The sequence below is a fragment of the Chelonoidis abingdonii genome, chromosome 2 (genome assembly GCF_003597395.2).
Source record: "Chelonoidis abingdonii isolate Lonesome George chromosome 2, CheloAbing_2.0, whole genome shotgun sequence".
NCBI lineage: Eukaryota > Metazoa > Chordata > Testudines > Testudinidae > Chelonoidis > Chelonoidis abingdonii.
In genome coordinates this window covers 266,329,082-266,401,170 of record NC_133770.1, presented here as the reverse complement: position 1 = coordinate 266,401,170, position 72,089 = coordinate 266,329,082, and the positions used below count along the sequence as shown (strand labels likewise).

Genomic DNA, 72,089 nt, shown 5'->3' with positions numbered 1-72,089 from the left:
CAGACCATCTTAACGTCCACCTTGTTATAATGATTCGTCTCTTGTATCTTAATACTTACCAGAGCTATCTGGAGCATGTGGCACCTACTGGTGAAATTTAGAAGAATTATAGAGCCTAATCTAAAGTCACCTGATGTCAATGGGGTCTTTCCATTGATTTCAGTTGGCTTTGGGATCAGATCCATAGGCAGCTACTCTTTGAAGTACCACTTTTGGAAAGTTAAAAGAAAATTATTGTATCAAACTCAGCTAATGTACATTACAATATGTGTGTCAGTGGTATTATATTCATGTTTCATTTAAACTCATCAATACAGCACAGATAGTTATTGAAAAGATTGGTGTGGTGTTAGCTAAGACTGTTACACCACTCAGCCATGTGTTTTTGATTACAGGAATTTATTTAATTCCTTCCGGACAAAATGAGTGTGTTTTCTTCCATGTACTGTTTTGCAGCACAGCGGTAAAATGGATGAAAACAGATTTGTAGCTGTTACCAGCACAAATGCAGCTAAAATATTTAACCTTTACCCGAGGAAGGGAAGAATTACTGTGGGTTCTGATGCTGACATCGTTATTTGGGACCCAAAAGCTACAAGGTATAGTCTGAGTAATTAAATCCTGTTCATCCAGCCTTTTATGTGGGAAAAGAAATGTGAAAGCATTTTGTATTGCAATAAGTCCCCAGGGTGGAGTGAGGGCAGGTCTTATTTGAACACCACTATCTGCACATAAATTATTCACAGGTTATTTGGCACTTACAGTAGTGTATCTAATCAGACGTCTTTGATGTCTAGACAGACTGTAAATGTTTACTAAATACCCCTGTGTCTGAAGAGTAAAACTAACTAATGGAGTGCTAAACTCTATTATACAGTTCAATCACAAGGTGGCGCTGGGTGTCAAATGCTGTATTTAAGCTAACCTTAGCCATACTCGGCAGAGCATTAAAAGATCTTATAGTGAACACATCTGGAGTGTAACTCTGAGAAGGAAGCTTTGTAATCCATGTATATATGATACAGGAGCCTGACTTGCTAGTAGCAGCCAGGCAACCAACTCTATACAAGAAGTACATGATACTAACCACACTGAGAACTCTGTGTAACTATGATCCATGCTAGCTAAGTTCAGCCTCCCACCAGTGCAAGAAGGCAGGAACAGGAAACAAGCATCCCTGGCTTCCCTGCGAAGGGCCCTAGCACAATCCTAGTCCTTGAACTCAAAGAAAGTGCGAGGGCTGCTCTAGGCTAGTGCCTAGTTTAAGAGGGTGGAGTCCAGGCCTCATTCTGTCCCTGCCCCTGCCCCAACCAGTTAAGTTAGTGTAACTCACTGGTGAGTGTATATTATAAGTTCTTTACCACAACAGCTTTCACCTCCAACTACAAAGGTGCCATTTTTCTGTGGGTATCTTTTCAGTCAGGAAGGCTCTGCTTCCTTATTTGGACAGATGAATTTTACGTTCAAAAAATTCAATTTTTGTTTAAGATCTGATCCTGACCTGTTGCATGGGATTGGGAGATTTGCCTTTGAGTGTAACAGGAGCAGGATTGAACCCATAAAGTGGTTTGTGAGACGAGTACCTTACTACATCTATGTCTACACTAGCACTTTTTTTGGTAAAACTTCTGTCAGTTAGGAATGTGAAATAGACGTGTTCCCCCCGCCCCCGACTGACATAAGTTTCACCAACAGACACGCCGGTGTGGACAGTGCTATGTCAGCAGGCTACTGCTGCTCATTGATGGGTGGTGTAATTATGCTCTCTCCCCTTGGTATAGAGTGGCTACATGGGACACCTTATAGTAGAGCAGCTGTAGAGGTATAGCTGTGCTACTGTAAGGTCTGTAGTGTAGGCATCGCCTAAGGGCTGGTCTATACTGGGTGGGGGGGTATTGATCTAAGATACGCAACTTCAGCTACATGAATAGCGTAGCTGAAGTTGAAGTATCTTAGATCGATTTACCTCTGGTCCTCACAGCGCGGGATCAACGTCCGTGGCTCCCCATGTCGACTCCGCTGCCACCGCTTGCTCCAGTGGAATTCCGGAGTCAACAGGAGCGCGTTCAGAGATCGATATATTGTGTCTAGATGAGATGCGATATATCAATCCCCAAAAAGTCGATCGATACCCGCCTATACGGCGGGTAGTCTGGACGTACCCTAAGTATACAGGTGATGCTAATTCTCACTAGTGGCATCTTAATATGTTTCACCAAAAGTCCTGAAGAAGGCACACACAACCTACTGGAAAAATGAAGCTAGCTAACTGCCTTCAACCATTTGAAATATTATGCACAGGCAGCCTCATGAGCTTTGTTGCATTTTGGCAATGATTTGAAATTTCATAATAGCTGCATTGTTATTTATTAACAAATGTTAGATGCTGGCCCATTTGAAACAAAATCATTAGCGTCACTAACATGTCTCAGTGCAGTCCCCCTGGTAGGAAGCAACGGGGCTGCAGTTTTAAAGCACTGGATGTTACTAGTGGAAAGAACTGGACAAGTGTTGATTCATAACTATGGAGAACTGAGAGTGGAGCCTGGCAGAGGAGGCCCGCAGGGGAGATTCTGACATCTCTCTGAAAGATTACCAATGGTGATGTGAGGCAGTTAAAAAAACCTACAAAATCAGCTGCATTAGCCCTTCTGTGTCATTGCACAGTAGCAGCAAATCGGGTGGTTTTGGTGCATGCTGAGTGTTTTGCTTTGCTTTGCTTTTCTTCCTCAGGTTATAAGAATCTAGTGGATTCAGAGTGACAGCTCAGTAAGCCAGTAGCTATTGCACTTGACGCAGGTTCCATTTCAAACACTCCACCAGTCTGGCCAAGACTTTCATTTTAAGGGTCCATTTCACATTGAAATTTTGGCCTATTTCTGCAGGATTCACTAGTTATTTTTGCAGAAAAAGTGTGGTGCATAATTCTCAGTTGTGTATGTATTTAAAAACCTCAGTCTCCTAGTTGTAATGCTTTCTGCATAGCAGCAAGCAGTCTGAGCAGAGAGGTGTCAAATGGACAAACTAATTAAAAATACTAGAAAAGATGTAATAAAAATTACTTGGAAGCCCAAGGCAGCAGTAACTTATTTTCTGCCAATTTAGGATTAATTTAAGCTCCTATACTTAAGTATTGATTAAACAGCACTTGGGTAGGAAAAGAACTGTAATATTATGGTATTTATGCTACATGGCATCGTCTTACAGACCCCAACACACACAGCACCCCAGTACATCCTGTACTTAAGAGTTGAGTGAAGAGTCTTAGGGAGAATGTGTGTGAGTAGCAGATGTGCAGTGTTGTACTCACTGACCTTTATTATTTTTTATTCAGGCTTTGCCCATGAACGTGCAATACACGTTTATTGAACCCCCCCACCCCCACTCCTGATTGCTCTCATTGGCTGTTGTATTGTGTGTGTGCATTTTGACAACCCAAACCCCAGTGAAACAAAAGCAATTAAATGTTACATTCCAAATGGGAGGGACAGTGGGGAGCACACAGCAATGTGCGTGTATGAACACACATACTGTCAGCTGTTGTTTCGCTGACACTTTTTAGTGCCCAAGAGACATGGACAAGTAGTGATTTGGCCCTGCAAAGACAATGGGAGCAGAGCTTCTTGCAGGGTCAGGCTTTAACGGGCTTAATCTAAAGCTCACTGAAATCAATTGGAGCCTTTATGTCGACTTCAATAGGCTCAGGATCGGGCACTAAATGCCTATGCATTTATCTAATGTTGGTGGACAAATCTGCACTCATTTAAAAAAAAATCTGCAGCCTGTATCTGTCACCTTTTTTGTCAGTCTTCAGCCTCAGCTGCACATGGGGGAAAGCCACACAAGGTAACGACTTTTTGCCAAGAGACTGCTTGTTATTATACATAAGAAAGAGAAACACGTGTTAGCAGAGCAACTTGTGATGTCATGGTGCTCTTAACCCCTTTGAAGTATGAGCATAATTTTGAACATTTCATACATTAAATACCGGCAGTTAGATACCATGGTGAAAGGTGTCTTTAAAAAACTAGGACACATACAATTGTGTGTGTGTAACACATGTGCAATGATATTTTCAGAAGATCTTATTCTTCTCTATATACGCACACTCACTCACTCACTCAAAATCCAGAGTAGCTTTACTGAAGTCAGTATAGTTCCAGTGATGTGAGCAAGAGAAGAACCAGGCCTGATGACTTTAATAATCCTACTAAAACAAATGGCTGTGTTCATTCTGTCCCACTATGGTTGATCTCAGTCTGCATTTGATAATGTCTAGCCTGGAACAAGAACCTGTGTAATTGGTAACCAAAGTTGGAGTACTTAAATTCATCAGTGTACTCTCTTGTTCAGGTCTTTGATGCTTGCAGTCAGATTATACCTTCCTTACATTGAGTAATTCCTTCATCCACCAGAAATCCCATTGCTCAAAACAGGACCATTTTCAGCCCCAGTAAAGATGGCAGATTTGGACACTTAGATTGAAAATTGGCAGGAGCAGTTCAAATGCAAGTGCCATTAGCTGAGCAGTCAATATCATTCAAAGCAAATACAGGAACATTCAGAATCTTCCTGGTAATGCTGCTCAGTGATGATCTTGTCAATGATAACAACAAACACTTTGATGCAGAATTGTATTTTCACACTCTCCAAGTCAATCAGTGCTTCTCTGGCTTCTGTTTAATCAGGTGTTCGGTCATTCTTTCTATTTGTGTATGTCCTGGGACACTTCAACTGTTGTGGCTATTACCAGGGATTTTTTAAAATGGAGGGTTTTTTAAAATCAATCAATTAATTTATTTTCTCAAGGTCTGTTAAGGAGACTGTACTTAGATCGTGCTGTACTTTCTGAAGATTAATACTTGTATTACACTGCTGTAAAGGAGCTTTGTGGAGGGCAGCCTCCAGAAAATCCATTATGTTATCTAGTAAATTTTTATCACTGCCATTGGATTTCTTTCTTACTTGTGCCATCTCCCATGAATTTTGTGTGTCTCTTTTTGTTTAGTGACATGCCCACCTAGGGTGCCTCTGCTATAGTATGCTGAAGTACACTTATCAGGGAGGTTAAGGATTTTAGCTAGCTTCCACATCTTTCTGACACCTTTCCAGAGTTTAGTGGCTCAGTGCTAAACGTATGATAGCATATGATCCCTAAGGATAATTCCATCATGGGCACTGTTGCTCACCACTGTGGCAGCTGTACCCATAAAGGTACTGCAGAAGGCTGCTCACAGGGACGCACTCTGTCTATAGTTATTGTTAACGCCGGTGGGTGAACTGGTTCAAAGTTTTTGGTTGGATTGATCAATATTGAGAGAATGTTCTTGAGCTTTTCCTTCCATCTCTTCCATCTCGGAGATGCGTATAACCAAGAAGATGATCTTGACACTGAAGCATGTGTATGTGTCTGTTTTCTACTTAAAGCCTGCTAAATAAAGAGCATCTTTTTCCTTGGGCAAAGCAGCCATTGAGAATACAGTGCATGTGAGGTATCTAATGAAAAGTCAACTGCCACAGATTTGCTACAACACTTAAAAGCAATCACGTCCACTAAGTCTTCATGATTTACAGATCAATATGAAAGGACAGCTACATGTTCTTCCAAAAAAATCAGAAAAGTATGGTAGTGCAATCACTAAGATTTTCCTGCATCTGTTTGCCTAATTAATCCTTTAAAGTACTTGATGCATGAACATTATTTAAAATGGTAAACCCTCCAGAAAACGCCTATTCAAAGTCAGTCAGGTATTAAGATTTTTAGTATTGCTCTTATTAAAAATATAATTGCTCTTCTGGAAACCGATGAACATAGGGAATACCATCTTAGCTTTGTCTTTGAAAACTCTCTTTCACAAAGTAAGGCCTCTGAAATAATGTTCAGGGCTGTGTTTTCACATACATAATACTTCTTTGTACAACACGAGTCGCCAAGGCTGAAAATCTCTGGCTACTTCCAAACGATGTTCAGTAAGTGAAAATGTAAATGTAAAAAATAAAAAGGCAAAATGCCCAAGTAAAACTAAATCTCAGAAGGGAAATGGAAAATAGCTAAATAAAAATCACACTCTCCATCCTATACTTAATGGGAGGCCGTGTGTTAGGTCCAGGGGAAAAGAGCCAGGACATTTGAGTTCTAATCTCAGCTCTTCTGCTTAGGGCTTGTCAGTACGGAAATAGCTATTGCAGAATAAGCTATACATAAATCATGCTAATTATTCCAGAAGATGGTGATTTTTATTCCAGAATATAATGTCCACATAGGAAGCTATTACAGAAGAGTTATTCTGGTCCATTTCCTCATTTAGACAATCCTTTCATCTCTTAAAGCGTGGTCCCCAAACTTTTTCATTTAATGGGTGCCAGACGACACGGCAAGTAGGACTGTGGTGGCGGATGAGCATCCGCCGAAATGCAGCAACATGAATAGGCATCACCCCCGAAATGCTGCATTTCGGCAGCTACGCCTCTGGATGATGCAGCTTGTTGGCAGCATTTCAGTGGATGCTTGTCCGCTGGCCAGTACATAGGCACAGTTAGATGCCCTGGCGGGCGCTATGGCACCTGCAGGCACCACATTGGGGACCCCGTATTAGGGTTCATCTATACAGCAAGTCTCACAGACCAGACTGACAGACCTGGGGTTGGGCTATGGTACTAAAAATAGTTTATGTAGGCATTGTGGCTTGGGCTGGAGTTTGGGCTTTGAAGCCCCTCCCCTTCCTTAAGCTGCAGACCCAGAGCTCCAGCCCAAACAGTTATGCAGCTATTTTTTAGTGCCATAGCGTGAGCGCAAGTCTGTTGGTCTGGCCTCTGAGATTTGCAACCGCTCACTGGGTAGATGTACCCAGTGGTGAGCTGGAGATGGTTCAAACCAGTTCATGTGAACCGGTTGTTACATTTTGAAGCAGTTTTAGAACTGGTTGTTAATCCACTTCCCTGTGAGGGGGCGCTGCGGCTTTGATGGGCTCTGGCCAGGAAGTGATGTAATTGCTCCTCTGGCTGCCGGGGGCACTGCGCTGCAGTAGCCATGTGGCCTGCCACCTGGCCCTGGGCACGGGCCCTGTTGCTGCTGCTGCTCCTCCAACCCCTGGCCCTGGGGCTTCTGCTGCTGCCTGGTGGGTCCCCAGCTGCTCTGCTGGGTATAGGCTGTGTCCTGCTGCTCGGGCTGCTCCGAGCATCTCTCCCCGTGAGTACCCACCACCCTGCCTGCAGACAGCCCCTGTCTCCATCCCCTGCCGCACCCCCTGCCCTGCATGCAGCCAGCCCCGCACTGACTGCCTGCAGACAGACTCTGCCACACCCCTTGCTCTGTCTCCAGCCAACCCCTGCCACACACCCCTGCCCGAAGCCAGCCCATCCCTGCAATCCTCTGTCTTCAGCCAACCCCACACTTCCTGCCCACAGCCAGCCCCTGCCGCACCCCGTGCCTGTCTCCAGCCAACCCCTGTCGCACCCCCCTGCAGCCCCACCCGAAGGCAGTCACGCTTGCACCCCCTGCCCTGCCCACAGCCAGCTCTGCACCCCCAGCCTTGCCTGCAGCAAGCCCTGCACCCTCTGCCTGCAGACAGACCCTGCCACACCCCCTGCTCTGTCTCCAGCCAACCCCTGCCACACACCCCTGCCCAAAGCTAGCCAGCCCTGCACTCCTCTGTCTCCAGCCAGCCCCGCACCTCCTGCCCTCAGCCAGCCCCTGCCACACCCAGAGGTGTAGCAAGCACCCTTCGTACCCTCCGACCGGAGGGGGCCCCGCAAGGAAGGGGGCCCCTAAAAGTGGCAAAAAAAATGTAAGGTATACCTAGGTAAGTGACATTTATTGACACTATTGTACAATCCATGTCGGTTTTACTGACAAAACTGTGAAGTCATTATGATACATCATAATGCTATTGGCTACATCAGTTGTCTGTCGGTCAGTTTCGAATTTTAGTTGGACCCATTCAAAGAATGTGTATTTGCGTTCATAATGGCGGTCGGCGGATAAATGTAATTAATTTAGTTGTTTAGTTTTTTATCGTTTCCAACGCAGAAGCATGCTTTGTGATGTCTAAGAGAATGTATAAGAGCGGAGCTAGTAAAAAAGGCAGCAAAAGATGCCGAGAAGGAACTTGAGAAAATTCCAAAGTTGTCAACGTATTTTGCGCTGCAATCCAACGTACAGGTACAGGCACATGAAACGGACAGCACTAGCAGCGACGAATCGTATCCAGAAGTATCCAGAAGTGCTTCAAGTGAGGTTGAAGGTGAAGCCAGTGTTCTACCAAACAACTGTGACAGATATTCCAGTTGCTGCCGGAAAGAAGTGTCTGAATCTGAACCCACTGACTGATGATCCAGGAGATTGGCCGTCTATAATATCGGACAGGCAAGTGTGTGACATTGTTGCAACATGGCCCACCGCAGCAGAATGAAAGTTACGAATTTCCATTTAATGAGGAAAGACGGAGGTTCACAAGTACTCATTTCTATCGAACCATGGCAAATGGCGAAAAAATAAGACGTTCATGGTTTAATGTACTCAGTTCAGAAAGATGCCATTTTTTGTTTTTGTTGTAAATTATTTTGGCACTGGCGACATACCGCTACGTCGTGGAACATCTGCTTGGAAAGCACTGTCAAAAAGACTTCAGCAGCATGAAACAGGCAAAGGTCATCAAGACTGTATGGTGAAATGGTTTGACCTTCGTCAGGCCTAGTAAATCCATACATCTATTGACCAACTCGAATTGCAGGCTTTTCTGAAAGAAAGAGATTTCTGGAGAGAAATGTTGTCAAACGCATGGTTGATGTCGTTATTTTCTTGTCCGAAAGAAACTTGGCATTTCGAGGAAGTAATGAAAAGCTCGGCGATCCTTCGAATGGCAACTTTTTGGACTGTTTGAATTGCTTGCAAAGTATGACTTCAACGCAAAAGCCTTTGTGATGTCTAAAATGTATAAGCGAGCTAGAAATGAAGGCAGCAAAAGATCGCGGAAGGAATTGAGAAAATTCCAAGTGTCAACGTATTTTGCGCTTCAATCCACACAGTACAGCACATGAAACGGACAGGCTACCACGAATGTATCCAGAAGTGCTTCAAGTGGGTCGAAGGTGAAGCCAGTTGTTCTACAAACAAACGTGACAGATATTCCAAGTCTCCGGAAAGAAGTATCTGATCTGAACACTGACTATATCAGGAATTCGTCTATAATATCGGACAGCAAGTGTTGACATTGTTGCACCTGCCCACTGCTCAGAATGAAAGTTCGAATTTCCAATGAGAGGCCAAGCTTATGATAATGGCGCAAATAGGAGAGGAAAGAATAAAGGAGTTCAAGCCCGCATGCTAGAAATAAATGACCGTGCCTTGTATGTACCATGTGGAGCTCACACTTGGAATCTTGTGATCTCAGATGCGGCAAAGTCATCGAAATATGCCATTGACTTTTTCGGTAAGGGGCCCCGGACATATGTTCAGAGGGGGCCACGTTCTTTGTTGCTATGGCCCTGGTCACACCCCCTGCCCTGTCTCCAGCCAACCTCTGCTGCACCCCTCTGCAGCCCTGCCTGAAGCCAGCCAGCCTTGCACCCCCTGCCCTGCCCACAGCCAGCCCTGCATCCCCAGCCTTGTCTGAAGCCAGCCCTGCACCCCCTGCCCACAGCCAGCCCCTGCTGCACCACCTGCCCAAAGCCAGCCAGCCTCTGCTGCACCCCCTGTGGCCCTGCCCGAAGCCAGCCCGCCCCATATCCCCCATCTCCAGCCAGCTCTGTACCCGCCTGCCCTGCGTGCAGCCAGCCACTACCTCCAGCCAGCCCCACACCCCCCGTCTCCAGCCAGCCCTGCAGCCTCCTGTCTCCAGCCAGCTCCACACCCCCTGCCCTGCCTGCAGCCAGTCCCGCACCTCCTGCCTCTAGCTAGCTCTGCCCCATGCCCCTGTCTGCAGCGGGCCCCACATCCACTGATGCCCTGCAGTTACCAAGGCAGTAACCCTGCACACCTGCTTCAATGATGGGGGAAGGGAGCAGGTGGGACCCACACATGTGCACACTCTAGCGTGACCAGACAGCAAGTGTGAAAAATCGGGACAGGGGGTGGAGGGGTAATAGGAGCCTATATAAGAAAAAGACCCAAAAATCAGGACTCTTCCTATAAAATCAGGACATCTGGTCACCCTCGCACACCCCCAGGGAATGGTGGGGACCCACATATGTGAACTGGAGCTCATTTCTAGTTCAAGCCCATCTTTTTAAAAAAGAACGCTAGGTGGGGTTAACATACGTCCGTATTTTCCTGGACATGTCAGACTTTTTGGTTCTTAAATTGTCGTCCAGGAGGAATTTTTAAAATTTAAAATTTTAATACGGGAAAATACGTATGTATGGCAACCCTACTGATACAAAAAATACGTACTGTGGCACATCCCTTAAATCAGAACTTTTTATAGGGAACCGGCTGTTAAGATTTTGGCAACTCATCACTGGCTGTACCCTTAGTTCTGTCTCCTAGTCTACCCATCTATAAACTGAAGATAATAATGCTCATCTATCTCAAAGTATTGTGATGTTTAATTAACATAAATTGCTTTATGTGCTTGGAGGAATGATACTACAAAAGTGCAAAGTAGTATTATCATAGCCCCAGTAAAGTAACATAGCGTAGGGACGTGGTGTTGAGCTCTAGGTCACCAGTTCAAATCCAGGCCAGTCTAGCAGTGACCAATATTCGTTACCATATTCTGATTCTCCAAGGTCTTGTCTTGTTTATACGTCTCAATCTCTTACTTACTAGAGCCAAACTTTTCAAACCAGGGGTTGCGAGCTCACTTTGGTTGAAAGGACACATTTTTTCCAGGCTGTGATTTTGAATGTAGACATATTTGTTAAATTATGAGATAAGTCCAAAAATAAGGATCTGATGTTTTTTACACTAACCTCTTTGCAGTGGAAAATTCTGCATTGAAGGCTGCAAAGTCCCTTTCATTTGAAACCCCTTTTTATCCTTTTGAAATGCAATTACTTTTCAATAAAATGTTAATGCTGTATTCTATTTTTAGAGCGGCTTCCATGATCTATAGTGCAAAGCTGCAGTTTAATAATGCTGCTAAATTCTTTCCCCCTCCATTTCTTGGTGCTTTATGTTGGAGTAGAATGTAAGGATAATAGTAATTTGTGTGGGTTTGTTTGTTTTGAAAACACAGGACTATATCTGCAAAGACACATCACCATGCCAACAATTTCAATATATTTGAAGGAATGATCTGCCATGGGCTCCCAGTTGTGACAATTTCAAGAGGCAAAGTGGTGTACGAAGATGGAGTTTTCAATGTCACAGCAGGAGACGGAAAATACATTACACGTAAACCATTCCCTGAATATGTCTACAAAAGAATCAAGCAGCGGGATGAGGTTAATTAAAACAATGCATTGCTGTAGCACTTGCAATCTTTGTGCAATATGAGGAAAACTAGCTTTTTTGGGGCGGGGGGGGAGAAGTTTTGGTTTCTGTGGTTATTTCACTTGCCTTTGTGATCAAAATGTGCCCAGACTGAAGAAAGTGAACCCGTAGGTTGGAGTTTTATTGCTCTTTCTCTTTTCACACACAAACACCTGTGGCTAACTCCAGTTCTCAGGTCTATCAGTGTAAGTTGGAGGTTGGGATCATGTGCCTTTGAAATCCTGGTTCCATTTATTGTACAGGTGGTCACACTGGTCTAATCATGAAAAGTTCTGAGCACCTGTAATCGCCGTTGACTTAACAGAAGTTATAGATGTTCAGCACCTCACAGAATGAGATCCTAAATTGTGAAAAAAAGATCAGCAATTTTCTAGCTCTTTCATAGTTAGATATTTGGGGATCAATCCTGCAAGGTGCTGAAGACTGTAGGATTTGAGGCTCAAATAAGTAAAGAACAATCTTAACTTAAACAAGTGAGATATATTCAGCTTGGCAGGGCCTGATGAAATACCTCCCAGAATACTTAAGGAACTGACTGAAGAGATCTCTGAGTCATTAGTGATTATCTTTTTTAGAATTTATGGAAGACGGGAGAGATCCCAGAGGACTGGAAATGGGCAAATATAGCACCTGTCTATAAAAAAGGGAATAAGGACAACTCAGGGAATTATAGACCAGTGAGCTTAACTTTGGTATCTGGAAAGATAAAAGAGCAAATAATCAATTTGTAGGCATGTAGAAGAAAATAAGAAATACTCAACGTGTATTTATCAAGAACAAATCATGTCAAAGCAACTTAAAATCCTTCTTTGACAGGGTAACAACCTTGTGGATAAGGGGAAAGCAGTAGATGTGATATATCTCAACTTTGGTAAGGCTTTTGATTCTGTCTCACATGACCTTCTCATAAACAAATTAGGGAAATATACTCTAGATAAATTTACTGTGAGGTGAGTGCACATCTGGTTGGAAAAGTTTTCTTAGACCTGTTATCAATGGTTCACAATCAAGCAGGAAGGGCATATCAAAGGAGGTCTCGCAGGGAGCTGTTCTGGGTCTGGTTCTATTCCATATCTTCATAAATTATTTGGATAATGTCTTAGAGAGTACACTCATAAAGTTTGCAGACAATACCAAGCTGGGAGGGGTTGCAAGCACGTTGTAGGACCAGATTAAGCAATGGGACAAATTACCTAGGGACATTGTGGACTCTCAGTCATTGGAGATTGTTAGATTAGACAAATGCTTGTCAGGGACGGTCTAGATAATCCTTAGTCCTGCCTCAGTGCAAGGGACTGGACTAGATGACCTATTGAGGTCCCTAGAAGTTCTACAAATCTATGATTCTATGATCCAGTAATGCAGTTCCAGTAGTGGGACTACACATATGTTTAAAGTTAAGCATATGCTTAATGCTTTGCTGGATTAAACTGATGCTCAGCATTTTCCATGATCAAGTTCTCAGTGTCTAAATTACTAAAGGAGGAAATCTGTGAAATACTTAGATTGACTATTTTATGCCTGTACACTGGTCATGAGAAATATTTTTGCTGCTTTAGCACTGCTGACTCAGGGGGAGGAAGGGGAGATTTCAAAAACACCTAAGTGAAGTGTGCTTCTAAAGCACTTAGGTGCTTTTGAAAATCCTGCCCTGAATCAATAATATTCATAACACTTTCTTAGCGCTGAAACAGATCAACATCTGTGTGAGCTTTTTGCTGCTTGAAATGTTTCCAAACCAATTAATTGGGCATATTGTTCGCTCCAGTACTTCCCTCTTGCTGTCCTGATGAAATATATGTGCCAAAGGTTAAGTGGGCATCTCTCTCTCTCTCTCTCTCTCTCTCCCCCAACTGACTTCCTCTCTGTAAACACATTTCCTGTAGGAATTGGTAGCCTGCCTGCGAATTAACATACATAATACAAATAAGGTTACAAAATGTTTTTTTCTCTCTGCCAACCTCCTAAAAACATATATTCTTTTTGCTGAAAATTAAAAGAAGATTACGGTTTATTTAGCTTCACAAATGAAAAAGAAGGCCTGGATCATATACAGTGCTTATATAGATTGTATAGATTGGTGTAACTTGGGTAAAATGGAGCTATCCTGATGCACACCAAATGAGGATCTGACCCAGAGTATTCTTGATTCTTTCCCCGATATTTGCCCTGAAATCATTTAAACATCTCTCTAGGTTCTTTTATAAACTATGTTCCCCTTTCAATGTTTATAAGAATTTTGTGTTTGGGAAGCCCTGCTTTACATAATGCATCTATATATTGTACTTTCTCAACCATTCCTAAAGTAGTCAAGCTTTCTCCATAGCTCTGCTTAACAACTCTTACCTTTGGTCCAACCCTGTGAGGTGCTGAGCATCACCTGCAAGGTGCTGTTTGCTCTGAATTCCACTGATTTCACTGGAAGCTAGAAGCATCCAGCACTTTGCAAGCCAGGGCACTTTATTACTAGTATTCTGTCTTCATTGTTTATCTTTGGCTCTGTGGGTTTCTAATGCAAAATAAATGACATTTAATGCTAATGGTAGTTTACTACTGAAACCTTTTCTGGAGCCATATTACATCAGCAAATACACAGGATGTTCATCTACACGTCTAGGACAGGTCCATGATTTATTTAATACATAATGGGAGGCTCATTTAGCGGGTCTCCGCAGCAGTGCTGAGCCTTGGTATCAGAACATCATTGCGTCCAGATTCTGGTATCACGGCTGAACCAGCCACCCACACATGGGATTGAGATTAGTTGTGGCACTGGAAAAACAAAAGAACAAAACTGTACTGTATGTATTTTTCAAAGGCAAATTCACAACTGAGGTAAGGACAGACTTGGCAGTTACAGGATTTCTGAGACTACAGTAACTGTGCCAGTTTACATTTCCCATCAGAAAGAACTAGGGAGACTTTTCCGTAAACAAAACATGAAGAGCAAATGTCTTTACAAGTGACTTCAGCCAAACCTGAACTCTTTCTGACAAGAGCTAGAAATGCTGACGGGGTGTGTGCAGATCTACAGCGCAGGGGACATCTTGCACCAACTTGTCTTGCCTGTAGTCAGAACAACATTGACAAGTTACTGAGAGAGTCCCCAACACTCTAGGTCCTGTTTAGATTAAGGGCTGTGAGTGGTAAGGGAGTGACAGTAAAATGAGATGGGAGAAGGCCAACTATTCCTAAAAATGGCTTCAACAGCACTTAAGGGAATAAGCCAACCAACCCCAATTAAAGGTTAATAGAAGTTGAGTGTCAGACTCTCTTGGGCACTTTGAAATACTGTAGGTTGGGAGCTAGGAAATAACAGGCTTCTATTTCAGTGTTGTGCAAATTGCAAATGCAGAAGGAAACAAATAAGAAAGAACTGAACCGTTCTCTTATAGGTTTGCCAGCCTGTCCCTGTTGAGCGAGCACCATATGGAGAAGTGGGCTCAGTACAGTCCAGCAGGGGAGGAAAATAGACGTATCCCTAAAGCGTGGCTCTCCCAGGTAACTCTTTCCTACTTTCCTTTCTGAAAATATGCAGAACAAATATTGCAACCCCTCTTGTTTGTGACAGGTTTGTGTGGGCTGAACACTCCTGGAGAGTGATGAAATCATATGGCAGGTTCTATAGCCCATGCTCGGGAGAGCTCTTGCTGATGAAAGCTCCAAACAGAGGAAATCCTATGGGATAACTGAGCTGGAGCCTGGATGAATTCAGTGCTTGAATGAAACTTGAATCTGAGGAACAAGGAAAAAGTTGAGCTAAGTCCATTGCTGAGATAACACACCCCTTTTTAAGGGAGCTATATCTGAGGCCCTGGCTACACTTAACGGGGATTGACACTGCTGTGATGGATGCAGTGCAGTCGATTTAGTGGGTCTTCGCAGAGCGCTCTCTGGTCAACTCCAGTACTCCACCAGAACGAGAGCGTCTCCCATTGATACAGCGCGGTGTAGGCACTGCAGTAAATTAACCTAGAGTATGTCAATTCCAGCTACATTATTCATGTAGCTGGAGTAGCATAACATACGTTGACTTATCCCAGTAGAATCTTAGAATCATAGAATATCAGAATGGGAAGGGACTCAGGAGGTCATTTAGTCCAATCCCCTGCTCAAAGCAGGACCAATTCCCAACTAAATCATCCCAGCTAGGGCTTTGTCAAGCCTACCTTAAAAACCTGTAAGGAAGGAGATTCTACCACCTCCCTAGGTAACCCATTCCAGTGCTTCACCACCCTCCTAGTGAAAAAGTTCTCTTAATATCCAACCTAAACCTCCCCCACTGCAACTTGAGACCATTACTCCTTGTTCTGTCATTGGACACCACTGAAAACAGTCTAGATCCATCCTCTTTGGAACCCCCTTTCAGGTAGTTGAAAGCAGCTATCAAATCCCCTCTCATTCTTCTCTTCTGCAGACTAAACAATCCCAGTGCCCTCAGCCTCTCCTCATAAGTCATGTGCTCCAGCCCCGCAATCATTTTTGTTGCTCTCCGCTGGACTCTTTCCAATTTTTCCACGTCCTTCTTGTAGTGTGGGGCCCAAAACTGGATACAGTACTCCAGATGAGGCCTACCAATGCCGAATAGAGGGGAATGATCACATCCCTTGATCTGCTGGCAATGCCCCTACTTATACAGCCCAAAATGCCGTTAGCCTTCTTGGCAACAAGGGCACACTGTTGACTCATATCCAGCTTCTCGTCCACTGTATCCCCTAGGTCCTTTTCTGCAGAACTGCTGCCTAGCCATTCGGTCCCTAGTCTGTAACAGTGAATGAGATTCTTCCATCCTAAGTGCAGGACTCTGCACTTGTCCTTGTTGAACCTCATCAGATTTCTTTTGGCTCAGTCCTCTAATTTGTCTAAGTCCCTCTGTATCTTATCCCTACCCTCCAGCGTATCTACCACTTCTCCAAGTTTAATGTCATCATTCTACAGTGGCGTAGAAAAGGTCTGAGAGAGCAAAAGGAGCAGTAACAAAATCTGAACACAGAATGGCTCAAAATCCAACACAGAATTTTACAGAAAATTTTGAAATAACTTGATGTTTTTTAGTGAAATTAGCTTAAAAAAAAAAAAGAATGTTACCAGCCCCCCACCCTGTTTCATAATCAATACACTCGCCAACAGGGCCGGATCCAGGCACCAGCGCAGCAAGCAAGTGCTTGGGGCAGCCAACGGAGAGGGGCGGCACATCTGGCTCTTTGGCGGTGGGTCCCTCAGTCCCTCTCAGAGGGAAGGACCTGCCGCTGAATTGCTGCTGGAAAACGAAGCGGCGGCAGTAGAGCTGCTGTCAAAGTTCTGCCGATAGTGGCTTTTTTTTTCTTTTCTTTTTTTTTTTTTTTTTGCTGCTTGGGGCTGCAAAAACCCTGGAGCCAGCCCTGTTTGCAAAGAGCTATAATATTTCTGGCAAGCTCGTAAACATCTGTCAGAAAGAGACAGATGAGCTCCATGTCAGAAGATAGAAGACAGAAGAAAAGAGTTAACGTCAGCTGACTGACTGTAAGATAATAAGACAGTGCAACCCCAGTGACAGAGCAGGAATTTTCTTTAGCCCCAGTTCTGTTTCTTACTCATTGTGTGACTTAGTGCAAGTCATTTAATTTGTCTGTCTCAGTTTCCCCATATATTCAAAAGGCATAAGAATGCCCTACCTATCTAATGGGTATGTTTGTGTATAAAATGCTTTGGTGAGTGAAGACACTGTGTAATTGCCAAGTATTAATTATGATGATATACATTTCATACTCTTTAGTAAGCATGCTAAGTGGAAACACTTGTACAATGTGCATTAGTAAAGTGAGTTGCATTAACCAAGTTTCCACACCTTAGTATCTAAGTTACAGTTCTTTTTGTTATTCCCTATTCTAAACAGAGCAATGCAGGTTTATTTCAGATACTGCTTGTGGCAACTGTTGGTAAATGTCAGGTTTTTTTGGTGGTGACTACTACAGGCCTATTTCAGCACCTTTTCCTCAAGGAAGATGGGCTCCATTAGAAGACTATTGGTGATATATTTTGTTTCCTACAGAAAAATGCCATTAAGTGTTTAAGAAGCAGAAGAGATCGACACAGAACGAAATTTTTAAAAAGTTAATAGTTTCACTAAACAGTAACAAGGGGGCAAAATGACCACAAACAACAAGTGTGTGAACAGGGGCGGCTCCAGGCACCAGCATGCCAAGCGCGTCCCTGGGGCGGCAAGCCGTAGGGGGCGCCCTGCCGCTTGCTGCGAGGGCAGTAGGCAGGGTTGCCTTCGGCGGCATGACTGCGGAGGGTCCGCTGGTCCTGCGGCTTTGGTGGACCTCCTTCAGGCAAGCCACCGAATCCGCGAGACCGGGGACATCCTGCCGGCAAGCCACCGAAAGCAGCCTGCCTGCCGTGCTTGGGGTGGCAAAATACGTAGAGCCGCCCCTGTGTGTGAAAGGTGTATGCCCTGTGGCATGGGAATAATTGAAGAAGGGCCAGGCACATAGGAGTCATCAGATGAAAGTAAGCAAAGGAAAACGTAGGCTGAACACTGGGGGAGAAATTTGCTAATAGTGAGGTCTGCTAGCCTGTGGAACAGTATCCCAAGGGACAGGGAACAAGCTCCATTACTTGCCTCACGTAAAACGCAGCTATAGAAGGCACTAATGAATCAATATACTGCTGGGAGCAAACCTGTAATGGCAGGATTATGAACTTTTCTATCTTTAATTTCTGTGATTCTGTGAACGTCTCCAGCAGTGTGAATCTTCATCCAGAGCAACAATGAACAGCATGTTATTTGTTTTCCTCTGTCATAAGAGAGTGAGCTCTTGTAACAGAGAGCAACAAAGGCTAAAGCTGCAACAGAGCAAGGGAGCTGTAATCATTCTTTCCAGTTCTTAGTGCTCTCCCTCTGTTATTACCACTTTGGGAGACAAATGGCAAAGTAGCAAGTCTGTCTTTTGAAAGATAGTATCATATTGTCTTCCTTGTTTCTCTGTAGATAAAGCCAGATGAAAATAATCCTGCTTGCCCCATCTAAGCAATGCATTCTGGTGCCCGTCGTGAGCAAGTCCAGCATCAACTTTTGAAGAGCCAAAATTTACCAGTTGCAAAAATAGGCACTACAGATCTTAATATGCTTTAATGAATGAAAGTTGTCATTCTGGTAATTGCTTTGAAGGCATTTAGTTAATTGAACCAAACATTTATAACAGCAGAGTAACACAAAAGCAAAGCTATGTTAACACGACAGCTACTCTGCAAAGTCTTAAACACTGACTGCTGGGATGGTATTTCTTCACATTTTACTTTTTAAAAACATCCCGTAGTCTAGCAAAATAATAAGGCAATACATTCCTTTCTAGGGCTTAAACACAAGTTTTCTTTATTCTCACCCCATAAAGCCACCATAGATTAAGTCTAATTATCTTGTTCACAAATTCGCAGATTAAGGCTTGGAAGGGACCATTATAATTGCCTGGTCTGACCTTCTGCACAACACAAGCCACAAATCTCACCCAGTAGCTCCTGAATCTAGTTCAACAGCTTGTGGTTGAATTACAGCATATCTTTTGGAAAGACACCCAATCTTGCTATCAAGTGCTGTACTTGGTTCCTCCTTCCTGGAAGAAGTTAGATACTGCAAGAGATAATTCTGATCTAGTAGTGCTACCTCTGTGCCAAAAGAGCATAGTGGTCCTCCTGGGGCTCTATTCCAACCAGTCTGCTCAGGTGCTTCTTTTATCCCCTCTCCCAGGCTAATCTAGGCAGTGAGAAAACCGGTGGTGATCCTACAAATCTGCCAGCGTTACCCAGCTGCACTAGCTCTGCCCAATGACACACACTACACATAGAGAAGCATGGATACAGCATGCAATAAAAGTTTAACGGGGTAACTTGGCCCAGAGTATATTTGCAATAACTAGAGCTGATTTTAAAAAAAAGCTTCAAAATTTAATTTTTTTGCAATACTTTCAATTTTGCAGGGTTTGAAACAGACCTATTTTTCAGTGTTTTTTAATTCAAAATCATTGAGTTTTCTCATGGACCAAAAACTGGGTTTTTGACAAAGGAAATGTTAACAAAAGTCAGTGTTTCCTGGAGTCTGTCTCTTTAAAAAAAAAATAAAAAAAAAATAAACTTCTCATTTGTTAAATTTCAACCTGTTTTTTGGGAGGTAACTATATTCCCAGAAGGACTATGTTACTGCTAATATCATGGTTCTATCACTGTGTGTGTATTCTGTTGTTATGTAAGCAGCCAAAAGCAGGGCCTTTGCTACGCATCAACCCTAGTTTGTGTGTGGTTTTCTTTCTTTTTTTTTTTTTAAACTGAATGTTCCCCTGTATTGTCCCTTATTTGACAGCAGTTGCTGGGAAAGTATGTGCTGCAGAAAGCTTGGGAGAGTGGTGAACCCAGAAAACCTTCTGTCATGCATGGAGCCACTGGGGACCAGTAGAAGCTTTCATGAGTGCAGGAAGATTTTTCTCTCCACCCTGCTTCCATGTATGGACCAAGCAGGAGCAAAAGTCAGCTCAGAGGCTGATGGTGTTTGCCACCCATCTATGAATATGGCAGCTTTAACAGAGGTACAAAAAAGGCATGGTAGGGGCTGTGGTGCTAGATCTGACAGCTAAGAATCCTGACTTCTGCTATAAAAACAGTCCGAGTCACTTACTAGCTTGTATGAAAATAAGCTCCTGCTAGGCCAATCAAGTCCTATGCCTGTGGATAGCAATGTACAGATCTCTCAGCAGGGTAGTCAATAGGGACATTCAGGAGGAACTAAGATGGATTCCCACTACTCAGATGTGTTTTGAGATGGCAGCGGCAGCAGGGCATTATTGCTGAAATGTTTGTTATAACTCTCTTCACCTCTGATGAGTGGAAACTTCAAACGTGTAGAACCTGCAGATTCTTGCAATCTGCCCCACTCTTTGGGTCCTGCTGTCAGTCACAGAGCCACTGTATTTTCTTATTAACATCTTTTGCTATTTGGGTGGAGGACAAAAGTGTGGAAAGATGGCTGGAGGGAATAGAAGAAGCTAAACCTTTGCATGTAAAAATAGTAATTTGCGTTGATAGGCTGCCTTTCATCCAAGGCTCTAAAAGCCTCACACCACCTATGTGTGAGGCAGGTAGATCTCATTACACTGATTGTATGGTTCTGGGATCTGTGAATGTTCAACACCTCTGCACATCAGGCCACTGTCTAAACTAATTAAATAAAGAGTTGATCTCAAGTTTAAAAGTGTTGGCCTCGGTGATTTGCCCAAGGTGACAGTCAAACAGCGACTCTGTGATAATCAAAACTAGAACCTGGGAGTCAAGACTGTCAGTCAGCTGGATAGCATAAGTATGCTCAGAATTTTCAAATATCCTTTGGGCTCAGGAGTTGTCTGAGGGTGGCCTTGCTGAGTTCAGAAGGCTGCAAATCATTACAGGAATTGTTAGTGATTTTTCCAAAAACAGATGTTTTCACAGTGTGATACAGACAGTAGCTTTATGAGTTATATAAAAAATGTATGGAAACTGAGCTCTCTAAACCATGAAAGTATATTATCAGTGAAAAATATATAATCTTTGTAGGCTCCCTGCATACATTTTTGTGGCAGAAAAAATAAGGAACTTACATTTCATAGCTTTAGCACAAAACTTCCCCTTTCTATTTAGATTTCTTCAGCTTTATGCCAGAGTTTGTACTCCTTACAGGGAGGAGTCCTTGAGTTATTGGTCATTAATGAAGGGATGAGATTTCTATTAATTTATATATATTTTAAATGTAATTAGCTTTTTAACTAATGTATAGATTTCATCATGAATACCAAACTGTGCTTTTATTCACTGACTATAACTGGGTTTTGCCCCATGTATGATTTTAGCTACAAGAAAATTTATGATTTACTACAACAGAAAGTTAGGTCATTTCATTTGCTATGCTAAATGGTCATTTTCCCATTGCAAATACAGACACTAGGGCCCTAATAATAGAATTTTAGAAATTAGGACTCAAAGGGACCTGGAGAGGTCATCTAGTCCAGCCCCCTGCACTGAGGAATGACCAAGTAAACCTAGACCATCCCGGAAAAGTGTTTATCTAGGCCGTTCTTAAAAACCTCCAATGACTGGAATGCCACAACCTCCCTTAGGAGCCTATTCCAATGTTTAACTAACCTTAGAGCTATTGCGGAAAAGTTTTTATCTAACCTAAATCTCCCTTGCTGCAGATTAATCCCATTACTTGCTGTCCTACCATCAGTGGCCATGAAGAACAATCAATGACTGTCTCCTTTATATCAGACCAGAATATATTTGTTATCAGGTTGCTTTTCAGTCTTTTTTTTTTTTTTCTCTCTCAAGACTAAACATTTTTTTTTTACTTTCCTCATAGGTCATTTTTGTTGCTCTTCTTTGGCCTCTCTTTTTTTTCCAGTTTGTCCACATTTTCCTTAAAGGACACATTACTTCAACTGAGGCCTCATCAGTGCCAAGTAGAGCAGGACAATTACCCCCCAGGTTTACATACAACACTCTGGTTAATATACCCTAGAATATTAGCCTTTTTCACAGCTGCATCACATTGTTGGTTCACACTCCATTTGCCTACATCTACCTTATTAAAATATTCTTTAAACTGTCCTTTCCTTATTGTAGTTTGTATTAAGCATCTGGTCCCAATTAGTGAAGACTGAAGCAAAATAGGCATTGAAAAGCCTTCTTGGTGGTATCCTTTCTTAGCTCTCCTTCCCTGACAAGCAGTGGACTTATGCTGTAAACAACAGATTTCAGCAGCCTAAAATGAAAGTGATTTGTTACATTGTTGGTGAGAGGAAAGAGCAGCCCAGCACACCCTTTCACTATTAACAGTGGTTAACACTTCATGAGCGTGAAAAGAAACAACTCTGATTTTGTGTCCTCCCTACCCCTCCTTTCCGGTATTGTCCATGAAGAGCAGTCATCAGCTGCACATTTATAGTCAGTCACAAGTTCTTATACTAGTTCCCTAGCCAATCAGACTTCAGGTTCATCAGAGATCCACCCACCCTAGATTCAACCTGTGTGGATAACTGATTGATTCCCTGGCTATATGAAAAAAAAATTGTTTTTGGTCAACCTGAAATGAATTTTTTTCAAAATGTAAATCAAAACAAATTTAGATTTGGTTCAAACAAAATATTTTGTTTTGTCTGACATTTGCAATTTTTATTTTTTAATAAAACTGAAGTAAATTTTGAAGTAGTTTTAAATAAAAAAAAATCAATCTGTTTAATTTTAAAAATTACAAACTGAAACATTACAATTTTCAGAATTTTTTTTATTTTAAACAGTTTGATATATGAATCTGCAAAATGCCAGTCAATCCAAATTTGCATGTCTTTTTTGGTTTTTTTTAAATGAAGAAAAGCCTTGGATGAAAACTTTCACCAGGCTCTACTCCCGATACATTGATTTCATAGGCATCAGCAGTGAGAGAATTCCGGGCCTCCTGCTCTTAAAGTAGTTAACCTCTGTGACTTGAACTAAAGGAGAATCTCCACTGACAATTGTCATATTATGGTGTATATCTTTTCAGACCACCGGAGGGCAGTTCTGATATTATCCAGTGGAGGGAAGTTGGTCACAAGCGCATTAGGAAGTACATTATATACTTTCTACTACTTTATAGCCTATTATGATCACCCTTATTAAGGTAACACCCTGACTCGCAGGCTTATTTTAATAATCGCAAATTAATTTGTTTACCTTGATTTTTAGAACTTTGCAAAACTCAGAGATTCCAAAGCCATAAGAGACCATTGTGATCATCTAGTCTAACCTCCTCTATAACACAGGCTATAGAGCTTTCCTCAAATAATTCCTAGAGCAGCATATCTTTTAGAAAAAACATCCAAATTATATGTAAAAATTGTTAGTGATGATACAGAATCCACCATGAGCCTTGGTACATTATTCCAGTGATCAGATACTCACACCGTTAACAAAATATGCCTTATTTTTAGTCTGAATCTGTCTAGCTTCAATGTCTAGCCATTGGATGTTTATAATGTAAAACAAACTGGAGGCTTTTTATAATGTTTAATTTCTTAGCATATAACTGCCTCTGGGCAATTTAGACTGTACTGAAAACAAAGTGAGTTAGCATGTCACAATATTTGCAAGGCAGGAGCAGAGTAAGAGCCCAGTGTAAGCCCTGCATCCTCACATCTACAAGACCTAGCCCACCCACACAAAATTCAGCAACAACAGTAACAGAGAAACAAAGACTTTAGCCTGGCCTTGAAGGAAGTCAAAGCTGGAGTATGGCATATTTAGCAGTGAGGGGAGAGCTACACAGACTCAGACCATTGATGGTTAATGCCCTTCTGAATCCCCATTCCCCTCACCTAGATCATGCCAGTCTCAAGAGTCAATAAACAATCAGGTCAACTTTTCATTAATTTTGTAAACAGTAATTGATTTGATTTGGGGATTTTTCACAGTAAACTAAGCACCTTCCTTACTGACAAAGGGTGTCTGAAAAGGGAAGCTGAGTGCTGGAGCATCAGGTGAAAGAGAAGGGACAGATGAATCAAAGGGAAAATCCAGCCGTCTGGTACATTCTTTCTGTCTGAGTCTTGGCTGTGTGAGCTGTACTTCTGGGACTCACTATGAGAGAGAGATTGGAGTGGGTGGTCACAAGCAGCAGTGAGAGAAATGCTAGGAAGTAAATCCATTAACAGTTGGCTGCAAATAAATAAATCCTGTAATTTCACATTTACACTGAGTGAATCAATGTTGAGTTGAAAGAAAAAAATAATTTTTTGCATCCAGAAAAACTAAAACAAAAAGGCTGGTGGCTGTGGGGGGCAGGGGGGGACCAATGCAATTTGGACAATCTGTCAAAGCAGAGGTAAAATCCACCAAAACAAACAGGAAAACAGCCAGGGAGGAGCCGAGGGATGAGGGAGAAAATATACTGTTCTGTGTTTGGAAATGTAAGGGAGAGAAAGAGCAAGAGGTGAGAGAGAAACAGTCTCTGGAAGCAGGACAGCCCCGGAACAGTACTGTGGTGGGGAATGTGGCATAAAAACATAAGGCCAGATTCTGTCACCATTACTCACATGATATGGGACCTTCTTCCTTGGGTCATCAATTGGAAATGAATGGGACTAACCATGAAGTAAGATACAACCCAGTGTGAGTATGGATAACAAAATCTGACTCTTGGAGAGCTAGATCTCATGCGCCTACCATGGTCATGATTCACCCTCATAGCTTATATCTTGAGCTCTCTAGTTTCCTACCTCCTCCAAGTCAAATCTGTGCACAAGTGCGCTAAGCACAGAATCAAACAAATGGTCAGAGGAGCTCAGGTCTTATTGGTCTTGCACACACAGGTGCCAGTCATACATTTTTTCATTTAAATTCAATGAAACTTTATTGGCATGACAAATTATGCAAGTGTCAGCAAAATATCAGGGAGACCTGCCCCTTGAGTATCTGCCAGAGATAGGTATGTTTCCCCCACGGAAGGGCTGTATAGTGTGTTTGGGGTTTGATCTACCACACTTTGTACTGTACACTAGGGACTTGACCTCAGCTCATATAGACAGGCAGTTACCCTCCTCACCAAAAGCATTACCAGGTTGGAAGATGAACCCTCCTACCAGAACTTAGACTTTGTCTGCAGTTGTGAGAGGTTGAACAGAGTTTACAGAGGCAGCTAGTAACAGATTTCACAGCACCAACCTTTTGTAATTAAGTATGAGCTATGTATCAAAATTGAAGATTATTCAGATAGTACCATATGTATGTATGACAGTTTGTAGGTATGGCACAAGCATGGCCGGCTTCAGCTTTTTTGCAGCCCCAAGAGGTGAAGCAAAAAAAAAAAAAGAAGAAAAAGCATGGCCGGCTTCAGCTTTTTTGCAGCCCCAAGAGGTGAAGCAAAAAAAAAAAAAGAAGAAAAGGATAAAGCCGCGATTGGCGGCACTTTGGCGGCAGCTCTACTGCGCCACTTCATTCTTCGGTGGCAATTCAGCAGCGGGTCCTTCATTCCAAAAGGGACTGGGGACCCACTGCCGAATTGCCGCCGAAGACCCAAATGTGCTGCCCCTTCCCATTGGCCGCCCCAAGCACCTGCCTCTTTCGTTGGTGCCTGGAGCCAGCCATGGACACAAGAGTGCTTCCCCAAGGAGCTTGCAGTCTGATAAAATCAGAAGTGCCACAGACTTCATTTTTCACATGCAGGCCTCATAATTTACTCTCACCTTCACTCTTCATGTCAGCCTTTCTTCTTTGTTACCCAGTGTGTAATTGCCATGCATTGCAATTGATTCCTTTTTGATGAGCCCTCAATATCTCCACTACCTGATTTGTACAGCCTCTTGCAAAACAAAGTAAATCCATAAAGAAAATATTCCCCGCAGAGAACCCATATGGGAATATTTACCACAGAATGATAGCACTATTAATGTACAAAAGGGGCAGCCCCACACCTGCCAAATGTCCTGGTTTTCCTGGGATTAAGTTGGGTGATCTCAATCCCAGGTGATGTCCAGGGCAGCTGGTTTAGCTCATTATATAACAAAGTGGACTTTCGGTGACAAGGAGCCACAGTGGGGAGCTGGAAATAGATACAACAGTTTCCTGGGCCCTGTTATGAGTGACGAGGGAGATGGTAGTTCAGTTTTCCCACCCCATCCCAATTCATGGAGATGGAGAAAGAAAGACCCAGTGGGGGATATTGGAGGATGTGAAGCACATGGGAGAGGAACAGAATGTTTTGTAGGACACTCACAAGAGAACATAAGAGGAACATGAGCAGCAAACACACTTGGACATACACACCAGGGGATGAGGAACACTGGAGGCGGGTATGCAGACAACACACTGAGGGGACTTGGGAGATTAAGAAAACCGCAGACTTCCCCAACTCACAGGACAGAAACAAACAGGAGAAAGACCAGGAGGCTGAGATACTCACCTGTCCCCTGAAGACTCCAGAGGGGAGACAAATCTGTCTTTCCTCTCTGAAGGTTCTAGAGGAAGGGTTTTAGGCCACTCGGCTTCCCTTCCCCCTAGAAGGCAACTGAGATAAAGAGGGTAGTTAAGGAACAGAGGATCAAGGATCCTCCATAGGTTCAGTTCTGTATCCAAATTTCTCAGTGCTGCTCTGAGACCCTGTCTCTTTGAGGCCCTGAAGATAGTTATATTTAGAACATAGAAGTCACCAGGAAGCATAGAATTCTCCCTTGGGATAGCCAAGCTTTTGTTAGAACGTTCCCTAGAAATTGTTTTTCTTTAAATGTTGGTAACCAGGCAGACTGCTCACCAGAAAATGAGTATGGAAGACATAGCTGTGAGTCTGACTGTGCCCTAGAAGAGCAGCATAGCTTTTCTCCTCATCCTTTAGCTGCTACTTGTTCATTCATCACCAGTGGTTTGAGGTAGGCAAGAGGGCAGATGAGCAAGTGACATGTCAGTTAATTAAAATATTCCTCAGAGAACTGGCTGTAACAATGATAGAGTTTAGGAGAAAGCATCCTAGAGTTTGCACGTTAAATTCACAGTCTAACCCAACTTTTGGTAGTACATTTCTAGCCATTTATATTTATAGAAACCTCTTTGTGAGAGCAGCGAAGGAGCTGGCTAAAAGTGAGTATATAACTCATCTGAATAGTCATTACAATTTTATTCTTAGCTGTTCAGGGCAGAGATTTGTCTTTACCTTCTCTCGTAAAACATCAACCATATTGTCAGGCTAAGTAAATAATAATTGGCCAACCAAACAGCAAATAATCAATGAAAAGCACTTCCAGCTAGCAGCAACAGCAGCATTTCCAGCTGATGCTGCACTTTGTAAACATTTCTAGCCCAGCTGAGCTGGTAAGGACCAACAAACTTATTTCTCAACTCGCTATCCCAGCAGGCCTAGTTTCATTAAAGAAACACTAATCAGAATGCAGTATTAATCTAGTCGTAAACTCATAATCTTAAAATCCCTACACTCCTCATTGTAGGTGTCTGTCCCAAGTATAACCCCCTTCTGGCTGTTGTGGGACATCTTTACCATTGGACCATGAGGCTTTCCTAGCCATCTTACATAGACGAAAGAAAACCTAGAAAGAAGAGCCCGATAAACAGCCACTCACAAAACAGAGAGAGAGAGACACATACACACACCAGTCATACAAGGTAAGTAGTTTTGTATTCCTGCTACCAAGTATACCATAATCCTTCACATCCACACTAGTATGTCTGCCAAAATAACTGCTTCTCTTTGGTATCCTAAGCAGTGCCAGGGAAGGAAATACAAGGAGGACAATGGAGCCTCACCCCCCACCACGTCCACCTGCTCTAACAGCTCTTCTTTCAGGGATCACAAAGAATCACACCAGCAATGAGTCTGTCAGTATTCGGTCAACTTGCTAATCAATTCTTCAATTGAGAATTAATGCCTTTTTGCCATCCTCTATCACTTTCCATGTAATAACCAGGGCAGAGGAATGTGACCCCTCCACACCCCTTTTTATTTTATTTTAGCCAAGACTATCAATGGTGCCAGAGTAGCCCGCTGGCTTTGTGTCATTCATATATGGAGGGCAGGATGGACACCTCCCAAGATTGCAGAACTGGAGGGAAAATTTGGAGTTTTCCTCCTATACTTTCCTCCTTCTAATTCTGCTCCATTCTCTCCATCCTCACTGGTACTATGGCAGTACTCCTTACCATTGGTCCATTCTTCCCCCCCCATTACTAGCCGCCCTCCATGATCTGCCTGGCACACATGGTCAGAGTGTGGGAGACAAGCAGAGATGTTTAAAAAAGCCCCTGCAATGATTGGGGCTTGTGTGTCAAGCAGAGTGGGGGATACTGATGACAGAAGTCATTTAAGGGGAGGAGAACAACAGTAACTCTTCTACTGACTGGTTTCCCTTTCTCTCTGTTGCCTCTGGCCTCTTCCCACTCAGTTTTCTTCTTGTTCTCCAGTTGCACTTCAAAGTGAAATTTGCTGTTAGCCCAACTAGAGACAGCTCAGCAGTACTTGGTAACTACATGGACTTCTGTAGCTGGCCAGTATCAGGCTGTGTTAGCCAGGACAGGGTCATGACCAGGACACCTGGAGACCAGACTGATTCAGCACATCCCCTAGGAAGCCGATGTTTGTACCCTAGCGCTCAAGTGTCTACAGCCAAAAGGCTGATGCACTAGGTCACTGCAACAGCAATAGCCACACAGGAGTAAGTGTCATTTTAGAATGAGTAGTAGCATAAATGGACCAAATGGACTTTGATGCTTAGCTCTAGCCTTTGGTAAAGATGTGAGATCTAGCAGATGGCAGCAGTCAGTAACCCCTGCTTAAAGTAGACAACAAAATTAAAACTAGTTCTCTATTTTTGACTTGCCTTGGAAAGGAAGTTCAGTTCAGCATCAGAGTGTTCCCAAGGAGCTGATGATGACTAATCCTGTGCAGATTTACTTCTCTACACTGCTTTGTGCTGCACAATACACATTCATGCTGACTCATCGTAAGTTCCTTCATTGGGGTGGGGAGAGAGAACTGAATGGTTTGGGGTAGCCGGTATACATTTATTAATACCAGTCTGTGGGGACTGACCTATTCAAAAGCAGGGTAGAAAAGCAATATCTCTCTGCAACAGTTATTACTTACCTACAGGGGTTTATTAGCTTCGTAAGACAGCCATGTGCAGAAAGGAACAACACAGTCATACATCAGTGCTGGAAAACTTTAGCTTTATTACTGTAGGTTGGAGAGCCTTCTGTTAATGACTGAATGGAGTTTGTGCACACATTACAGAGTAACAGTGTGTAATTGCTATTTTGAGCTTGCACAGAGCAGGAAGATGGTCTTACGGCTAAAAGCACAGGACTGAACTTCAGATGTTTTGGGGTCTAGTCTTAGCTCTTCAATAGACTTCCTGTGTGATCTTGGTCAACTCATGTATAATCGTCTGTGCCTCAGTTTCACATCCAGTAACAGAGATCTTTTAAGGCTTAATTTATTAGTGTTAATAGAGTGGGATTTTTAAATGTACTCAACAGTGGCCTACCTCTGGTCCCATTGAGGTTAATGGCACTTTATCACTAACTTCTATGGAAATAAAATTAGGTCAATGCTAAGTACTTTTGAAAATCTCATCTGCTAAAACCATGTGAGATCCTCAGACTGAAGATTTCAAAGTACTGCACAATTCTTCCGCTACCCTTGCTACATACACACCTCCTAAACCTTCTTCACAGAATCTTCTCCCTCTGTGCTCACCTCCATTACCCTCACATTGGGAACACTCTCCTTTCTTTGTTTGCCATGTTCCCTCTCTCCCCATTGTCACAGTTACTGGGCTAACTGCAACTCTGACCCCACCTGGTGTTTTTGAACATGCTCCCTCTCAGGCATCAGGCTTCTAGCCATCCCATGTCCTGGGGTGGAATCAGGCAACTCTTCCACTCTCAGACTGGGCTCTGGGCTGAACTCCCCTTTGATCAACCATGATTACCTCAGCAGGCCTGACTTGAGTTCAACTGCCAGCAGTTCATCTCCGTCTGGGAGCTGTGGCAGTGATATCCACTAATGAAACAGCCTTCTGAAAGCAGATTATTCATGATTTAGCACCAATGCGTTTCAGAGAAAATCTGTATTAAAATAATATACCAGTCCCATACACGTCTGGTTTACCAGGTGTCTATCCATCTTCCACATGGGCACTGGTGGGCCTAAGATTCCTGTGGCCCCACTCCCTTGAGACCTCTAGGATCTGATTGACTTAGTCTCTCCCCTTCATTCCCAAACCATTTCTCCCTCCTTCTCCCCCTCCTACTCCTCCCCCTGGCTGCAAGGAGAGTCCACTTTAAAAGCTGTTTAGTCTTTTTGATCACCCTCCTTCCCAGAGACTAAGTCACTTTTAAAATGTTTATAGCCCTTTGGTCTGATAGTTCCTAGCATTGCCAAAACAGCTGTGTTGCTTTGGGCTGCAAACAGGTTAGAGGATGTCCAAGGCTAATAGCTTAAATCTTTCAAGTGTGTGCTGGGAAGGTCTGATCTTGAGAATTATCGAGTTACCTGCTTATTTGTTCTTCCCTCCATTCCCATTTAATTAAAGCAATATTGGAAGAATGGAATAAACAGTCCATTACTCCAATGTAAGCATACAGGCTGTCTTGATAGCTAGGTTAGATACAGTGTTCATAACTTTATTACAACTCAGAATTCTGAGATTATTGCAGAGCAGCTGCCCGTCTATCACAATCACCTTCAAAGTACATTTCTACCCTGAAAAGTGACTGTAAAATTAACAAGCCTATCATGTCAGTTATGGGTTCATAGCAAATTTGCTCAGTTTACAATTAAAGTACTATAAACTCAACCTGGAATCTGAGTCACGTCTACACCACGGGATAATATCGAATTAGCTAAAATCGGTTTCATAAAACTGATATTATAAAGTCAATTGTGCGCGTCCACACTAGGCACATTAATTCGATGGTGTGCGTCCATGGTCCAAGGCTAGCATCGATTTCTGGAGCGGTGCACTGTGGGTAGCTGCTCCGTAGCTATCCCATAGTTCCCTCAGTCTCCCCCGCCCCTTGGAATTCTGGGTTGAGAGCCCAGTGCCACTCACAGCAGTTTCCAACAGACGGCCTGGGGCATAGCATCGGGATTTTCTGGAGGCCGGGATAGTATCGGGGCACCTATGTTGGGGGTAGGGGCGGGTTTAGCTTCCGCGCATAGGCCCTTAATCTCCCCATGAGCTTCCACCCCACCTCCAGTCCCTCTCCCGCACCGCCCCTTGGCAAATTCTGGCGTTGCAGCAGCCCAGCTAGCCCGATGGCCGGCAAAAGATCATATGTCGCCACGCTGGTCTGCGCTTTTGTTTCGGGTCATGGCTCACAGCCTCACTCTCTCCCTTTGTGACGAAGCAGGCAACGACCAGGACACGACTGTTACGGTTTCGCGCCTCCTGGTTCCCTGCGGCCTGCAACTGGAGCCAAACGCCATAGCTCGCACTAGCGAAGCTATGGACCCAGTCTGCTCAGAATCAGTAACAGCCATATCGGAGTGCGACACCCCGCCCCCCCTTGTAAACACCTCACGCATTCTCGTGAGTCGCTGTCTGTGGTATTATGTGAAAATGAACTGCCCAAAGGCCAGGAAAAGGTGAGGCTGATGAGATTCAAGGCAGTCTACGCGAGCCTACCTGGGCAGCGCCTGCGCGTACTCGAGTGAGGCGATTGAGGACATGGCACAACTGAATTCTTCCTAACCGCGGGCCCTCTGCGTTTTGGAGCTACTCGCTGGTAATGGGCGCAGGTTCTACACCATTGAACGCCGATTTTTGGGCCTGCAGGAAAACAAGCACAGTACTGGTGGACCGCCATAGCTTTTTGCCAGGTGCTGGGGAAGATTTCGCCAGTGGCTGCAAAAACTTTTTGCATGTCGTAACGGCACTTTCTTTGAACTTTGTGACTTGCTTTCCCCTGACCCTGAAACGCTATACTACTAAGATAAGAGCAGCCCTCACAGTAGAAGAGCGAGTGGCCAATAGCCCTCTGGTAAGCTTGCAACACCAGACATGGCTAGCCGGATCAGTCGAGGGAAATCAATTTGGAGTGGGAAAATCTACTGTGGGGGCTGCTGTGATGCAAGTAAGCCAAAGCAATCAGTTAAGCTGCCTGCTACGAAAAGGTTGTGACTCTGGGAAACGTGCAGGTCATAGTGGATGGCTTTTGCTGCAATGGGAATTCCCTAACTGTGGGGGGCGCCCATAGATGGAACCCACTACTCCCTATCTTGGCCCCGAGCCACCAGGCACCCAGTACGTAAACCACGCAAGGTGGTACTTCAATGGTGCTGCAAGCACTGGTGGATCACAAGCCGGCGTTTCACCAACCATCCACGTGCGGATGGCCAGGAAGGGTTCATGACGCTCAGTGTCTCTCAGGAAAGCACCCCCCCCCCACTCTGTTTAAACGGCTGCAGCAAGGGAATTACTTCCCAGACCAGAAAAATAACAGTTGGGGATGTTGAAGATGCCTGTCGTTATCCTGGTGGATCCCAGGCCTACCCCTTGATGCCATGGCTCATGAAGCCATACACAGGCAGCCTGGGACAGTGGTCAGGAGCTGTTTAACTACAGCGCTGAGCAAGTTGCCAGGATGGTGATAGAATGTGCCAATTTGGCCGTTTAACTAAAGGCGCTGGCCGAACATTACTTACACTCGCTCAGACCTCAGCCAAACCAATGTCCCGTTTAGTTATTGCTGCTTGCCTGTGTGCTCCACAATCTCTGTGAGAGTAAGCTAAGGGGAGACCTTTTATGGCGGGGTGGAGGCTGAGGCAAATCACCTGGCCCCCGCTGACATACGAGCAGCCAGACACCAGGGCGATTAGAAGAGCACACCAGGAAGCGGTGCGCATCAGAGAAGCCTTGAAAACGAGTTTCAGCACGGGCCAGGGTACGGGTGTAATGACGCTGTGTTTGTTTCCCCTTGATGAACCCTCCCCCCTTGATTGACTCCTTCCCTGTAAGCAACCCACCCTCCCCTTTTGCTTACAGCTTGCTGAAGGAAATAAAGTCAGTATCATTTAAAAAATCATGTATTCTGTATTAAAAGTCAATCCTGTCATTCCCGTTTGATTACAGCTTGCTTAAAAAAAGTCACTATTTCATTTAAAAATCATCTTTATTAAAAAGCATTCCCTGTAAGCAACCCACCCTCCCCCTTGGCATGTATTCTTTGTTAAAAACGTAATTATAAAAAGAGGCAGAGAATTATCAAGGTATCCCTGCCCTGCTGTGGTTTGGGAGGAGGATAGGAGGAAGGAAAAGGCCATTTAAGCACATTTCAATGTTAATGGACAGGCCTTTTGGTTGGACTGTCCACGGGGGTGGAGGATGGGCGGGTGCAGAAAGCCTTCCCCCACGCGTTCTTACACGTCTGGTGAGGAAGATATGGAACATTGTGAGCTACTGAGGGTGGTAACGGGGGCTGCAGTGGCACTCCTGTAACCCCTGCTGCTTCTTCCTGAAGATACCACCATGCGTCGAGAGATATCAGTTTGATCACGCAGCAGCTCCAGCGTTGCATCCCGCCACCGCTGATCTTCCTGCCTACACCTCTGATCTTCCTGCCGCCACCTCTCATCTCGAGTGTCTCTCCTATCCTCCCGTTCACTGGCATTTTTCCTGTACTTTGCTAGCACGTCCTTCCACTCATTCTGATGAGCTCTTTCACTGCGGGTTACTTCCATGATTTCTGCGTGGCCGTTAGAAACATTTCATCTCGCGTCCTCTTCTTCCTCCTCCGCCTATCTGAGCTAGCCTTCGGATGGGGTAGGTAGGAGGCTGCCGACAACTGTGCGCTGCATGGGGGAGCGGAAAACAGGGAGAGAGAAAGTATGTAAAAAGATACATTTTACAGAACAATGCTCTGTACTCTTTCACAGTGAAATAACACTATCCACCTTACATAGCACATGTGATTTCACTACAAAGGTCGCATTTATGCATCAGTTTAATATTGATGCCTGTGGCTCTGGTGTTTGGAGCAGATCTCACAGACGCAGGTCCAGGGCATCATAATTCAGCTCTTCATGGCGGCCATAGGTAAGGCTTTATGTTTGACTCTGCCAGCCTTCATATACACAGTGCCCTATGATGCCTTTTCCTGTTAGAGGAGCAGGCAGCAGACCCAACAACCCCCCTTATTCCCTCCCATCCTGCCGAAGGGATTCTGCTCCTCTGCCTATCACCTGTAAAGATCACTGGTAATCATTCCCCCTCCCTTTCCTTCCCGCCCCACCGCGTGGCTGGTAGCTGGGAAGATTCCTGCTCGCCAAAACGCAGAAAAGCTCAGCGCTAGGCCTTCCTTCTCCCTCCCCCCCGCTTTGCTACGGTGCAAGGAAGGATTTGAGTTACAGCGGCCAGCCCAGTAGGGTAAATCGCCATGTATGCCCCCCCTAATTAAATTCCTGATTTCAACCAGTTACAATGAACTGATATATAACTCTCTGAGAATAACAGAGCCGAAAGATGCAGAACGTATGTTTCTTGAATGCCAGCAATCACCAGGAGCTTACGCAGCTGTGCTTTGTGATAGCAATGATACCCGAATTACTTGCTACATGCATGGCGTGGGAAAGTGTCCTACAATGGGACCGGATAAGGCGCCTTGCCCAGAAATCTTCTGCAAAGGCTTTTGAGTACCTCCAGAGCGATTCATGGAGATTTCTTTGGAGGATTTTTGCGCTCCATCCCCAGACATGTTAACGAACTTTCCTGTAACTTTACTGGCTGCGAAATGCATCCAAGCCCTGATGGCAAATCAATCATTAAAAAAACGCTTGTTTTAAAACCATGTTTGATATTTACAAGGTACACTCACCAGAGGTCGCTTCCATGGCTTCACTGTCTGGGCTAGTGGCTTGGGTGGGCTGGGAGGGTAATTCCACTGGGGTCACAAAAAGCTCCTGGCTGTTTGGGCTAATGGAGTGCTGTGTGCTCTCAGCAAGCCTCTTCCTCCTCTTCCTCTTCCTCCTCATCTTCCCCTCCGCAGAATCTCTCAGCCATGGTTGATATTACAACCCCGACCTCTGAATCCACGGCCAGGGGGGGGTACTGGTTGCGCAGCCCCCTAAAAATTGCATGCAGCTCAGCATAGAAGCGGCATGTTTTTGGCCCTGACCCAGACTTCCGTTTGCTTGTCTGGTTTTCTGGTATGCTTGTCTGAGCTCCTTAACTTTACTCTGCACTGCACTGAGTCCCTGCTCTGTGGCCTTTTCCCGTCATAGACTTTGAAATTCTTTCAAAATATTTTTTTCATTTCGTCTTGTCGAACGGAGTTCTGTTAGCACTGAATCCTCTCCCCATATAGCGATCAGATCGAGTACCTCTTGTGCGGTCCATGCTGGTGCTCTTTTTCGATTCTCAGGAGACTGCATTGTTACCTGTGCTGATGAGCTCTGCGTGGTCACCTGTTGCTGATCAGAGCTCCACGCTGGCCAAACAGGAAATTGAATTCAAAAAGTTCGCCGGGCTTTTTCCTGTTTACCTGGCCAGTGCCTCTGAGTTCTGATTGCTGTCCAGAGCGGTCAGGAGTACAGAAATCAATTTAAAAAGCCTTTTAAATCGATTTAAAGAGCAGTGTAGTGTGGATGGGTGCAGCGTTAAATCGATTTAACGCTGTTTAAATCAATTTAACGGCGTAGTGTAGACCAGGCCTGAGTGTCAAACTGTCCTCCTTCCAACCCATGCCTCATCCCCACTAATACAAATACTGCCAATGGAACTTCACCAACAATTCTGTTGGTGAGACATGAACCAGAAACTAATCCTTGCAGAAGTCAAATGTAGTAAATGTGTTTGTCTCCAAAGTCAGCATATTTGGCTCTCTCTATATACACACAGTGATCTATTGAACGGGAAGGAGCCATTTTAATATGATTACTTTTCCTACCATAACTGCGCTTGAAAATATGCTTCTTCCCTACGGCCATTAAGTGAAAATCCACCAAGTATAATTAACATATTATATGATAGGAGGGGCTAATATTAAGGTTGCCTGACACTTTGCATTATAAGACACTTTTTTCAGTTGCTTATAACTTTGCCAAACTTTAACTATTTAGGCTGAAATATTACATGCCAAGTGGCTTCCTCAGGCTGAACTTTTTTTGGAAAAATGTCAGCCAAGATAGTTTAGCCATTTGTGAGAAAGAGGCAATGGAGAAATGTATTGTTTGACCCATATTAAAAATTCTAGCAACCTTTTCTTTGAGCAGCTCTAGAGCCCCCCATGCTGTGAAGCAGGGACTCAAAAGTTAGCAAGCAGGTAATATTGTGTCAGGGGTTGGCCTTTTGCCATCCCCATGAAACCCACCCACAAAGTCTTAAGCCTTTAAAAAATCATTTTGAATGTTCTCAGTAGAGACTTGTTTTACTTTAGCAGCTAAAATGTACAAAGATTTCATCCTCACTGACCATGCTTGAGCTTCTCACAGGAACTTGTACTTAGGCTTTGTCTAAATCATCACTGTTGTTGATTAGGGGTGTGAAAACCCCCCACACCTCGGGCCAACATAAGTTTCACAGACAAAAGTGCTGGTGTGGACAGCACTATGTCGGCAGGAGATCTCTCTTCTGTTGGCAAAGAGCGGCTACACGGGAGACCTTACAGTGGCACAGTTGGAGCAGTGCAGCTGTGCCGCTGTAAGGTCTGTAGCGTAAACATAACCTTTTTAGACTGTGCATGCACCATCCCTACAGAGCACCCGAGCATGCTCCGTCCTCTTACAGCTACTATGTGGAACTGGAGCGTGCACATGCCAGCCTCGCAGAGCAGCTGAGCATACTCCATCCTGTCACAGCGCAGAGTGACTGAACATGCTTCTTCTAGGCCAGGGCTACAGGGGTGAAGCGGGACTTTTCTTGTAATGGCTGCTCTGGGTCAGAGTGGGGCTGGGCACTGGAACTGAGAGCAAGGGGCCTGACTCTCTTAGGTGATTAATGACATCTCTGCTGAGACCCAGACAGCATGGAGGAGGAAGCCACAGGAGTTGAATGCAGAAGATACAAAAGCTGGACTGCAGGGAGGAAAAGGAGTAAATTGTAACAAGAAATTTGGTGAGAATGGAACTGGAGTGAGGAAGAGAGAAACTGTGACTGGGACAGGCTGGGAAAAGATATTGAGACTGGGGAGGCTGGCCTGGGAACTGTGGGGGAATAGAGGTTGTGGACTGGGAGCCAGGAGGAAGGGAGGGGAGGATGGATTTGGAGCTGGTGAAGGAAGTTGGAGAGGGACTGGGAACCAGTTGGCTGGGGTATGACACTCGGATCAGGCAAGGAGCTGGAGGGAGATGGGAGATTGGGACTGGCCAGAAAAAGAGAAAAGAGACTATGAATCTGTGGGTAGGGAGAATGAGGGCAGATGGAGGTGAGACAGATCTCAGAAGGAACTGAGGTGCAGGGGAGAAATGCAATTGGCTGGGCAAAGACAATTGGGCAAGGCACCCGAAAGGGTGTAGGAGGGAGACTGAGATTGTATGAGGCGGCCAAGGAGTGAGATTAGGATTGGGAGCCAATGGGGTAGAGGGAGACAGATCAGACAAGGAACTTGTAAGGAGGCACTGGGACTGGCTGAACAAGGAAACTGGGCATGGGATGAGAAACCTGGGAATGGAGGTTGGCACTGAGTAGGCAAAGAGAATGGGACTGGGGCAAGGAGTCAAGAGTAGGTCAGAGACAGAACTAGGCAAAGGACAGGTTGGAGGGTATGGGACAGGAGAGGTCAATCTTGAGGCAAATGAGCAGAGATTCTCTGTCCCCATTTGAGCACATTCTACTCCAGGACCTGGAATGGACCCCAAGATTCTTTGAGTCTCACCACTCTTCTACTATCAGTAAAGTTCTGGCAAAGTGTATGTCTCATTCCCCTCTAGTGCTTGTCCACATAGAGGATAACAACCTACTTCTGTTGTCAGTTACTCTATTAGTTCAAGTGTCAGAGATCTGTGTGATAGATCTAAAGATTCTCACCTTCCAGATGAACAATGTGGGTATCGACAAGCTGACACATGATGGAATTTGTTTTTACAGTTTATTTTTTAAAAATCTAGGAAATTACAAAAAAATAAAACAAAACAAAACCCCTATGTTCACAGAACATTATTAATATTGCAAGAAGAAAGTTAGGAAATGCCAGAATCAAGATTGTTCAGGCAAATTTATATTACCGTAATCTTATATATGACCAGTGTAGTTCCCTGAAATTGTTTGGAGAGAATAAGTTAGTTCAAGAGAAAACAAGGACACAGAAGGCCTGATTTTCCAGTGCCTTGCACTTTGTGGCATTTATGTATGTGTAAAATGAGTCCAGAGTTGTTGTCAGATGCTCTTGGTTCAGAATAGTAGCATCTTGCTCTCACTTCACATATGTGTAAGGTCACCAGTTCAGCAGGATACTTGAAAATATGTTAGGCTCAGTGATTTCAATGGGCCAGCTCATGCTTAAAGCTGGATTGGAGACTAAGAACCTGATTCCTATTTTGCAGTAGAGCCACTTTACACACTGTGGTGCTACTGTAAAATAGGTAGGAGCAAATGTAAATTACAGAGTAATGCTGCCACAACAATGTATGGGGGCCTTACCAGGAATGGGAATCAGGCCCTAAATGTCTGCACAAGGTGCAAGGCAGTGCAGAATCAGAGTTGAAATGGATTAAATAATAGGATCAAATATTATTACAGTTTCCCAAATTTTACCAAAATACTGCAGGCTGCTATTTTTTGACATCTATTTTTACTTATTTAAAATGTATATATAACATGCAAATTAACTCGCAGCACTTTATGGAAATATTTTTAAAAAGCAAGAGCAATACAGGTGCAATATATGGGGACCTGTTAACCCAAAGAACTGTGAACGTATCCAAAATGTTACTTGGCCTTTTTCAAACATTGTTGATGTTTATCATGCCTTTTTCTTTCTTCCTGACCATTCCCATTGCCTTGAATACTGGGAACCAGAAATGGAACTGAGAAGACAGAAAAGGTGGGTTAGTGACATGTTACCACTGAGTACCAGTCCTTCACAGACCCTGCCATCCAGCATTTTAAATGCCAAGAGCTATTTTTTGCATAGAAATCCATTACAACACATATATGTAGGTAGTTCATTGTTTTTTGGACATGAAAATAAAAAGTTCTTCTCGCTATATGCTATTTGCAGTATCCATCCAACTGCGTTTTACACACAGAACTGCATTAACCATAGTGCAAATTGATCTGCTAGAAACTGAACATTGTTAACAGTAAGAAGCTGATTATTAATACCAGTTATTTCATGTTTGGATCATGAGAACACCATTTATTAAGTAGGCACTTTCCACACATATATGAAGACACAGGGCCAGTGCATGATTATCTGGCCTGTTTAGGTGTGCCTGTGTTCTAATATAGTTCATGTGTTGTGTGGATAGGAAAACATGGTGATAGAACTGCAACTTACCTCTGGCCCCAATTCAGGAAAACACTTAAGCATGTACTAAAATCCATTTCTATTCAGGAAAGTATATTAGCATATGCTTAAAGTTACGCTAATGTTTAAGTATTTTCCTGAACTGGGGCCTTTATGATCAAGCAGACCAAAACCCTGAATTCAGCTACACCTGGACTTTGGAAAAGTTCTGATCTACATCTGAATCTGAACTGTGCAGTTATTCTGAGAGAGAGCGTAAGAGAGAGAGAGCTTTTTTTCCATAGTGTTCATGGCTTACCTTTGTAGCAAATGAATTCCATTTCCTTTTTACATTTTCTTGTGAAATCTTTGATCTTTTTCTCAGTATTTTTTCATGCAGATAATGTATCCGTTCCATCTCTATGTTGGGATAAAATGAAGTTGACACAAGTATTTTAAGTTGCGTCAGGATGGTGGAGAATAACGCAAATATTATTAGACAAAAGATGATGCATCCAAGCTGAGGCCATGTTGAGGAAAGCGAAAACTCTGGTTTAGGGAGGCATTCATGCTTAAATAGAGAAGAGTTAAAGGAAACATTTGTTGTCTTGTGCTCTCCTTTGTTGAAAATAAACATGTTTTCATTTTTCTGTATGGGGGAAAAAGCTGGTTTTAGTTCCAATTAATTTCTTTTAAAATAGTTATTGCATTTCATACTCAGCTGTGCAGAGTGATCTGTATTAGACATGATGATCTAGCCCATTCCTGTCAATGAAGGATTGTTCATAACAATATGTTTACTTGTGAACTCCCCAGTTGTGTGTGAAATGTGCCAAATGATAGGATTTGCACCAAGTCTCTTTGGAGTCTCTTAGTCTAAGTGGTCAAACTGTCAGGAACTTTTCCTTGATGATATTGTCCCTCTCCTTAATTTTATCCTTTTCCTACTGTAAACCATGTCAATTATTCCTCTCTTGTGTTTACACCCTTCAGATATTTGTAGACGAGTCTCTGTTTACCTTTCAGTTAGGCAAGAGCTAATTACACTCTCCTTTAGTCCATCTTTACAGAGGTGTAAATGAAAGTGGTATTTTGCTGCTTGATCTTTCCTCATAATTTACTCTTTCTGCCCCCATCCCTCACCCAGTAACTTTTGTTGCTTTTTTCTGATCTCTTTGATATGTCTGATGATTAACAGCTAAAGAGGGGGTGAGGGAAATTTATTCACAAAGGTACTGTGTAAATGAGCCAGTGGATAAGAGAAGAAGGACCACAGAAGATATTCAGTATGAAACACAGATACAAAAAATGGAGCCAGATTGTGCCTGTCTTTATCAGGATTAGAGTGCTCAAGAGGTTGCAGGCTTCATTCTGCTTGACTAGTCTTTGGCCTCTATTTCTGAGACTGACCACTATGGGGCCAATTGTGGTGACGATAGGGTGGGGGTTATTTGTGTGGATACCCGCCTACAGGGTATTAGAACCACTCCATAGGATCCAAATTCCATAGACTTCAAGGACGTTGAAATAAAGGTTTGAACTTTGCAGCCTGGGCTCCAATCTACTAGGAATTGTACTCATTTCCCACACAGCAGAAAACTGAGCAGTAATCAGAAGGCTACATTGTTCAGTCAAATCCATCTCTATGTGAGCAGACAGTTCTCTGCAGAGCACAATTTGGATTATCCATGAATTATCCTGTTTGTATACTACTGCCCTCTATTACAGAGACTCAGTACTGCTCATTTGTCCAGTGCAGGTAGAACTGATCACAAGTCAGAATCTCCATCCCATGAAATTCTAGTATTTTGACAATTGCTTATGTCCAAGCTCAAATATTGAGTGTTTGGGGGAAATGAAAAGTCCTGAATGAAATGTAGAAACATTTTGCTTTTGCTCAGTGAACTGCATTCCTTCACCTGAGCTGCCCCACTGCCTCAAAGAAGTTGCAACTCTGGTGCCTCAAATTCCCATTCTCATCTTTGGGTCAGGCCCCCCCTCAGTCAGATTACATCCCCCATGATGCACTGTGATCAGGGGATTCCCATTATATCCCACAATGGTCCACCCAGAGGGGAAACTGCAATGTATCATGTATGTTATCTGGACAGGGAGTTCACCAAATAGGGAAAAATGAGGACAAGAAGCCAGCAAACTACAAGTTCCATGAGAGACTGCAGCAGTACAAGTAGATTTGATTAGACAAACCGAAATGTTTCAATTGGGGAAAAAACCCAATCCAAAACATTTTGTTTCAATTTTCCCACAGAAATCTTTGATTGTGCAGAAACCACGTTTTCCATAGGAAAAACATTTTGTTTGAAAATCCTTGACCAGCTGCAGTTACAAGTCTTAAAAAGTGAATAGCTCTCTGCCTTTGGAGAGGAAGGAGCAAGGGTTGGATTAAGGCAATTGCCTCTTAGTAGCCCCTTTCCCTTGCAACCCCATCCACATCCACTCCTGTAACAAGGTGGGGGGAAAGAAAGAAGCACAGAGCCTGCTGCTTATAGTAGGGTGGAAGTGGAGATAAGCACACTCATAGATGCCACTGCTTGGGAAAGTAAGAAGGGTGTGAGAGGGCCATAAAGTGCACTGATTGGGAAGGCTGAGGGACCATTATCCACAGAAAGACCACTACTCAGGAGCGTGGTGGACCAGCATCTTCATGAAACCCACTTCATTGGGATTTCCTCTCGCCCTTCCTACGGAACCTATTGCTGTGCTGGGGAATGTTCCCCCAACAGTCCTCTGTGTGAGTGGGGGCTGCCACCTACAAAGGGATCTGGGTGTGGGAACTTCCCTGTAAAGCCTTCTGCTCAGAGCCGAGAGCATCCCTCTTTCCAAAGCGTACCATGTTTAGTGCTCAGAATTTGCAGAGGCAGGAAGTCTGTCGCTTTGAAGAAGGGGGATCTGAGGCTGTGTCCCATGCTTTCTGTGAAGACCAGAGTGGTCATGATGTGCAGTAGAGCTGCCATATTTCGTTCCATTATACTGTTTATGCTAACATACTTTCAGAAGCTTTGCAAATTGATTTCAAGGCCTATATATGAGAATCCTTTGCAGTAGTCACTGGCTAGGGAATAAAAGAGCAGTAACTGGGGGTGAAAACTGAACTCAGTTTTTCTCCATAGCATTGTAGAACACCCTCAGAAATATGAGAGGCAGTGGATTTGAATTTTAGTATACTCTGGGTTTTTAAGGTGAGCGTCTTATATCCTTCCCTTTTGAAGATGGGCCATCAATTTAATTTTATATATTGAAATGATTAAAATATGTGACACATATGAGAGAAAGAAAAAAAATGTCTTGGCAGATAAAATATTAAGTAATTTTAAATCCCTTTCTGTTTGTTGTAACTTGAAGCAAAATAGATAATTATTTCCCTCATTTTAAGAACCCTCCTCTTCAGAACACCTGAGATTTTTATAATTGCTTCTTGTATAAATTAACTAATTTTTGGGGGGGAGGGGGGCAGGATTAGTGTTAGCACATTTAACCCCAAGAGGAAGTAAGAAGAATTGTACCTGCTGAGCAGCAAGAAATTAACACTAGAGGAATGGACATGTGCTACACTGTACGCACAGTTAAACATCTTGAAATCCCTTTGAAACTTCTTGTGTACTTTATGTAAGGTTTTTAGGCCCTACTCCTGCAAGCCACCCTGGGTGGGCAGACCTCCTGTGCCTTTGCAGGCCCCATTGATGTCTATGTGACTTCACCCATGAAGCAGCTTGCAGGATCACAAACTTTGTTTGCAAGTATAAGAATGTGAGGGTAAAATGTTGATTATTCCCTCCCTGTGGCATTCCATTGTGAGATCCACTTAGGGTGACCAGATGTCCTGATTTAATAGGGGCAGTCCTGATTTTTGAGGCTTTTTCTTATATATACACCTATTACCCCCCACCCCCTGTCCCAATTTTTCACGCTTGTTATCTGGTCATCTTAGATCCACTGTAGGTATTTAGAATGCAAATTACTAGAAAATGCATAGAACATTTAGGTGGAATCCTCTTCCTAGCACACAAGCTTTCAATGCCTGTTAGTCAGCTTGGGTGGCTGATGATGCTGTTGTTATGGGTAAAGCAGCCCAGAATAAAGAGTATAAATTGTTAAAATGGCCTCCAGTACAAAAAGTATTGCATATAGAGAGCAGGAATCCTTGTGTACTTAAAAGGAAATGAAGCTATTCATAAAGAGGAATTAAACACTAGAGCTTTCTTCTGAGATATATTTTCCATCTGTTGTCTTCCTCTGGGATAAACCAAGGGCGTTACCATTTTGTGTCAGAGTACTGGTTCCTGTTTAAAATATTCTGATTTCAATCCTTCCCTAAGCAATCTTTCACTAATGTCACACTCCCAAGATTTCATATTTAAACACTATGTGAAGCTTCAGGGTAACTTGTTGCCAAAAAGTTTATGGTGATTGGGCTCAAGTGGCACAAATTTATGAAGGGGAAGCTGTTGCGAACAGAAACCACAGGGAGGCTGGAAGTTCCTTATGGAGGACGTGACCTGGAACTTACTTTGTGTAAGGGTCCAACTAGAATAAAGTTGCCACCCCACCTGTTTACCTGACTGATTTTGTTTGGGGCACCCTACTTTGGCCTACTGCAAGTTGCAGGGTGGTTCTTTTAGATGGGAGCCATTTCTATGTTATAAATTCTTTAAATAAAATGTAGTCACAGAGATCTTCTTCCTCACTCAGGAGCAGATCCAAGATGGAGACTGCATGAAATACATGCATAAGTGTCACTGTGCAATATACTTGAGGAACACAGTGGGGCTGGTAAAAGTTTTAACATTTGCTCCTGGGTGATTCAGTATTCTGCTAAATGGTGAAATCTTTAAACAACTCAGCTGCACACAGAGACATCTCTTCTGTCACTTTCATGGTGATATCATTTACTATAAAAGTGGTGACCTACAGAGACATTATCACTAATAGGCTTCCAGGATTATGCTCTTGGGAGCAAAGGACAGATTGTTTCAAGCAGAAGGACCTCTCTTTGGAACTCCATACACCAGAGAGCATCTTGTTAGAATGCAATGCAAAATTTGTCTCTTTGTGTGGATCTTCCCCACAATACATCAACATACAGAATGGCTGGTGAAATTGTCCCTTCTACTACATATCTTCCCCTAGAAATATGAAACCAAAGAAAGAGCAGAGAATTGTCTGGTCCCATACAGCAACATTACTTGAAGCATTGCACAGACACTATGGTAATGACCCTACTAGAAATACATGAATACATGAATGGATGGGTAATGGTGACATCTCTGGAATGAAAAAGTCAAGGGAAGTACCTACGGGCCTGATCGAGCATCCACTGAAGTCAAGAGGAATTTTTCTATACTAAAACTTATCAGGAGCAATATATTGTATTATAGGTAAGGTACTTACTTGGTACTTGACTTTCAAATTAACCTCTAGCTCTGGTAATGCTTGGAGATGCTTGCTCACTGACAAAATTAGCCAGTAAAGCAAATAATCTACTGTTGAAAACAGAACCCAGATGCAAAGATTAGTAAATACAGGGATTAGAATGCGTCCTATGCTTTTCCTTTCCTTGTGTGTAAGGCAGAGGGATGGGACTATCACATACTTTTTTCTTTCTTTTTTATTGAGTGGAAGGACACAGGCCTTTCGTTGCTGCCTTTGGTGCTCATCAAATTCAATGAACTGTTTTGTAATGTAAATATTCTTAAACTTCACACTATGAGTGCCCAAGAATTTTCTTAAGAAAAGGTATGTGCCAAGAGGAACTAGAAGAATTCCTATTATAGGCAACAACCCCTGGTTTATATAGGGCGGTATAGAAGATATATCTTTAGTAACACTCAGGATTTCTTGTTTTGTGTTGTTTAACTTCATTTTCAAATCTTCATCTGAAATTAAGTAAGAGACATTGAATTTGTCACTCAGCGATGCTACTTCTTCCACTGGGATACTTAAATGTTTAGTCTCATTATAAATCCACTGAATTATTTTCATATAGTCTTTTATAAAGGAAAATTGCTCAACCTCTAGATTGCAAGCTATACTGTCTGCCAATATCTTTAGGTTGTGAAAAATACTTTGGATGTTGCCAGCTACCACGACACCAGTCCCAGCAGCAATAAGTGCATTTCTACCTTCACGCAAGCTGCAAGAAAGAACAAACAGTGTGCCAAAGCAGCGCATGTGCTTGGAGGAACACAACCCAGTAGACAGGCCAATCCAGGTGGACCCAGAAATTGCTAAGGAAACCAAAGGGTAGTGTGCTAGAAAGGAATTCAAGCCAAGAAATAAGAAGCTGCTAATGATGAAGCTAACAGTAGAGCAAACTGCAAAAAGCTGCAACAGATTCTTCCAGCCAGGCTTCCTCTCTGATACAAAAAGTCCCCAAATGTATTGAGTTATTGAGGCAAAAATTCTCATTTTCTTCTGAAGGTTTGTAATCCACTGATGGCTCATACTAGAAATAAAGGAAAACAAAACATGCCATTAGTCACAGTTAGCTGCAGTCTATTGGTAATATGCTTTCAACTGACTGACAAACAACTTTTCGGATTACAAAATCTGCAGGGGGCTGGGGGAGAGAATGGGGCAGCCAGAGAGGACTCTGAACCAGAAGAACCATCTCTATGGTGCAAAAGGATAGCTCCATCTGTATGTCCATTCAGTCCTTCACCACTCACCAACTGTATTGGCAAAGTGGCTGAACCAAAAGATACGTAAGCATTTTTCAAAATATTTGTGTCCTTTTTCTTAAATTGTATATATAAAGATTTAGTGTTTGACTTTATATATATTCATTTTGGGCTAGACTGAATCCTCATGCTACAGGGTAGTGCATGAGAGTAAGCCCCACCCTTCTCGTCAAACACACACATACTCCCCTGCACAGTTATGTTAGCTTTGCCAGAAGCTGCGAGCAGAAGATGCATTCCCAGTACTTCCCATTGTGACAGGTATTTCCCTACATCCCCCCTGAATTTTCCCAACACCCCTCCTCCCAAGTTTTATAAACTAGTTACATGCAGTGTTGCCAATTTAGTGATTGTTTGGACATTTGAATTGAAATTGAAACATTAATAAACACTTTAAAAGCATATACAGTGTATGATAAAATACGTGTCTGAAAAGTATAATAGATTTGAAAAGTATGAACATAGATTAGCTTCCTTATGCAGCTGTTGTTTTTTTATGACAATGTCAGTGCATTCATTTCGGTGATATTGGCCAACCTAATCATTTCAAATTATGATCTGTAAGAAAAGTCTAAATGAGCTCTCCCTGACAGCTGGCGATGAAGTGGTGGCTGGGGGGAAAGGTTTCAGGACCAGATTGTATTTAGATTCACATGTAATCTACCTAGGTATCCAGCAAACAGGGCTGTGTTGCCCAAGTGATAGATTTTGGCTGGGGTTGGGTTACATATCACTTGAATGCGGGGGTGGCGGGGAGAATGAAATGTTGTTATTCTTATTGTATAAGTAAAGGGCAGTAGAACTGTACTTAGCCTGTGTTGATTGAGGGTATCAAGAGAGAGGGTGGGGACAGGTGTTTTGCTTGATGGTCTGCCTAAGTCAGAAGTACTATTTGACCTGCCCCTCTCCACTGTTTAAAGACAGAGCTGATTAGGCTCCATGTTAGTCTCTTGTTTTGTTAAGTGACCACTACAGCTGAAATCACTGATAATCAGATCTAAGTGCTTAGACCTCCTGTGGGACAGTGTTTCTGTGGAAGAGACAGCCCAGTCTGCACTAGCAGAGAGGTTCTCCTACTGAGAGCTCAGCTGAAATCACTGAGAGCTGTGTGGAACCTCGAGAGATCAACTCGCAGAGGTTACAGTGGCAGGTGGCAGCAGAAGGTCATGGCGCAGGGCCATTGACAACAGAGCGGTGGAGTGAATAGCGGCACAATGAACAACAGTGGCCAGAGCAAACAGTGAGCAGCTGGAGGAATGAGCAAGGTACCTTCTTGCCCCCCACCTGGGAGGTGAACTCATGTGAAAGCACCTCTGAACTCTGAGTCTCCACTGACCAAAGACAACACCGGTGAGTGTTAATGAGGTTGTTAAGAATGCTGGAAAAACAACATAGTTCATGCGAACAAACATAGCTGTGGCATCATACTTTCTATTTAAGCAAGAGATACCACACACTGCAAACTGGAGGCCAATGTTAAGTGCATTGTCACTTGTTTACCCTGAAGTTGAACACTGGTTCCGAACAAGACCAGCAAATGCTCACTATCTTTCTGCAAGAAACTCAACTGACTGACTAGAAGCATGTGGTGCAACAGTGAAAGACTCAACAGTTAAAAAAGTGAACTCCTCTCTCACTACATTCAAAAAATTTGCATACATGGCTGATGAATGCACCAATGCAAATGGGCAAGTATTAAGTCACTGTATACGTTATCTTGATGTCAGTGGTAGGTCAATAGATGCGTTTCTAGATGTTCAAGTTATAGAAGACACATCGGCTGCATCTGTGACAACCCACATCTTAGAAGAGTTAGACTATTGTAGACTATCAGGGTTGGAAGGGACCTCAGGAGGCCATCTAGTCCAACCACCTGCTCAGTGCAGGACCAATCCCCCACTAAATCCCCAAATGGCCCCCCCCAAGGGTTGAGATCACAACCCTGGATTTAGCAGGCCAATGCTCAAACCACTGAGCTATCCCTTGTTAAATGTTTGTAAATTGGACGCCAAACAGATGGCTGCTTGTGCATTTGATGGTGCTGCAAACTTCTCTGGAAGACATGGTGGAGTACAAGCTTTGCTCAGAGAAAAGTGTAACCCTAATCTCTCCTATACACACTGCAGAGGCCATCTTCTCCAACTAGCACTAGTACGAGCTGCAGACTCTTCAAAAGACATTAAAAGTCCATAAATTTAATCTCTTCATTTTGTTCTTTTTTCAGCAAAAGTCCAAAAAGACTGAATATCTTGGAAAATATATAGAAGATACTCTGGGACTAAAGTTCAAATTAGTCCAACCTGGGAAAACCCTCTGGCTTTCTCATGAGCGATCCTTGGCTGTTGTCTTAAAATTACTCTAGCTGTTATTTCTGGCTTTGGAAAGTATCTACCAAGATGGGATGGCTCTAAGTAGTGAGGCTGGTGGATTACTTTTGCTACTAAGTTCAGAGAAGACTATTGCTATTCTCTCTCTTGTAAGTCTTCTGTTGAAACCACTTGGGTCACTAAACAATGCCATCCAGGCACCTGCTACAACAGTAGTAGATCTTTGTTCAGCAATAGAAGCTACATTTGGGTCAATCAGAGAGCCATCCATTGAAAAAGTACTGAAAGAAGCAAAGACTTCAGTCCAGAAGTTGACTAATGAAGGCATTTATATTGAATCCTTAAATGAAGAGGACAAGAAGTGTTTAAGACATCTGAAAAAGTACACAGACTTGATTCTTAAAAATCTACAACAGCAACTTCTAGATTCTACTCAGCCTCTACGCAGCTTTTACAGATCCCTGTCCTATAAAACACAGACAGTTAAGTGGAGTGAAGCACTACTAGCAATGGGCTGCCATGTGCTCAGGACAGAATAGAGAATTTGAACACAGAGTGGAGTATCATACAATGAATGAATGGAGATTTGACTTCAACTTCTATTTTATCACCACTAGTGGCTCAACCAGATCTTTAGGCTTTGTTTCCTGGGATGAAAGAAGAAGGAATTCATCTCTTGCTACTCCCAGTCACAACAGTTACAGCTGAGTGTTCTTTTTCATCACTGAATAGAATTTAATGTTCTGAAAGAAGTCACCTTCTGCCTAATCATGTGAACAAACTAATGAGCATATCAGTTGAAGGAATGGAAGTTCCGGACACACGAGAAGCCACCAAAGATGAATGCATTGCATTCAAGAAGTTCATTAACAGAGTTGTGCAAAATTATAACAAGAAACCAAGAAGGATGTAGACATAGTGCTTCACAGAAAGCTTGAGTAGCCAACTTTAATTTGTGTGATGATTTTAAAACATGAGTTAAATCTAATAAAATGGTCATGAAACATTTTTCAGTTTTTACTATGGTGTCATACAACTCACCTTCACCCTCACGGTCTCACCCCTCATCAGCCCTGAGGTTCTCCCGCTGTAAATTCAAACACCTTCCCCCCAATTTCAATTCCTGGGGAAAACACTGCATTGTGAGCAACTGAGTGGGTTCATCCCCTTCCTCAGTGCACCAGCCAATGGAACTGTCTAGGTGGGGGTGAGGGAGTGTGCTGTCTTCTGAAACGGGATGTAGCAAAGTACTTCTTCCCCCTGCCCTGGAGGAAGAACCATACCATCTCCCAGGGCAACACAACTACATATTGCCTTTAATACATACAGTGAGGGTTAACATTTCAGGTTCCCAAAAAGAGGACACTGCCAGAGGGAGAAGAGCTGCAGGGAAAGGGGAGGGGTTATTTGGGGGGGAGAAAGAGGGGAGGGGGAGCTAGATGGGGTACTTGTGGAGGGGGTACTCACTGGAGGTGGGGGACAGTGTTGCTTCCTGTCGAGGTGGCAGGATGGCTGGTGCAAGCCCAGGATGCAGCAACAGCTGTCAGTCAACACTTCCCTTTGGGGCTCCTGACCTAGGGCTGGAAGCTGGGGCCTGTGTGGGAGGGATTCAGCAGTTGTGGCTTGCAGAGGAATGGACCAATCAGCTGTGGATGCAGGGGAGAGATCAATTGGGAAGCAAACCAATCGGAGTATTTTCTGAGCTGCAGCTTGCCTGCTCTGCAAAAACCTGGACATTGCATGTTATTTGAGAAATCCTTCCAGACAGAGAAAGGGAAAAGAGGCAGTGTCAAGGAAAACCTGGACATGTGGTAACTCTATAACCTGAAAGACCTACTCTTGCCCTCTATAACCTTATTTCCTATGTGCCACTGTGTGTGAATGTATGTATGTGTTTAAATTAGAGCATTCTTGTGAAATTAAATCACAATTCAACATTTGCTAGATAATAATATATTTCCTGGAACCACATCTTTTTTTCCCTTCATTTTTTACAATATGTTTTTTATAGTGAGATTTCTCCAAAAATACAGGATGAATTTATACCCATATTAAAGTTTTAAATATTATGATGTCAGATACCAATTAAATAAGATAAACTATTGCAATTTTGGCCTGTAATAGGAAGCTGTTGTCTTTACAAAAAACATTTGAAGATATTACACTGGGTTTTCTTTCGCCTGAACACAGCAGGTTACCAGTAATTAGGCTAATAGTTCATACAAATACAGTATTTCACTAACACTTGAGTATATGAATTCACTGAAGCATTCCCTGTATTGCATGTCTCTTCCTCTCCTTGTTGTTACTTGTTTGGTTTTAGCAGTAGCAGGTTTGCATATGATACAAGTTTAAAGTAAGAGAGGAGCAAGTTGTGTAGTGGTTAGAGCAGGGGCCTGATTCCAGCTATGTTCTAGTCTGAGACTGCTTTGTTCCATTCTCCACTCTGTCATTGCCTCATTGTGGCTTGGCCATTCAGGTGTGGAGCATAACCTAATGGCTGCTTTGTGCTCTCAGTGCTCATTGACTTTCAATGGGAATTTAGGGTGCACAACAGCTCTTTGGAAATGCGGAACCCCTACCAGTATCGGGCTTGGAGAAGTCATTTAATCTCAGTTCCTGAGTTTACTCAGCTGTAAAATGAGTGCAGTAGGAGTTGGTAGTTATAATGCTAGACACATCAGAGGAAAGTTATAATTAATGTTTGTAAAGTATTCTGGGACCTTCAGATAGAAGGTGTCATGTTAGGCTTCAGATAAGTGACTCAGGGATAGAACTGAGAAGGGAACATAGAAGAAACCAAATTCTTACCCTAGCCACTAGGAAACATGTTCCTTCCTATCTAATCTATCGTGAGCATTCTCATCTCTTTATGTATTGTCTGTATTGCTGTGTGGGTTAGTACACACAGACAAAGTCCTTAGAATGAGTACATGAGCTCAGTCACAGAAGAACATGTGTTTATTATTGGAAAAGGGGACAGAATCACACCCTGTTGCCGCAAAATTCCTCTCAGTGTTACTCCATGAATCAGGGTTCCTTCCAGATGGAAGGAGCCACAGCCTTTAGGGGCTGTCTATGGATGTGACGCACATGCATAGACCCAGCCAGCACAGTAACTCTGTTACAGTCAGTGGTGAGCCAGAGCCAGTTCGCACTGGTGCAGGTGAACCGGTTGTTAAATTTTGAAGCAGTTTTAGAACCAGTTGTTAACCTGCTTCCCTGTGAGGGGGCGCTGCGGCTTTGATGGGTTCCGGCCAGGAAGTGATGTAATTACATATTTGGCTACCAGGGGCACTGCGCTGTGGGAGCCATGTGGGCTGGCAGCTGGCCCTGGGTATGGATCCTTTTGCTGCTGCTGCTCCCACAACCCCTGGCCCTAGGGCTCCTGCTGCTGCCTGGTGGGTCCCCGGCTGCTCTGCTGGGCCTGGGCTGTGTCCTGCTGCTTGGGCTGCTCCGAGCCGCTCTCCCCATGAGTACACACCACCCTGCCTGCAGACAGCCCCTGTCTCCATCCCATGCCACACCCCCTGCCCTGCCCTCAGCCAACCCCTGCCACATACCCTGCCCTGCCCTCAGCCAACTCCTGCCGCACTCCCTGCCCTGCCCACAGCCAGCCCCTGCTGCATCGCCTGCTCTGCCATCAGCCAGCCCCTGCTGCACCCCCTACCCTGCCCGCAGCCAGCCCCTGCCACACCTCCCTGCCTGAAGCCAGCCAGCCCCACTCTCCTCTGTCTCCAGCCAACCCCTGGTGCATCTCCCTGTGGCCCTGCCCAAAGCCAGCCAGCCTCTGCCCTGCCTCCAGCCAGCCCCACATCTCCTGCCTCCAGCTAGCCCTGTCCCATGCCCCACGTCCACTGGTGCCCTGAAGTTCCCAGGGCAGTAACCCTGCACACCTGCTTCAATAAGGGGGGAAGGGAGCAGCTGGGACCCACACATGTGCACACTCTAGTGTGACCAGACAGCAAGTATGAAAAATTGGGACAGGGGTGTGGGTAATAGGAGCATATATAAGAAAACGACTCAAAAATTGGGACTGTCTCTATAAAATCGGAACATCTGGTCATCCTAGCACACCCCCAGGGAGTGGCGGGGACCCACACATGTGAACCGGAGCTCATTTCTAGTTCAGGCCCATCTTTTTAAAATAGAACTTTAGGTGGGGTTAACATACATGTCAGGCTTTTTGGCTCTTAAAAATTTTAAAAATTTCTCCCAGGAAAATATGGATGTATGGAACCCTATTGGTACAAAAAATATATATTGTGGCACATCCCTTATATCAGAACTTTGTATCGGGAACCGGCTGTTAAGATTTTGGCAGCTCATCACTGGTTACAGTATGTGGTCTAGTTCAGCATTTCTCAGATCCGGCCACCAGGGGCTTTTCTTGTGGCCACAGCCGCCTGGACTGTGATGAGGAGGGAGGGCTCCCTCCCCGTGCCCCTCCCTTTTGCACCTGGATGCACTGCCTTGATGTTGGCTGCTAGGGCTACCATCAGGGATTGGATCTTGCCCCCCTCTGGAGTCACCTGGGCCTCAACACTGGACAACCAGGCAGCCAGTGAGTTTCCTGCCTTCCCAGGGGCAGTGGGGCTCAGGCTTTGGGCTTCAGCCCTGGGTTGGTTGGGTGGCAGGCTCTGGACGTGGGGCTTCGGGCTCCAGCCCTGGACTCTGGCTGCACGACAGCAGGTCCTAGACTCAGGCCACATGGCTTCAGGCTCCATTCCTGGGCCCCGCCCTCCAGCTGCAAGACTTCAGGCTCTAGCAGCAGGGCCTCAGGCTCCAGCCCCTTGCTACTCCGTCAGCCCCCATCTCCCCTGGCCCCCACTGTCTCCCCTGACCCTCCATTCAGGGCTTAATTTGTCCCCAGGCTTCCCAGGGCTGAGTAAGACTGCTGTGAAAAGTGATACGTGTATGTTTGTTAATATCACTTTTCACAGCAGACTTACTTGCTAACAATAAATAAATACATCTCAAAATCATTGTAATTTGTGCATATTTATTTGGTTTTCCTAAAGCTAATTAAGTATTTTATGAAAAAGTGTGAGTGTGGCCACCAGCAAGAGTTGGTGGCCATATTCCAAGGCCACCAAAAATGTTGGTAGCTGGCACAGGTAAGGGATTACTTATGTATTATTATTGTAGCAGGATTTTGTAAATGGATTATTATAGTTTCACCTAATAGGGAAACCTTTAATCTACACATGAAAACAAATACACGTATTAAAGTTTTAATAGTAGGCATGTGAACGGTGGCAGGACAGAGGTGGATCAGCAGAGGGCCAGGGATCAGAGGAATTGCAGCTATGCAGGTACTTTAGTCTTTTGCCTCAGCAAAGGGAGTGGGTCCAGGACTGTGGAAGCTACTCCACCTATTAGGCTGGTGTAGCATCTAAAGGGCAGCACAGATTTCACCCCACAGCTTCTGTGGGAGGATTCCTGCCTTTCTTGCCCATATTACAATACTCCAGTCCCCAAATGAGTTACGTTAAATAGATCTGGTATTCAATTTTTTTCAGTCTCAGAGATCTTCTATGAAACTCCTAAGGTACTTTGGGCTGTAGTCCTCTGTGAAGGTACAAGGATTTTTTAAGCTCTGCTAAGGAAGCAGGCAAATCTTATAAACTGTGAAAACCAAATTTCTGCAAACCAGATCAAGGAGACTGCAAGCTCTGATGGTGAAGCTTTGGTAAGTTCTATGGGTCAGATCCTCAGTTGGTGAAAATTGTCATAGCTCCACAATGGAATCAAGCACGGAACTGGAGGGCCACAATAAAGATATGACTGAGGGTCTGACCCAGGACACTGAAAAGATCTGGATTTCTGTTCTTTAATGAATAATTGTATAAATCAAATGCAGATTTTTTTATCATTAATGTTACATTAAGACAAGCACTCAAATGAGAGATAATCACAGATTATAAGGCTGATTTCTCTTGCATCATCCCTTTAACACAAGCATATTTTCTATTCCTCTTCTCCTTGTTATACAGATACTTCAGTGCATTATTGTTTGTTAATGATTATACTCCCGTAAAATATGTAGGCTGTGATACATGGCCGGGGAATCAGCATACAACACAGAAAAGATTGCCCGGATCTAAGATAGCTTTTGAAATTAGGGAGATGAAAGAGAGAGAAATACCAAAGCAAGACTTTGGACACAAGAAAAGCATTAGAGCCAGGATGGTGGATATTTGACATCCATGAAATATGCATACACTCTGAAAACAACCTTGAATGTTTTAATTCCAGGAAGAATGGGTTGTTGTTATGAGTTACAAAATTGGCATGTGTTTGCATATCACTTTGCTACAGTTTAGCAAATACGGGGCCAGATTGTCCCTAGTCTTTGTGTTGATACACAGTGTGGAGTTCACAAGGGGCTATTAGTGATCCGAGTCCCATGGCCCCTGTGATAAATGAAGTGAGTGTCTGCAAGGGGGCGGGGGAAGAAGCTCTCTTTTATGAACACCCAACCAGCCAGTTAGCTGTAAAATCCCCTCTTGGTGTCAGTTCTCTGCTTGCTTTACCTGTAAAGAGTTAACAAGCCCACAGGTAAAAGATCAGGAGTGGGCACCTGACCAAAAGAGCCAATGGGAAGGCTAGAACTTTTAAAATTGAGAAAGAAACTTTCTCTTTGTCTGTTGTTCTCTGGAGAAGGAGATAGAGAGAAGCAATGCTATAAGCAGGAATTCTGTGTAAGACTTGAACCAGGTATAAAAATTCATCTTCCATACCTAGAAGAAATCATTGGACTGGGCATGTTTAGATTAGGTTTATTTCTTTGTTTTGGCTTGTGGATCTCCTCTGTGCTAACCCCACCTGCTTTTGTTTGCTTGTAACCTTTAAGCTAACCCCAAGAAAGCTATTTTAGGTGCTTAATTTTTGGAATTGCTCTTTTAAAATCTAGCAAAAGCCTAAGTTCCAGATGTATTTTCCTCCTTTATGTTTTTATTAAAATTTACCTTAAGAACAGGATTGGATTTTTGGTGTCCTAAGAGGTTTGTGCATGTTGTTTGATTAGCTGGTAGTAATGGCTAATTTCCTTTGTTTTCTTTCTCAGCGCTTCCCGGGGAGGGGTGTGTGAAAGGGCTTGAGAGTACCCCACAGGGAAGAATGCCCGAGTATGCCTTCCTGGGTCTAATGGGGGGCATGCATTTGGGTGGTGACAGCCAAGCCAAGGTCAGAGAAAAGCTGTAACCTTGGGAGTTTACTACAAGCCTGGAGTGGCCAGTATTAATTTTTAAATTCCTTGCAGGCCCTCATCTTCTGTACTCAAAGTGACAGAGTGGGGATGCAGCCTTGGCAGCCCCATTTTCCTTCTGTAGTCACCAAGGGCAGTCAGTACTGTGCCTGTGTTTGGGAGTGCTCGGAAAACGATTGAGCACAATCCTGTCCCCAGTCCCTCCAGCTCCACCTCACAACCTACTCAGAACAGTGCCAAAATCACACCATCTAAATCACTGATTGCAACTCACCTGCTCAGCAGCTGTTTGTTTTATTCCCCCACCACCCAATTTTTAAATATAAAATGTCATCACCTGAGTATAGCAGGATCACTGTACAGGGTGAACACTGGGGACTTTCTTTAAAAAAAAAAAAAAAAAAAAGCCTTGAAAGCCAAAAATTCTTTGGAGTTGCATCAGCTACTCGCTCTTTTAAACAGCTGATCGTCCTTGGGGCTAGAAATTAACACCCTGGTTCAGAATTAGAAACAGATCTGTGTGAAATGGTTCAGCTAAAAATCATGCATCAGTCCTTAAAACAAGTGGTAAATTCTGAGAGCTTTCTGGAACTTCTAATATGGAAAAAGTAAATCAGTGAAGCTATGCTGAAGTATGGCTACGTTGCGTTTTAGTAGGAGGGAAAAGAACAACCCCTCTATATCTACTGTATTATAAAGGCAAAGTGCCCTCCAGCAAAGAGTCTCATCCTTTTGTGTCTGTTGCCTAGTTTTGGAGCATTTTGCCCGTCAGAGACCCTGCCCTTTCATTTTTACAAGTCCTGTGTCTTCCTTTTAACAATGCAGCCTGGTTATCCTTGTATTCTCCAGCATACACAGATTACCATTATACATGACAAAAAGAGAAATCAGTCTGGGAAAGCAATTTCCTCCCCCTAGATTCCTATTTTTTGTCGGCATCTATATATTATACTATTGAGGGAAGGTGGATCCTAGTGATCTGAGCAAAAGATGGGAGCCAGAGATTGCTGAGTTCTACTCCTGGTGCTGGCCTGATTCTTCCTGTGTCCTCAGGCAAGTCACTCAATCTCTGCCTCAGTTTCTCCACCTGTAATTTAGCTATTTAAAACAGGAATCCTCATAATCATCTACTTTGCTGGGTACTGTAAGGATTAATTATGAGAGTGATGCCAGTGGCATTTAATGTTTGTCATGTTTTGATGATGTAAGGATTACAGACTGGAAGAGCTAAGAACTAGTATTTAATCTCATTTTTAAATGAAAGACAAGAATATTGGCAAAGGGCTTTTAGCCCAGATTGTAGTCTTCAGACACTGTTCATTGTTGTTGAAGCGGGATGAAGAACAACTGCATTGTACCAGAAGTTCCTGGAGAACGTCATCTCACTCAGCCACAATCCCTCTGCTAGAAAGGGAGTTCTGTCACCCTTTTAGAGCACATGCTCTCTACACACCTTGTTCCAGCCCGCCCCCCCTCGCCCCCCACTGTCGGGTATGGAAGAACTTGGGCAATAAGCATTCTTTTTTGGGGGAGTCTAGCATTATACCAGCCTCTGCTCCCCAGCTCACTGTAGTTGTTGCCTCTGTGGGATCACAGGTGGGGGAGGTTGCTTCTTGTACCCTCTCCCAATCTCTTGTTCATCAATAATATAGCCATTCCTTTATATCTCACATTCATATTCTAGCACTAAAATCAAAGACAAGACATATCAGTGGTGCCGAAGGGAAAGGAGACCAACACGGGGACATTTCTGAAAATATCTCTATATGTTGTGGACTGCTACATTATATAATGTAATGAGAGCTATACTACTGATATACAGCTTCACTACCCTCATCCAAATTCTTTATTGACTTTTTTTAAAATGACTTTCACCTTGGAAGGAGCATACAAAATTCTGTCTCATAAAAATGAGAGAATTAATGGAATTTGCCAGCTAATATCAACTAGCTTCCACAAAATATTTTGACTTGTCAGTACCAATTCTAAATCAAACCACTAGACAATATAAACATGGCTCATTTGAAAGCCATGATTGAATATTGTAAAGGCATACAGTCAAATACTGAAGTCCTTACTCCATTTTGACACAGTCTTTGCTTGGGGAAGGACTCAAATGTTGCCTAGTCCATACACAAGTTGTCGGGTGGGGGTGAGGGTACTTGCATAATCACAGTCTGCTTCATGACTATATAAAAGTCAAGCATAGTTTGACCACAAGTGGCCCCATTATTTCAACAGCTACTTGAAGGGAAAAGATTACTCATAAGGAAAAGGGTGGCATTACGAAACCATTCCCCAGACAATACACAGTGTTTTTATACAAAGCAAAAGTTGTATTAATGGCTGCATTTTACGTTGTGATTTTATCTCATGCATTATACTTGTGCTTTGCATGCTGTTTAATTTGTTCTTTAAAATCCACAGAATACATAAAAGTAGGAAAAACAAAATCACATCTGAGTTTCAAAATATTCCCCTCCCATCTCTCCACCCCGTTTCAGCCGTCAGGGTTACTATTGAGACTTAGAGTAGTTATTTCACCTTTTTAGAAGTACCAGGAAATGCTAAGAGGGTTTTATGAAGAGAAAAAAATAAATGTAGAAAAGTTGCTTAAAACTTCTGTTTGCTTGGTAAGTGCGGGGCATTCAGCACAGAAATTAGAGCCTGGCCTAGAAGCCCACAGAAGTCAATGGAAAGACTCTTAGGGTATGTTTGCACAGCAATAAAATAACCACAGCTGGCCCATGTCGGCTGACTTGGGCTGTGGGACTATAAAATTGCAGTGTCGACGTTTAGGCTCAGGCTGGTCCTGGACTCCAGCCTGAGCTTGAATGACAACACTGCAATTTTATAGCCCTGCAGCCCCACGAGCCCAAGTCAGCTGATACAGGCCAGCCATTGGTGTTTCATTGCAATGTAGACATACCCTTACTGACTTCAGTCAGGCCCTTGGTGTTTAATGGAAAGTTCGTATATTTAAATTGTATTTAGAGAGGGGAGCGAAGGCAACAAACACACATATCAATTACAATGCATAATGTTACATACATGAATGTGTAACTAAAACACAAACATACAGCAATACAAAGAAAATGAGGTACAATAAGTATCCATACACAGACAAAAACAAAGATGCATCTAAACACAGCACATTCTTAATAAGAACCAAAGGACAATAGACCACCTTTGAGGTATATGACTCAGTAAAGATAATAAATAGTGCAAGGTGGAATGGATTTATTTTATTCTTTAGGTTAGTAAGTTTCTCCATTGTAAACACATCCAGTACTGAGCCAGATGCTTACAGAAGACACATAGTGATTATGCCATGGGGCAGCAATAGTAAGTCTTGCAGCTACTAAAAGAAAATGGAGGAAGGAATAAATTTTTCTAATAGGAACATTGCTATCAACGCCCCACAATGTTATGGACACAGGCCCCGATGCTGCAGACCTTTAAAAACATGCTTAACTTCAAGCACAAATGTAATTTTTTGTATGTTCGCAGCCATAGTTAATTGTGTGGGAAATCCCAAATGTAACTTGTATTTAGATTAGTTCCCCAAATATTTGTCTGAATGTACAATCGAACCACTTATGTTCTGGAAAGAGCCCAGAGCTGAATTTCAGTGCCATCATTTAGGATCAGCGCTTCAGCTGGTGTGATTTGTTGTAGCTTCACTAACTTTACCGGAGCTAACGTAATTTACACCGGCTGAGGAGCTGGTCCTTAAAGTGAATGCTTAGTCCTGGAATATTAATTTAATTTTTAACAGTGTAAAATCAGTACTTAATAGTTACAAACAGTTAACTGATTTTCCACTTCAAGCCCTTTTAGAATAGAATCCTAAAGATTTACTTACATGTTCTTCCGTAAAGCACATGGGTTGCTGTACTTCTTGATTTTGGTGAGAAGCAGGGACTGGAGCTAATAAAAAGTTTCACATGAGCCACTTGTCCCTCTACTCCCTTGCTGAGTCAGGCACACCACAGTTGTGAAATTATTTTGGTTTTGACAAAGATAAATGAGGATGTAACTCATGCACAAAACTGAAATAATGTATAATTTGTAAGTGCCATTTTTTTCCTAAAACTTTCCTCCTGTCAGAGTAACAGAGATCAGCAAATGAGATTTAGGGACAGACTTGGATACCTTTAACTTAGGTTGGAGAGTGTTTTACTCCACAAGTGCTCCCACTGAAATCTATATAAGCAGTTCTGGAATAAGGTGCTGCTCACCGTCAGTAAGGGTTTTGGAACTTAGCTCTTACGAAATACATAAGGAATTCTACCAAGATCATACACCCTCAGACAATTCTTGAATTATGTAAAATGTAGAAGTGGGTGGTCCTTAAGCTTAAAATAGGGCTTTTGTATGAACTTTTAACTGTAAAAAAAGTCTTAACAAGAGACAGAATAATACCCAACACTACATAAGTGTTTTATATTTTCAAAGTTCTCTTCTGTAATGAACTAACTAATTCTCATGACACCTCTGAGCTAATTAAGTATGTGAACAGGCACCTTTCACAGCCTGCATAAATAAATGATCTCATGCTATCATTATTAACATTTATTATTTGTATTAAAGTAGCACCTGGGGCTCTTGGTCTTGAATCAGGGCTCCAGTTGGTAGGCACTGTACAAACATACAACAAAGAGATGGTCCCTGCCATAATCTAAGTATGACCAGAGACAATAGGTGGATACGACAAACAGATACAGGTAGCACAAGGAGACAACACTCATCAGCAATGGTAGCTGTACCAACCCTTACCAGGGGTGAAAGTAGAAATAGGGAGTTACCGGTACGGGACTGGGTTGGGGCCGGGTCTGGCCCCTTGGGCAGAAGGGGCGGCGATGGGGGGTCAGTCAGAGCCAGCCGCAGCCCACCCTGTACCAGTAAGGGTCCTCCCCTCCCCCGCTGTGGTAGCAGGGGCAGCCAGGGGCTCTGGCAGCAGTTTAAAGGGCCCAGGGCTCACCGATGCTACCACCCTGGGCCCTTTAAACCACTGCCAGAGCCCCCGGCTGCCGCTGCTACCCCAGGGCTCTGGCAGCAGGGCTCCAGGGGCTATTTAAAGGACCCGGGGCTCCCCTGCCTCTACCGCCCTGGGCCCTTTAAATAGCCACCGGAGCCAGCCAGAGCGGTGGCGGGGCTCCAGCAGCTATTTAAAGGGCCAGGGCAGTAGAGGCAGCAGGAGCCCCGGGCCCTTTAAATAGCTCCTGGAGCCCCACCTCTACTCCAGGGATCTGGGGACTATTTAAAGGGTCCAGGACTCCCCTGCTTCTACCGCCCCAGCCCTTTAAATAGCCTCCAGAGCCCTGGGGTAGCTCCAGGGACTATTTAAAGGGCCCAGGGCAGTACATGCAGCGGGATTCCCAGCCCTTTAAATAACCCCTGAAGCCACCACCACCACCACTACCCCAGGGCTCCAGCAGCAGGGCTCTGGCAGCAATTTAAAAGGCCTGGGGCTCCAGACTATTGAAATTAGATGAAGATTTCTAACTATTAGAGGAGTGAAGTTCTGGAACAGCTTTCCAAGGGGAGCAGTGGGGGCAAAAGACATATCTGGCTTCAAGACTGAGCTTGAAAAGTTTATGGAGGGGATGGTATGATGGGATAGCCTAATTTTGGCAATTAATTGATCTTTGATTATAGGCCCAATGGTCTATGATGGTATGTTAGATGGAGGAGGATCTGAGTTACTACTGCAAATTCTTCCTGGGTGCTGGCTGGCGAGTCTTGCCCACAGGTCAGGGTTTAGCTGATTGCCATATTTGGGGTCAGGAAGATTTCCTCCAGGACAGATTGGTAGAGGCCCTGGAGGTTTTTCGCCTTCCTCTGCAGCATGGGGCACAGGTCACTTGCTGGAGGATTCTCTGCACCTTGAGGTCTTTAAACCACAATTTGAGGACTTCAATAACTCAGACATAGGTTAGGGGTTTGTTCCAGGAGTGGGTGGGTGAGATTCTGTGGCCTGCATTGTGCAGGACGTCAAACTAGATGACCATAATGGTCCCTTCTGACCTTAAGTCTATGAGTCTATGTTACATATGTCCCAAAACTTTAGATGGGAGTCTTCTGGTGTGGAGTTTCTTTTAGATTGAAATCTAAATAAATAAATCAACTCACTCTTTGGTCCTATGCTATGGAACATTTTTATCAATGCCCTGATTCACTGGGTAAGTTTGGCAAAAGCAAACAATATTTATTTACTATGGCTTAATGTAAATGTACACAGCTAGGAACAAAGAATGTAGGCATAGGTGCTGACTCCATGGGTGCTCCGGCACTGGAGCACCCACAGGGAAAAAATGGTGGGTGCTGAGCACCCACTGGCAGCCCCTCTATCAGCACCTCCCCCTTCCCCCAGTGCATCCTGCCCATCAGCGGGCCCTGCCCATCAGCACCTCTCCCTCCCTCCCCGCACCTCCTGCCCACCACAATCAGCTGTTTTGCAGCATGCAGGAGGCTCTGGGGGATGGGGGAGAGCAAAGATGTGGTGTGCTTGGGTGAGAGGCTGGAATGGGGCAGGAAGAGGCAGGGTGGGGGTGGAGCATGGGGTAGGGGCAGGGTGGAGGTGGGGCCTTGGGGGAAGAGGTGGAGCAGGGTGGGGTCTGGGGCAGAGCCAGGGGTCGAGCAGCCCCTGGCACATTGGAAAGTGGTGCCTGTGAATGTAGGCCATACTTACAGGATGGGGGACTGAATCCTCAGAAGCAGTGACACTGAAAAAGATATGAGGGTTATGGTGGATAATCAGCTGAATATGAACTCTCAGTGCGGTGCTGTAGCCAAAAGAGCTAATGCAATCCTTGGGTGCATAAACAGGGGATTGTCAAGTAGGAACAGAGAGGTTATTTTATTTCTGTTTTTGGCAATGGTGAGACTGCTGTTGTAAGACCGTGTCTAGTTCTGGTCTCCTCGATTCAAGAAGGATGTTGATAAAGTGGAGAGGGTTCAGAGAACCACAACAAGAATGATTAAAGGACTAATAAACATACATGAGTGATAGACTCAAGGAGAACAAGCTGTGTAGCTTAAGAAAGAGAAGTTTAAGGGATGACTTGATCACAGTCTGTAAGTACCTACATGGGAAACTAATATTTAATAATGGGCTCTTCAATCCAGCAGAAAAAGGCATAATGAGAGCTAATGACTGGCAATTAAAAGATAGACAAATTTAGGCTGGAAATACAGCATAAATTAGGGTAATTAACCATTGGAACAATTTGCCAGTTCCCCAGAACTGGCAATTTTTAAATCAAGATTGGATGTTTTAGGAATTATTGTGGGTAAATTCTATGGCCTGTGTTATACAGGAGGTCAGAATCAATGATCACAGTGGTCCCTTCTGGCTTTGGAATCTATGGAAGTTTATTAACTAATATTGGGATTCCTCCATGATCTTTCTACATGGCTTATCCAGAACACCTCATCCAGTTCTGGAAAATCATTCTTCTAGTTCCCTGGGATCCAAAACACTCAGTTTGACTCCAACTTATCACTCAAGTTACTTTATTATGCATGTAACATCTCTTTGCCCACCCCAGCGAGGCCCAGATACAGGGGTTTAGGTACAATTCCAATTCATGTCATACACTACACAGTTTATATAGATCTTCCCTAGCTACTAACATCTATACTTCTTGCACATAAGGACTAGGTTTGCCAGGTGTCTGGTTTTTGACTGGAATACCTGACCAAAAAGGGACTCTTGTGGCTCTGGTCAGCACCACTGACCCTCCGTGGTGCAGCAAGGTTAAGGCAGGCTCCCTGTCTGCTGTGGCTCTGCACAGGTTCCGGAAGCAGCGACATGTCCCCCCTCTGGCTCCTACACATAGGGGCAGCCACAGGGCTCCACACGCTACAACTCACCCCAAAAGCCGGTCCTGCAGCTCCCATTGTCCAGGAACTGCAGCCAATGGGAACTGTGGGGGTGGCATCTGCGGACAGGGCAGCACACAGAGCTGCCTCACCATGCCTCCGTGTAGGAGCCATAGCGGGGACATGCTGTTGCTACAGGGAGGTGCTTGAGGTAAGCGGTGCCCAGAGCCTGCACTCCTGACCCCTACCTGTGCCTCAACCCCCTGCCCCTGCCCTGATTCCCCTCCCACCCTCTGAACCACTCAGTCCCAGCCTGGAGCCCCCTCATGCACCCCAAATCCCTCATCCCCAGTCCCACCCCAGAGTCCTCACCCTCAGCTGGAGTCTTCACCCCCCACACCCCAACCTCCTGCCCCAGCCCAGAGCCCACTCCTGAACCTGCACTCCTTCCCACACCCCAACCTCTTGCCTCAGCCTGGAGCCCCGTCCACATCCCTAACTCCTCATTTATGGCCCCACCCAGAGCCTGCACCCCCAGCTGGAGCCCTCACCCCCTCCCACACCACAACTCCCTAAGCCAGCTCTGTGAAAATGAGCAAGTGAGTGAGGGTGGGGAAAGCAAGCAACAGAGAGAGAGGGGGATAGAGTGAGTGGGGGCAGGACTTTGGAGAAGGGGTGGGACCTGAGACAAGGGTGGGGCAGGGGGTGGGGCAAGGGTTTTTGGTTCTGTGTGAGTAGAAAATTGGTCACCCTAATAAGGACTAATCGCTTTGCAGCTTGAGGCAAGTTATAATAATAATAATTAGAGATATATCTATCTCCTATAACTGGAAGGGACCTTAAAAGATTGTTGAGTCTAGCTGGCTGCCTTCACTAGCAGGACCAAGTACTGATTTTTGCCCCAGATCCCTAAATGGCCCCCTCAAGGATTGAACTCACAAAGCTGGGTTTAGGAGGCCAATGCTGAAACCATTGAGCTATCCCTCCCCCCATTAATCAAGTCAGGGTATACCTGTCTACTTTGTTTATTATAAACATATCCACAATAGTTCAGTTAATTTCTGCCTCACTTACTATAAACATATTCACATTAGTTAACTGTTTCAAGCAATTACTTGTTCAGCGGTTAGTTACTTGTTCAGGCTTGTCTTGTCTTATCTTGAGCCTACTCATGTCAGCTAAGGTAGGCCTACAATGAAGAGTTCATTCAAATATTCTCCTTAAACTTGGCTATCAAAAAACCTCCTCCCTCAGGATTGCTCTTTCCACTAGAAAGCCATTCCCACATCCCTTATATCAAAGTAGAATAACAAGTCATCTGCCTCAGGGAATCAGCAGAACCTACTTAACCCCAGTGTCAATGGTGAGTTTAGAACTCAGCTGTTCCTGGCTTCCACTCCCAAGTTTGGATCACAGCCCTCGAGAAACTGACTTCTCAATTTGTTTGTATACGGGCCTGATCCTTTATTCATAGTGCATCACAAACCTCCAGTGACCTAAGTGAGAGTTTTGCTCAGGCCCTAGCCTTACAAGTAATGTTTGTTAGTTATTGTAGGATGTCAACAATTTGGAGCAGAATGTGTATTTTCTCCTGGTACAGGATTAAGCACATGGAAGGCACTTAATAAATACTAATTGTAAGCAGCAGAAATGACACTGTCAAAGGCATTCTCATAAATCATGTTAGTCGCACAATAAACATGAGCAATGATTTACAACAAAATACCTCAGGGCTGATTGACTAAGCAGATACCAAATCATTCAAAGTTCTCTTGTGATTTACTTCATTTCACTCGTGTATGTGATGTTCTTGTGTCACGTTCAATTTGCATAAGCAGCATCCCAAACCAAATTTTTTAAAAAGCAGAACCTGGCACAGATATTCAGCCCTGTTATTTTCAGTAGCTTAACATTCTAAAGGCAAGTTGAGATATGTCCATCCTCCAGGAGTTTACCCTCATAATGACTGAGCAGGGACTTTGGGACTTGGCCATGGTGTCTTAAATGCCCTAAATCCTTTGTAATGTGAATAAATTGGGATACAGGCTGTTATTTTGAAAAAGAAAATAGCTCCACCATGGAGGAATGATAAGTTGATTTGAGGTGTTAATAGAATGTATTCCTTGTTCATGACACCAAAGCCAAAAAGGTGAGCAGTGATAATTTGTATCCAAACATGATGAGAGAGTTTAAAATCTGGCAGTGCGAAGAGGACAGAATGCACAGCAGAGCCCTTTATTAACTACTAATTCATGCCGTAGCTGACAAATAGCTTCACATATCTTACATCTCGCTGGGAAGTCAACAGAGCTAAACAAATCAATTCTTTAAACTTTCAAACATTTAGGTTTGACACTGTTGTGGGGGTGGTGTGTGTGTGAGAGAGAGATTTAGGTCCCAAGCACATTTTTAGAGCCATCTTAATAAGGAAAAATAATAGAGATTTACTTTAAAAAAATGAAAGCTGAGAGTCTTTTTACAAGCACCAAAGAATAATTCTATTAACAAGGGGCTCATATCAATCCCTGCAAAGTCCTTTGGTCAGTATACCATCCTTCTGATAGCCAATATATACTGATAATTAATGTTCCCTTCAGAACATATTTAAGATATGCATCTGACGAAGTGGGTATTCACCCATGAAAGCTCATGCTCCAAAACATCTGTTAGTCTATAAGGTGCCACAGGATTCTTTGCTGCTTTTACAGATCCAGACTAACATGGCTACCCCTCTGATATATTTAAGACTGTGGTTTTAATGACTTTCTTACATATGGACTTAGCTGCAAAATTCAGATCCACATTTGGAGGTAGAAATATCCATTCCTCTCCCCCAGAAAGATTCCAGGTGTTTAGATCTGGGCCTATGGTAGTTTGACATGACCTGCCACAGTTACAAAAATCCGGTCTAGGTTTGGACTCACCACACAAGACTCGGGGTTTGTGGTCAGGCCCATCTCTGTGTTAAACCCAGTTATTGAGTACAGAGAACAATTCAGTCAGCAAATACAGAACTGCTGACATAAAAATTAACTGGTTTGTGATTGCTTCAGGGACCTGGATCTGAGTGTAATTCTTGGACAGCTGGTTCTCTAGCAGCTGCTGATAACACTGAAGCAGAAGGTCACACTAGCTCACCACTGGAACAGGCTTTACATCCACAGTGTGGCCATGCCCCTGCTGTTTCAATGGTCTCTATGGAACAAGGCTGGCAGGAAGATTAGAAAGGTCTCTAAATTATGCAAAATGTGAGTATAATTAAATATAATGCAAGAAAAGGATCCTTCATATTTGGTGACTTTCTTCATCATTAGATATTTCAACAGCACATATTCTGCATAACATTAAAGTGCAGGTACGTGTTAAATTTTCTAATTAGATCTGTGCAGAATAAAATACAAACTATTGCATAAAACCTGCAAAATGCAATATTTGCCTCCATTGTAATACTGTTTGCATCTGAGTCATTCTATGAGTATCATATAGCAATGTCTATTATAGAAACATAGAAACAGGATTTAAACCAGAGTAGGCACTGGCCGTGCATTGGGGGTAGTATCAGAACTGCACATGCCACCGAGGAGGCAAGACACAATGGCTCTCACAGGCTCCGTAGCAAGCAGAGAGAGTGTGTTCACTGTACTAAGGTTGCGAGCAGGCAATTCCTTTTCCATGGCCAACCCACCCGTGCTACGCTGATATGGCGAGAGCAGATGCACAGGCAGTAGACCTGTTTCCTCCCCTGCTGCATTTGGAGAGCCTAGTGTCCTAGGGATGGCTAGTAGACGTGCAGTCTCTACCCCAACACCAGGGGTCTCAACCCTCTGGCCCACAGGTCCATCTTGTTGGACCGCGAACCTACCCCGTGTTTGGCCCGTGAGGCTCCAGCAGTTCTGGGCCAGGTTCATGGTCCCTTGGCCAGCAGGATGCTCCAGCCAGGTAATTCCCTGCCTCTCTCCTGTGAGGGACCCACTCTGGTAGGTGTGCGCTGATCTCACCCAGACAGGATGAGTGGGGATGTGTCCCAGGAGTCAGGTGGGCAGGGTGTTTCCTGGGGAGAGGGAAGATCCAAATTCAAATCCCTGCTCTGTCTGCTTAGGAGAAGGGACTTCACCCAGGCTCTGGCATCTTCTAGTTGAGGGCCTCAACTGTCGCTGGGTTAGAGTCAATCCCTCACTTGCTTTCTCTGAGCCAGGTGACTATTTATACCTGGTCGAATGACTTTAACAGGAGAGACTGAGCTATCCCCTCCCCTGAATATCCCACAGGGCCTCTCCTGAGAGCTGGGAGCCCTGGCTGCGAGTCTCTGCTCCAATCAGTCAGAGCAGGGTTTGAATCTGAGTGTCTCATGGCTGCTGGCTGTAATGGGAGGGGCCCCTTTCTGTTCTTTTCATGAGAAAGGGCTGAGCTTGGGGCCAATGCCAGGAACAGGTTCATGGCTGAGATGCCTGAGCAGAGACAGACCCGTCTGTCAAAAGCAATGGAAGTTAGGTGCCTGCACCCCACCTCCTTCCTCCCAGAGCCTGCAACCCCACCCCTTTCCCACATACCCCCTCCTGCCCCCAAACTCCCTCCTAGAGCCTGCAACCCCACCCCTTGGAGCCCCACCCCCTGCCCCTGCCCAGAACCTGCACCCAACATGCAAACTCCATCCCAGAGCTTGCACCCCAGACTCCCTCCCCCACCCAAACTCCTGCCCAGAGCCCAACCTCTCACCCCTTCTGCACTCAAACTCCTTCCCAGAGCCTGCACCCCAATCCCCTACCCCAGACCTCCTCTCCCATCCAAACTCCCTCCCAGAGCCTTAGCCAGGTGGGGGAGTGGAGTTTTTTGGGGAGTAGAGTTTTGGGGGGCAGGTTCTGGGTGGCATGAGTGACATTATTGGCCCAGTGGGAGGATTTGAGGAATGGCACTGGCCCTAAGGTAAATTGAGTTTGAGACCCCTGCTCTACACAAAGGAAAGCACAGGACTTGTAACTGTGCTTGACTCCTGCATGAATGAGGGCGTGGTTGTAAGGGCAGGAAGGTTCTGCATCCAGACAGATTACTGGAAAGAGAGATGGGTGTCAGTTGGCTGGTGGGGGATTTTATACATTTACAGTTCCAGATTGCTGGAACATAGAGGTGTGTGCTCTGTCCCCAGTGGCTGACTGTTGAAATGGGTTTCATCACTGAATGTCAGGGCATGTGATCACATAGTGGGGATTTGCAGAAGCGGTGTCACGAAGAAGAACAAATTCTCCCAGTGTCTGCTCAGTGTTTCTTCAGATCTAAGTAAACCTGTAAAATCCATGTGGCAAAAACAAAACGAAACAAAAACCCTATAGCCCAGAAAATTCTTAACAACTGGAGAGTCAAGAGCCCAGTTACCTATGTGTGTTTTGTCCTTCTAATGCCAGATTTTTATCTTTGGATAACTAGGTTCTGGACCAGGGGTGGCCAATTTGTGGCTCTGGAGCCGCATGCGGCTCTTCAGAGATTAATATGTGGGCTCCTTGCTAACTTTCCAATGTGCTGTGGGGTGCTCACTGCTCAACCCCCTGCTCTGCCCTAGGTCTTAACACCACTCCACCCCTTCCCCCAAGGCCTTGCCCCTTCCTCCGAGTCTGCCATGCCTTTGCTCCTGCCCCCTCCCCACCAGAGCCTCCTGCGCACTGCAAAACAGCTGATTGTGATGGGCGGGAGGCATGGGGAGGGAGGGAAAGGCGCTGATTAGTGGGGCTGCCAGTGGGAGGGAGGCACTGGGGGGGTAGCGGATGAGGGGTTGCTGATATATTAGTGTGGCTCTTTGGCAAATTCTGGCTCCTTCTCAGGCTCAGGTTGGCCACCCCTGTTTTGGACAGTAACCGCTAAGGCTGCCTGATGCCTGAACTGGTGTATAAAACCTGTTCAGGAGTGACCCTTGCAAAGTGAGAGGAACTCCCAGCTTACTGATTTGATTAACAATGCTCATAACTACTGTTCTTTTTCTTTTCATCTCTGCCTGGTTGAGCACTGCAGATCTCTCTGCTCCTCAGAATTGGTACTCAATGAGGACAGATGTTGTTGCCACTTCATTTTGACCTCTTTTCCTCTTAACTATTTAATCCAGTAGAGTGTAAGCAAAGTTCTTCTCCAAAATAGAACAGAGTATCTTAGAAACTGTCTCCAGCTGTAGGCAATATAGTTCTGGCATATTTCCTGCTGCTCTCTTTGGATTTATGCAGTACTGCAATTAATATAACTGACAGAGGCAGTATTTTAGCTCTTATAAGATGCAGTATTCATACATTTACTGGTGTTCATTTTGTCCTTGTGATGGTGAAGAATATTTCATTTTGTGACGCAATGTGCTGCACGAACAAACAGCAGTTAATACCAGTCAGCACTGCATTACATTTTGATCATTTACTCTTCTGATCAACCTGGATCTGTCTATGCAAGGTCAGCTTAGATTGTCCTTTCCAGCATTTAAATTCCAGGGCAGGCAGAAGTGAAGATCAGCTTTGGTAAATGTTTGTTCTCTGAGTCATTGTTTCCATACATGGGTCTGCTTTGCTGTTACATTATATATTTCAATTAAAAATAAAAGGAGAAAACTAAATGTTTAAAAATATTAAAAGAAATGAAATAATGGTTTAAACTGAACAGCAGTTACTTGCATGAGTTAACTTACAGGAGCAATGAAACTATTCCAATGAATAAATGCTACTCAGTGTGAGTAGAAGTTGCAGGATCTGGCCTATTACATTACAGACAGGACCCAAATGAAAATCTTGGGGCTGGTGGGCATTTAAAAATTAGATTGACCTACCTATGTGAAACATTTTGTGCACTGTGAGCCATAATTAGGTTAGCTAATGCTCCAGGAGAGATGGATTAACTACAGTGATGGAAAAACCCTTTCCGCCAATGTAGCTGTGCAGCAGCTGTACTGTAGACATACCCTTGAATCCAACCTGCTGAAGGTTGAGGAAGTTATGGCTAGCGCTGATCTTTGTAGTTTCCAAGCAAATATTGTTTGAGCTGTGACTGAGGTGAAGGCTAACATCATGATGAGACATTCAAGGTCAGAGCCCTGAGGAACATAACAGATGATTGTAACAGAGCAGTTAGGTGCAGATGTGGCTAACACATCTGTTATGGGGACATGGTCCCTTTAGAACCAGGAGTTGCTGGGTGTTGTAATCTCCAGATAGGGAACAAAGTGGTCAGCTGATGAAACATCATGTGACTGCCTGCTGGGGACTATATGTAAGGGGACTGTTGTCCCCTTACGAAAACTGGGGATGTTTTGGTTGGCTAGCTCCCAGTACCAAAAGAAAGGGGAAGGGTCAATGGGAATCAGGAACCTGAGACTGACAGTCCCCAAGAACAATGACGAGAGGCCAGTGTGCTAAGTCAGCCTGATTGACAGGGCGGGAAGGCTAATCTGGGAGTTAGGAGGCGGGGGGTCCCATCCTCCATGTGAGCTGGAATTGCCTGGGTTAGACAGAGTGGGGCTGAGCTAAGGAGAAAGCAGGGGTGCAAGCTGAGCTGGGGAGCAGAGCCGTGCCAGCCAAAGGAGCCAGAAAAGCAACCCAGGAAGCAGATCAGTGCTGGGAGCAGAGTCACAGAAGCATCCCACAGAGCAGACCTGTCCTGGGAGGAGAGCTGTAGCACCCAGAGCCAGAAGAGCAGCCCAGGGAGCTGGAGGCAGAGCAGCAGCAGCAGCCACGCTGAGGCAGAGTGGACTGGAACTGAGGTAGAGTGGTGGAACTGGAGCTGGGGCTGAGGCAGAGTGGTGGAGCTGGAGCTGGAGCAGTCCACAGCAGAGTGCGGTGAGCGGCTGGGGAGAGTGAGGGGGACCCTGGGCAGAGGACCCAGCTCAGGGAGACACTCCCAGCCAAGAGGACTTACAGGCGGATCATAACCCCGACGGGGCAGGGGCGACGCTGGGAAGAAGGGTCCTGCCACCTAAAGCCTGAGAGCATGTGGCCACCGCCAGAGCAAGTGTCTGACCCACAGCATCCCTGCAGCACAGCCAGGGCCTGAGAAGGGGCCTGGGACTTGTGAGGAACAGACTGACCTGCCCTTACATTCCAGAGACAGCTGGTTGTGATGTCCCCGTGCCACAGCGAGGGGTGACGGTTTTCCTTTAACCTTTCCCATTGTTTTAAATTGGTTGCTGTTTAATAAATTGTATTTGCTTTGAACTGTATGTAATGATCAGTGGGTCAGAGAGGCATCCAGTGCAGAGAGGGCACCCTAGAGTGGGGGCACCCTATCCCCTGCCCTAAGTGGCCACGACAAAGTTGGGGGGTTGGGCCCCCCAGGAATCCTGGGCCCACCCTTTTTGGGGTTACAAGGACTCTGACACACAGGAGAGTGGAAGGGGAGCCGTCAAGGTCAAGCAGGCCTCTGGGTAAAGGAAGTTGGAGCGAGGACTCAGATCCTTTTGCTATCCCACTTCACCAGGTAGTGTATAAGCCAGGAAAGTTCCCCACAGTAGTGGGACCATTCCCCCGCTTACACATATAAAGGAATGTAACTGGCTCAGTCATGGGAAAATGAGGATGGAGGTAAGACCCTGAGGGAAATCTATACATGGAGTCCTGGCAGGAAGCATAAATGATATTCAGGAACTATTACATAAGGGGAAGAATGTGTCTGATCCTGCTTGCTGAAATCTGGAAAAGCTGCTCCTT

At 44.2% G+C, this 72,089-nt stretch overlaps 2 protein-coding genes across 3 annotated transcripts in view; one reads left to right on the top strand and one right to left on the bottom strand.

Annotated features, from left to right (window-relative positions):
* Positions 1-21,259, top strand: part of DPYS (dihydropyrimidinase) — a 50,850-nt gene extending 29,591 nt beyond the window's left edge. Inside the window, exons 7-10 of one of the 2 annotated variants that reach the window (XM_032786444.2) lie at positions 457-599; positions 11,178-11,385; positions 14,830-14,935; positions 18,408-21,259. In XM_032786444.2, coding sequence (XP_032642335.1) covers positions 457-599; positions 11,178-11,385; positions 14,830-14,907 — 429 coding nt within the window. In that variant the 3' untranslated portion in view covers positions 14,908-14,935; positions 18,408-21,259. The remainder of the gene's footprint in view (positions 1-456; positions 600-11,177; positions 11,386-14,829; positions 14,936-18,407) is intronic. The other variant, XM_032786445.2, reaches the window with a different exon arrangement.
* Positions 21,260-38,058: 16,799 nt separating this feature from the next.
* DCSTAMP (dendrocyte expressed seven transmembrane protein) lies at positions 38,059-59,511 on the bottom strand. Its single transcript, XM_032786442.2, has 4 exons — positions 59,462-59,511; positions 44,771-45,824; positions 39,681-40,010; positions 38,059-38,939 (listed from the first exon to the last, which is right to left on the bottom strand). The coding sequence occupies exons 2-4, from the start codon at positions 45,821-45,823 to the stop codon at positions 38,856-38,858; spliced, it is 1,467 nt and encodes a 488-aa protein (XP_032642333.1). The 5' UTR covers position 45,824; positions 59,462-59,511; the 3' UTR covers positions 38,059-38,855.
* Positions 59,512-72,089: the final 12,578 nt, after the last annotated feature.

Excerpts from the sequence above, each read along its gene's own strand:
- DCSTAMP (XM_032786442.2), bottom strand. The coding sequence starts at position 45,823 with ATGAGCCATCAGTGGATTACAAACCTTCAGAAGAAAATGAGAATTTTT. Across the intron at positions 40,011-44,770 it reads ATTTGAAAGTCAAGTACCAA|AAAAATGAAAACATGTTTAT; the intron begins GTAAGTACCTTA and ends TCCCCCATACAG. Across the intron at positions 38,940-39,680 it reads GGAATTCATTTGCTACAAAG|TTCCATTTCTGGTTCCCAGT; the intron begins GTAAGCCATGAA and ends CTGTCTTCTCAG.